This window comes from Conger conger, chromosome 2, assembly GCF_963514075.1.
Source record: "Conger conger chromosome 2, fConCon1.1, whole genome shotgun sequence".
Taxonomy (NCBI): domain Eukaryota; kingdom Metazoa; phylum Chordata; class Actinopteri; order Anguilliformes; family Congridae; genus Conger; species Conger conger.
Genome location: NC_083761.1, coordinates 5,039,582 through 5,111,151, shown reverse-complemented (window position 1 = coordinate 5,111,151; position 71,570 = coordinate 5,039,582). Strand labels below are relative to the sequence as shown.

The window sequence follows — 71,570 nt, the reverse complement described above, 5'->3', positions numbered from 1 at the left end:
CTCTGGGCTTGGATCCCAGCCTATCTCCACCCTGCAGTCGGAGGGAAGTACAACCTGTCTCAGCCGTCTGGAGAGGGATGAAGGTTTGGGTTTGGGGGGGGTGGGGGTGACATCATCAGAGTCTCAGGGCGGAGGAGGAGTACATTACAGATTACACAGTAAATGCTGAGTGTGATCTCACCTCACTCTTATGTTTAGACTGGATGCAACCTCCTTAGAGTTCATGTGTCGAGTCCAATAGGCAAAAACTGAAATGTACTCTGTAATTGTTACATTAATGGCATCTGGCAGACGCTCTTATCCAGCGAGACGTACAGTTGATTAGACTGAGCAGGAGACGATCCTCCCCTGGAGCAATGCAGGGTTGAGGGCCTTGCTCAAGGGCCCAACGGCTGTGCGGATCTTATTGCGGCTGAGCCAGGGATCGAACCGCCGACCTTGCGGGTTTACCTTAACCACCACGCTACAAGCCGCCCCGATTGTAAATGACATATTCAGTTGTAAAATTGAGAAGTACCTCTGTTATTTCTAATTACATTAGTCCTATGCAGGCCGCTCATCCTACTTGTTATCGGCCTGATGTGTGCCTGTTTTATTATCGCTAATGTCATGTCTGCCATATCTCACAGTTTTTGTTGCTGCCTCGTCTTTCGCAACAGGTTACTCTGTTGAAGCAATACTTCTTATCTGTGTGGTAACTTCTGGCACTTGGTGTACTTCCTTCTAGGGTTTTCCGTGGGCCTGGTATTGGGTTTTGCATTTTGCTGCGGTCCATTGTGTATAAGCTTCGGTTTAAAGCTGAAGATGTTACCAGGCGAAAAGCTGACGGGGGAGGATTGAAAGCGTGGTGGGTCAGAGATCCCTTCCAGGATGTGGACGGCTTCACCCTTCCTGCTCGCCCGTCCCACGCGCCTTAAAGGTTAAGCGCCGGAGACGAGACACGACCAAAGAAGAAGACAAAACCAAAACAATCGTGGGCAAAAAGTGACAGTTTAACTGACGTGCGGCGGGGGCAGTTGACAGACAGGTGGGCTGGCTGGTAGAGGAAGGTTGGACCTGTGAGAAGATGATATCCCAATGGGTTCACGCGGAGTTGGCAGTGGTCGGGGGTGGAGAACATGAATGATCAGGGGTCGTTCGGTTTGCTCACTGCGGGCAGGCAGGACGGTGGCGAGGGGTAGTTAAAGGGGGAAAACCAAACACCAATCAGTGACGGTTAGTCTAATCAGAGTTAGTTTGTGCAATACGTGACTGTTTAACCAATCAGTGACATTTTTCTTCGCAATCAGTGACGGTTTGCCCAATCAGTGCACGGTTTACGCTGTCCTTGATGCTTTGTCCAATCAGCAATGGTTTTGCCGAGTCCTTAAGAATTGATCTTAAGCATTTACTTATTCAAATAGTCGCGATTTTGTTCATATTGTTGCCACTTGAATATCTATTGAGAACGGGAGTCTGACGGGCAACCACCTATAACAGCATGCGGTTCAGTTTGGCACCGCCCCTTCGACCTTTGATCCTTGAACTTTGACCTTTATCATGTCCTTTACAGGACGGTACAAGGAATCACAGAAAGGCTCCCCAAAAAGTGGATCTAATGTATCTGGACTGCATCCTCGCTAGCAGCTGGGTCCCATCTGAATGCAGCCTTTCTGGATATTTTACACTGGCCTGATATTGAGCTTGTTTTTTTGTCCCTGGTAACAGTTCCTTGTAACTTTGCAATGCCGGTCCCCGTTGTGTGTGAGAACACAGAAACACACAGTCTGGCGGGGCTCTTTTGTTCTTTGTTTGTTTTCTCAGCTGCTGCTGAATTCCGCTGTCAGGGAACGGGCGTCGCAGCACGCTCCAAACGGGAAAAAAAGAGAAGAAGAAGAAGAAGAGAAAAAAAAGTGTGGCCTGAAAGCCCGTTGTCCTTTGAGAGCGCGGGGTCCAGCAGGACGGGGTCGGACGCGCGGGTCAGGAAACTGGGTCACGGACGGGACGGGACGGGACGGGAGCCCGGAACGGACAGGCCAGGTGACGCGCGTTGCTGTTGCCATGGCGATGGGACCGTAGGTGAGGACCGCCTGGGGTCTGCGCCCTCACCTGGAGAGGCCCGTCGCCATGGAAACCTCCACCGCAGGTGCGATTGTCCTGGAAAAAGGCTTGGGAGTAAACGTGTGTTTTTCGGGAGGCGTGATCGGTATGGTAGTTTGCCTCGGCCTATCCGCCTAGTGTACTGGACTCATGTTCACGGCCTTGCAACCAATCCTCTGTGAATTGTGCCTTATCTGGTGTGTTCAGTTGTTTGTTACATGACCTTGGTATGGGCTGTTTTGTACGTGGCTTTGGATAAAAGTGTCTGCTAAATAAAATGTTATGTCATGTCATGTCTGTGGTGAGGACACGTAATGGACTTCCGTGACCTCATGGTGTTCCCAGGAAAGGGTTTCCATCAGGGCGATGAAGCTAAATGTTGGTGCTGTCACGTCTGTGATGGCCAAAACACGCATTCCCACAACCGCTCCGCCCGACGGTTAGCAAATGTTTGAATCGTCAACCACTGTCAAACAAGCTAGATCACTCTTAAAATATAAATAAAGGTGTAGAGTTGAAGAATTATCGAACACTGTCAGAGCTAGATCACTCTCAAAACCTCCAAAACGTCGAATGGTTGAAGAAGTATCGACCACTGTCAAAGCTAGATCACTCTCACAATGTCAAAAAAGTACCAAAAAAAACCCGATTTGGGTACAAGTGAGAATGTTTTCCAAGCAAAACAGCTTGGCTAGTGGTACAATCTTATGCACCTATAGGGTACTGTCCCAGTGCTCCCTACCTATTTAGGCACTTTTTGTATCTTTATTTCTGAGAGTGCATCGTGAGCAGTGACATCACTCCATTTCCAGTGTGCCAGTGCATAGCACATTCGACAGGATTAGGCCTATGTTTTACAGACCATGTGACATGGGGGGCGACATGGCTCAGGCCGTAAGAGCAGTCGTCTGGCAGTCGGAGGGTTGCCGGTTCGATCCCCCGCCTGGGCTGTGTCGAAGTGTCCCTGAGCAAGACACCTAACCCCCAAATGCTCCTGACGAGCTGGTCGGGGCCTTGCATGGCAGCCAATCGCCGTCGGTGTGCGAGTGTGTGTATGAATGGGTGAATGGGTGAATGGAGAAGCATCAATTGTACAGCGCTTTGGATAAAGGCGCTATATAAATGCCTGCCATTTACCATTTACAAACCTATGGCTTTCAAAGAATTGTCATCAAGACATTTTCAAAGAAGTAGTCACTGAAAGGGCGGGGGTAAAAAAAAAAACTTGTAAAGATGAATTGGTTGGTGTTAGTGTTGCTGAATTACGGTATAAGGGCAAATGAGCAAGCCATAAAAATGAAAATAGATCATTTTTATGGCTTGCTTGAAAACCGAAGGAGTTGTTATGTAATGTAATATTGATCTGATAACGCGGTGAAACCCGGTTCCCTGCCCGTATCTGTGTTCCCTGAAGCCTGACTCGTGCGCCTTGCTGCTTCCTCCATAAAAACGTAAACCAACACGAAGGAAAAGCGCTGAAACAGATCATTTTCCTTGGAGCCTCTTTATAGCCGTTCAGACGGAAATCCTGTGCCTGGAGCTCCGGGAATGCTCAGCACCTCTCCTTCCCGGTCCGCAGGGATGCTGGAAATTCCCGGGAGTTCTGCGCTCGGCTTCTCGGGTGGACACAGAGAGAGAGAGAGAGAGAGGGAGGGAGAGAGAGGTAAGGAGAGAGGGAGAGAGAGAGAGAGAGAGAGAGAGAGAGAGAGAGAGAGAGAGAGAGGGAGAGAGGGAGGGAGAGAGAGAGAGAGAGAGAGAGGGGGAGAGAGGGAGGGAGAGAGAGGTAGAGAGAGAGAGAGAGAGAGAGAGAGGGAGAGAGAGAGAGAGAGGGAGAGAGGGAGGGAGAGAGAGAGGGAGAGAGAGAGAGAGAGACAGAGAGAGAGAGAGAGAGACAGAGAGAGAGAGAGAGAGAGAGAAGTATATATATGTATATTTGTCATTATGAATAGACCATTGTTATTATATAATTTGTTTCATTGTAATTTTTGTATTTTTAATTGTTAATACGTTAATAATATGCTTATAACGCTTTGGCAATATGTATTGGAAAGTATGTCATGCCAATAAAGCATTTTGAATTTGAATTTGAATTGAGAGAGAGAGAGGAGAGAGAGGGGGAGAGAGAGAGAGAGGGGGAGAGAGAGTGATGGAGGGAGAGTGAGAGAGAGGTAGAGAGAGAGAGAGGGAGAGAGAGAGGTAGAGAGAGAGGAGGGAGAGTGAGAGAGAGAGAAGAAGGGGAGAGAGGGAGAGAGAGGGAGAGTGAGAGAGAGGGAGAGAGAGGGGGAGAGAGAGAGAGAGAGAGAGGGGGGAGAGAGAGAGAGGCGGGCAGGGAGAGAGAGGGGGAGAGAGGGAGAGTGAGAGAGGGAGAGAGAGAGAGAGAGAGAGAGTGTTTATTTACGGGAAGAGGATTTAGGAACGCAACACCCGCTGGGACCCAGAGGGCCGGCTCTACGGAGGGACCGGCGCCATGGCAACGGGCCCGACCTCACGACAGGGCCTCGGAGAGGCGACTGCAGGCGCCGCGTAAACACGTCGCTCCACGGAGAGCGCTGGAACGAGCGGGCGGAACGAGTCGCAGTCTTCGCCCCGGGCGAGCGGCCGTACCTGCCGCCAGATCGCAGAGTAACCGATGACGATGAAGAGAGGGCACACGGAGGGGTGGGGGGGTGATTAAAATGTGTTTGTTGTGTATCGAGGGACGGGTCGCCACGCGGGGGGGAGGGAGTGTCTGACGTGTCCGAGCCGAAGAAACGCTTCCTGTCCGTCACCCGAAAAGCGTTTCCCCAAAGAACCCGCACACCCACCGCGCGCGACCGTTTGTCATGACATGCGATGTTCGGGGGAATGCCCGGGTACACGCCTGAGTAGTGCCTCGTCACGCTCTGTTCTGCCTCAGCCGCCACGCAACGCCGGAGCTCAGATATGAGAACAATGCTTATGACACACTTTTTCTTCTCTTTTTTTTTCTTTCTTTTTTTGAGCGTCGTGTGTGTTGCTGTTCGACAGGTAGGCCGTATGGCTTCTCAATCAATGGCTGTCGCCCTGTTATTAACTGAACCGGTTTGACCAGTGCTGATGCACACAGTGCGGACAGATACGCCCCCCTCCCCCCCACCACCGTCATTTTGTCTACTATGTGACTATTTCTTCCCTGGGGCAGGAGTGATCAATCCTGAAGACATTTCTGATTGACAGAAACAATGTGTACGGCTTCACCGTTTCCTCGTTGCGAGGAACTTCCTGCTCGCCCGTCCCACACGCATTAAAGGTTAAGAGCCAGTGACGAGACAAAACCAAAGAAGAAGACAATACCAAAACGATCGTGCGCAAAAAGTGGCAGTTTAACTGACGCGCGGCGGGGGCAGTTGGGCACGTCGGTGGGTTGACAGACAGGTGGGCTGGCTGGTAGAGGAAGGTCGGGCCTGTAAGAAAACGGTATCCCGATGGTTCACGCGAAGTTGGCAGTGGTCGGGGGTGGAGAAGATGATCAGGAACATGAGGCCGAAATCCTTCTCAGGAGCTTCATACGGGGTGTTGGGTCGGTGGGGTGGGGGGGCGTCCCGCAGGAAAGGTAAAGGCAGTCACTCTGTGCAGTTAATATCCTCAAAACCGCTGACATCAGCGCTGTCCGCTGGAAGAGGCACGCATCCTGGAGGGGATCTCTGACCCTTACTCCATAAACAGGAGAGTGGAGGAGATCATGAGCTGAAATCGATACCCCCCCCCCCCCCCCACCCAACCCCCCAATTTCAGGGGGAGGCACAAGGACAAACAGGCCAACCTCCAGCTGCAGAGGAGAGAGAGAGGGAAGGAGGGATAGATAGAGAGAGCGAGAGAGAGAGAGAGCAACTCAGTACCCCAGGGAACAGTGGTATCATCTCTCTGCTGTTATTCATAGCTCAGTGTAGTGATAAGTGTTATAATTCACTGTAGGCAGCATGGTCACAGCGCTCAGTATAAGAGTTTCTGTGCCCTGTCACCTTGTAGACAGTGTGTGTGTGTGTGTGTGTGTGTGAGAGAGAGAGTGTGTGTGTGTGTGTGTGTGAGAGAGAGAGAGTGTGTGTGTATGTGTGTGTGTGTGAGAGAGAGTGTGTGTGTGTGTGTGTGTGTGAGAGAGTGTGTGTGTGTGTGTGTGTGTGTGTGAGAGAGAGTGTGTGTGTGTGTGTGTGTGTGTGTGTGTGAGAGAGAGTGTGTGTGTGTGTGTGTCCAGGTCAGAGGGCTGTGAGCAGAGGGAGGGAGATCGAAGAGAGGCTGTCAAGGCTACATCACTCTCAAAATCTACAAAAAGTCAAAGATTTTAAATATGTCTCTGTGTGGCTGGTTGTGGAATTGATGTTTCAATTGATGACACGTTGACTGCTGAACAGAAGTCCTTGTAATGCTGGAAACCGGTTTCGCATTTAGAACCTTCTGTCGTGTGTTGGGTTTCGCCCCCACACAGGCCTGGGGGGACACAGATGAGTTAGCACGTTAGCGCTTGTGCCCCCCCTCCCCAAACATCGAGCTTTGTTGTTTTCCATCGCCACTTCCCGTGTGTGTGTGTGTGTGTGTGTGTGTGTGTCGGGGGGTGTTTGTACTCGAATGGCAGCTTCAGCACACCACTTATCAAAATGATGAATCATTTCAGGAATCACTTCTTGATGAATCATTTCAGTGACAGACACACTCACCTCTCCCTCTCCATCATGGAAAGGTTTAGTAACGGTAGTGCCTCCTACGAAAATCCAGCTATGAGCTGGTCAACCAGCATGGCCACGCTGGTCATAGAGCTGGTCTAACTGGGTATGAGCTGGTCAACCAGCATGACCAAGCTGGTCATAAAGCTGGTCTAGCTGGGTATGAGCTGGTCAGCAGGGGTTAGCATTTAAAGAAAAACAAAGAGAAAGTTAAAGAAAGGGCCTTCACGATGAAGCCTTAAAGACTAGTAAGGACACATGCAACATTACCCAACCGCCATTTCCCTTTCAGTCAAACGACGGAGCGGGGAGGTCTTGACATGCTGCGGTTTGTAACTGACAAGCTTTCTTTCTGGGGGTTTTTTTTTTTTACACTGTAGTTCCTGATTCCTGAGTAGAAAGGACATGGTTTCTGTTCTGCATGGGCCCCGATTCACAACAACAAACAGAGACAAAAGGACAAAAGTGAACAACAGCTCAATCCGGAAAAAACCCAAACTGAGCATGACAAAGCACGCCGCTGACCTGGAATCTCGGGAATGAGTTGAAGAAAGTTTACGTTCTGTGTGTGTGTGTGTGTGTGTGTGTGTGTTTGTCTGCATACCACAGCTCCGATTCATACCTGTCGGGTTCACACGGTGCACACGTGTTTGTTTGCATTTTTTTGGGCACATTGTTAGCGCTTCTCCTGTGCGTGTCATTCCAGCCTCGGTTTTAAGGGTCAGAGAACCAGTGTCTGATCTGGGTCACACCCAGGTCAGAAATACCTGTAAAATTCCTGAAGATTTGAAAGATATACAGGTAGTCGTCCACTTACGACCTATGCAACTTACGACCGTTCGCCTTTACGACCGCGATATGAAAAGATTGTACAGAAACAGTTAGCATTAGAAAAATATTATAGTATCTAAAGAAAGATAAAAAGATTGTTAAATTGACGAACTAAAAAAAGGTTGAACAATGTCGGAAGAAAAATGTCTGAAAAAGGGTGAATTTTTATATAATGTGTAGAAAGCTGATACTGCACAGTACGTATATTGGTTATAACAATAATGAGCAAAAAGAATGTTGTTAAAATATGTAAAAAGATGATAACAGTACTAAGACTGGTGATACAATGGTTATAACAATAATGAACAAAGAAAATATTGATAAAATATGACTTAAAGATGATTATAATATCATTACACAGTATAATATATGTAAGGTAATTATAACATAGGCCAACTTACGACCAGTTCCACTTACGACCGGTCGGTCGGAACCAATTACGGTCGTAAGTCGACGACTACTTGTATATATATATGACTTTATAGCAAGGTAAAAGTTAAGTTTAATTCTGTATAATAGAGCATTTGGCCTTCTTTTTTAAAACGGGCCTCAGATTTGACTTGAGCCTGACGACTCCCTGAACTACGAAACTGTGATTCACACCAATCACTTTGGGCATTGTGCTGGGGGCAGAAAGTCAGAGAAACCAAATTTGGCTTCATTCTCACCCCCCCCCCCCCCTGTATTAACAACATCCGGTTTCAGGTTTTGTGGAAAACCTGTGTGGTGATTCTATAGCAGTGCGTCTTCACATTTCCCCGCCCCAACATCAAAAAAGTTTCAGAATGCGTGGTTGCCCTGCAGAACGGAGCTGCACTGCGTTGCATGAGTGTTGTGTACGCGTTGCATGAGCGTTGCATGAGCGTTGCATGAGCATTGCATATGCGTTGAATGAGCGTTGGATACGCGTTGCATGAGCGTTGTATACACATTGCATGAGCATTGTATACTCGTTGCATGAGCATTGTATACGCGTCGCATGAGCGTTGTATACACATTGCATGAGCATTGCATACTCGTTGCATGAGCGTTGTATATGCGTTGCATGAGCTCCAGGTGTCTGCCTGCCTGCGCTGCAGGATGACATCAGCGAACAGGGCATGAGACGAGCATCGCCGTGGCGATGGCGGTGGCGGGGGCGGCGCTGCTGACTCAGGTGCTGTGACACGCTGCGTTTCCTCTGAGGATGATGTATGGCCTCCCCCCCCCCCCCCACCCCCACTGAAAAAAAAAAAAAAAAAAAAAAAGGTCGAATTTTGATTGGTCGCAGTCGGTCATCGGTTTAAGTGGGGCTTTGCACACGCACACACGCACACAGAGACACGCGCACACTCACACACACACACTCACACACAGACACACAGGCACGCACACACACACACATAGACAGAAACACGCACACACTCACACGCACACACACACACACACTCACACACAGGCACGCACGCACACACACACACACACACACAGACAGGAACAAGCACACATTCACACACACACACACACACAGGCACGCATGCACACACGTACACACATCAGGATGGATGGGAAGCCCCGCGTTTGGTGTTCGCACGAAATAAATGACCATTATGAGTAACTACCCCCTCTGATGGAAAATGGCGGTTATAAGCTGTGGCGGATGACGGATCACACAATGAGACGAAAAGCCGCAATCGGGGCACCCTCAAACTTTTTATTTTCTTTTTTTAAATATCAAGTTCAAAATATCAAGATGTGTCACTTGGGCCGGCCAGCTTGCATGTCGTCAGAGTGAAAATGGAAAGCACAGATACGCTGCTGCCTGTCATTTTTAACCCTCCAAGGTATGAGGTGGTTAGAATGTCAGTAGCACTGTGGCTCTGTAAAGTGTCCTTGTGACTAGTCTTCTGTAAAAAAAAAAGCATTATAAAAATACAAATGCAATAGAATTGCATGTTCTGGACTGAACATTCTTATGGTGATGTAACAGGTGCTTGAGAGCGATGGAGTTCTAGAACAGTTCTAAGTTCTAAGACCTCGTAATTCTATGGTTCCGACTGACATTTCTGCAATAGAGTATGAAATGAAATAAATGCTTTGTTTATAGGGCACTAAATAGGTGTGTGAAGTTTTAGACAAAAATGCTGTTATGTCAAGAGAGTATGAAAAAAATGAATCTAATTTAAAAGGTTGTATCTGCTCGGAGTCCATTCATTCACCCAGTATCTCACGACTGCTCACAATGCAGATAGAACCTTACAACACCTTACAAGTCACGACTGCCTTACACTTCTGAGAAAAAAGAAAAAAAACATTTAAAAGAACAGCCTACTCTTCAAAGTGTTAAACGGCCCTCTCTCTCTCTCTCCCTCTCTCTCCCTCTCCCTCTCTCTCTCTCTCTCTCTCTCTCTCTCTCTCCTTCGCTCTCTCTCTCACACTGTTTTCTGTTTTAAAACAAAATTACAGGTGAGCATGTTCTTATTTCGGGAGCTGTGGACACATCGCCTCCCCGCCTGGCCGTGATCTATTTCAGTCCCGCAGTGCTCTCTCCTGTGCACTGGGGTTCAGAGAGCGTCTGTTCCCTACGCTAACGTTCCCTCTCTCTCGCTCTCTCTTGCTCTGCAGACAGCGCGTGTTTTGCCTCTCTTCCGTGGAGGTGGACAGCAACCTGCGAGACCTTCTCCCACGCACGCAGCTGAAAAAACGGGAAAAAAAAGATTTAAAAAAATAGTATCATCATTCGATGTCTCCATGTGCATAACACATGCTCCAGGTGCATTATGGGAAACTGGGCTCGGTGGTGTGGTGTGTCACCTTGGTGCCGCAGGTGGACAGCTGCTCGGTGCACACGCTCGGTTTTAATTGGCCGGCGGAGCGGCTCGCCGTTGCCAGGGGGACGGATTAAAGGGTCCGTTGCCCCGGTACCTGATTTGACTTTGGAACACTTCCAGGAAAGAGCCACACTCGGGCCTTTAATTATTATTATTATTATTATTATTATAATTTTGGCCGCTCAAAAATAACAGGGCCAGCACTTTGCACACACTCTCTCTCTCTCTCTCTCACACACACACACACACTGAAACACACACACACGCACACACGCACACAAAACACACAAACACATAAAAAGAGATCCTTATGTAAGCTGGAGCGGTCTCCATGGAAACCGGGCTTCTGCCGCTGCCCTTCAGCTGGGCGCTACCATGGCAACCACGGAATCAGACCGGCTGTCTTTTGACGAGGCTTCCAAAACAACAACGACAACAACAACAACAGCAACAACAACAACGGCCGTGGCCACTGCTCTCTTATAGATCTCTCGTCGGTGGAATCGGCGGGCGGTTAAATATTCGCTTAAACCGAGACTTCGCCGCGTAGTGGTATCCTTGGCAATGCCGTTGAAAAGAGGTCCAAAGGTTTTCCTAGGTGATGGACACGTGAGGGTCTGCACAGAGCCAGAGGCGTGTGACACGGCCGGGTCCACGTCCGGATCTCAGCCCAACGTCTGCCCTTAATCATTTAACTTTAGCCCCAATCGTTTATACAACCAGCACACACACTGCCCCCCCCCCCCCAACTGAAGCCTACTGCCCCATAAACCCCCCTGGACTGAACCAGTACACACACTGTGGCTCCCACAGGAGTGGAGTTTGGTCTTCCACCTGTTTTTTTTTTTTTACCTAGCACCTATGCTAAATACTTAATGGAGTGTTCTAGAGCACCACACTTCAATCAGCAGTAGCGACAGAATGTTCAATGAAGAACATTACAATTCACTTCAATTCGATTCAATGTGATCTCTCACCTCAAAGGCATACCACACGGGATTTTAACCTTGTGAAAATATCATAAAAATGAACATGCTGAGATGAATGTTGCTTCTATTATACCATTCGATCACCTGAACTACTGACCACCAAAGATCACCTGAACTACTAACCACCAGAGATCACCTGAACTACTGACCACCAGAGATAACATTCACCTGAACTACTGACCACCAGAGATCACAATTACGCCCCAATTCATAACAGGCCTTCATAACACAGAAATCAAGAAAATAAGACTTCCCTGGTGTAAAATTCAGCTACCAGCTGTTTCAAAACATAGCTTGAGCTGATCAAACCATGTTGATGGTCTGGAGCTCGTCTGAACTGGTTTTATTTATTTTCACAATTCAGACATATCCAGATATATTGGGTCATGTGAATGAAGCCAGGGATTATTTGACTTTCGACACGTTCGACAAGTTTAAGTTCCTTTCCACAAAACGATTGGTGCATTTCAGAGGTTCAACCTTCTGCAAAACGCTTGCTTATCAGGGGTTTGAATCTTCTTCAAGCGTTTTCATCTTCTGCAAGGCTGCCTTCAGATTGACATCAGAGCTGGCTTCAGTTTCTCAGAGACGGTCCCGGGACGGCGTGCGTGCGTGATGCGCACAGTGCCGAAAACCTATTTTTCCTGTAAGTGGGGCCTTTTTTTCCACCGGTTTGTAATGATCGCGTTGCGTCAGATATAAACAGTTTTTGGTTCGGCAGTAACTGCTCATTGTTTTGCAACTTCCCAAAGCGCAGCTGAAATAAACACGCGAATGTGTGCAACTGAGGCTTAGTGTAAACAGTAAGCGAGTCAACCTCAGCTCAAGGTCAACATCACATTTTATACTGTTTATGAATGTGCACTCAACTCGCGAGTTTCCCTGCGTTGCAACATTGGAGCCTTGCTACACAGTCGAGGGCCCCTGTTCAGAAACATTTACCAACACAGGCAGGATTAGTGAGTTAGCTGGGTAACTACCCTCAGTAAACTCCCAGATCTGGAACATGGACTGTAGTAAAAAGAGCTCACTGTAGCTATTCATCTAACCCAGTAATCCTCCTAAGGTGAAGATTGCCAATGAGGTAAACCAGCTTGACTCATTTCATGATTTTACAATTTCTCTTCGCAAGATCTGGCAGTGGAATAAGAACATTTTACATGTCAAACGGGAACTTAAAACAAGCAATTGTTTTCTACTCGAGAGAAAAAAAATATGACCTTAAGACACGCTTATTACAAGACTAAAACGCTTGTTAAGAGTTTACATGGTGTGTACATGGTCCCTGGTAACTGATTGGTCAGAAAGAAAATGCGGTCAGATGTTTCTTTTTTTCTTTTTTAAACACACAAGAGCCTCTGAGATATGAACCCTCAGGGGTTCATATGGGGAAGTGAAAGTCAAATCAAAATCAGAGTCGCTTCTTCTGGGATTAATGGACCGTGCTGACGTTTAGGACCACAACCGTCCTTCAGCTACACAGTTCACATTTCACATGTTTTTTTATCCTTGATTTGAAAGAGATTCAATAAATAAATGGAACCAATCACCGTCCTCCCAAAGTGTACAATCTAAATCTAAAGTGTCCTGCTGCTAAGGTGCTTGACTGGGACCTGGAAGGTTGGTGGTTCAAGTCCTGGTGTAATCACGATGAGATTAGCACAGCTGTTGGGCCCTTGAGCAAGGCCCCTAGCCCCACATTGCTCCCTGGGTTCTGCACTCGGGCAGCCCACTGCTCCAAAGGGACTAGGATGGGTCAAATGCAGAGGACACATTACCCCACTGGATCAATGAAGTACACTCACCGAGCACTTTATTAGGAATTATTTTAACTTTATTCCACTTGCTTATTCATGTGAATATCTAATCAGCCAATTGTGTGGCAGCAGTACAATGCCTACAAGCATGTAGATACGGGTCAGGAGCTTCAGTTAATGTTCACATCAACCATCAGAACGGGGGAAAAAATGTGATCTAAGTGACTTTGACCATGGAATGATTGTTGGTGGCAGACAGGGTGGTTTGAGTATCTGAGAAGCTGCTGTTTCAGCCTGACTGGGGCCTCTGTGGCAGACTAGGGGCAGGTTCAGCTGGCAGTTCTCTCTGAGGGCAGTTTGAACTGCTGTGGGGATACTGCTGCTGGACTAGACTGTGACACTTTTAGGTTTTAAAAACTAGAGTATGACCCCGTTCAGCCCAACTGAAATAGAGAGATAAAAATTTAAATAAATTAAGGTCCTCTACAGCCAGAATGACCATGTGAGGAGACACTAGGGATGATCACCTGGGGACTTCAATAGGGACTAAACGTTATTATTATTATTATCCATCCATCCATTATCTTAACCCGCTTATCCTGAACAGGGTCGCAGGGGGGCTGGAGCCTATCCCAGCATACATTGGGCGAAAGGCAGGAATACACCCTGGACAGGTTGCAGTCCACCGCAGGGCACACACACACACACACACTCATACTCATACCTATGGGCAATTTAGACTCTCCAATCAGCCTAACCTGCATGTCTTTGGACTGTGGGAGGAAACCGGAGTACCCGGAGGAAACCCACGCGAACACGGGGAGAACATGCAAACTCCGCACAGAGAGGCCCCGGCCGACGGGGATTCGAACCCAGGACCTCCTTGCTGTGAGGCATTATTATTATTATTATTATTATTATTGTTATTATTGATAATATTGTTTCAGCTATCCTTATTGTTCCAGGCTCTTTGCTGTAGAGGATAGGATTGCTTTGGTGTTAAATTTTTTATTTAACTTAATGGGATTTCACAGCTGTTCTTTCTTGCAATAGTAAGAAGTTTGGGAAATGCTAACGATAAAATGAAAATAAAAATGAAACTACCTGCTTCGAGGAGGTCTTCCAGGCTGATCCCTGAAAGAGAACACAATTTTCACTCTAAGGGTGCGGACTGATTCACAGCAAAAGGCGGGATCTTTTTTCTCAGGAAGTCATCCAAAATGCCTTTTAAAAATGTCTTACTACTGTATTAAATATCACCAAACCATTAAAATGGTTGCTGTTCTTTATTTTTGTCGAAAAAATACATCACCTCATCCACTCATAATTGAACTTTCGATTTGTTTGATTTTCTTGGTGGCTGATGAATAAGAGTTTAAAAACCCCAACCTACACGAAAAATAGCAATGGGTGAGACTGGGCAAGAAACTATTAATTCATTGGGCGTCACTGAGGAACCAACTCAGCCAAAGTATTGCTTTTGCATCTTGCAAACCCTTCTATCTACAGGAGCTTCTGAACTTAAAAAAGAAGAGTTTTTTTTATTTATGTACTCCCCCAACACTGCTCTCGAACTTCCTGACCTCATGCCTTTGAAGTGAAGCGTCGTGTTTTCGTTTTGAGTGTTGTGGAGTCATGCTGTTTCAGCAATCACACTGTAATTCCCCCGCGTTCTCCAGGCTGAAGGTCTCGCCTACGTCACCAACGTCAGACAGGCTCCTGAGTATTTTAAGGTCCTGAGTCGTTCTGGTAAAGTACCCGAAAAAATAACTCGCCACGCGACAGCTTCTTTAATCTCTGCTTCACTCTCTAACCACCGGAGGGGAAAAAACTTAGACACAAACTCGTGAAAAAAAACAAACAAGAAGAAGAAGAAGTGTATGGAAAAACCAGAGGGGTTGTGAAACCAACACGACAGTCCTAAGATGGAGGGTAATGGTTCTCGTACTTCTCCTTTCCGTCTTCAAAGGTACCGAAGTGTGTTGCGTACATGTTTCTGTCCGCATTACGACAGAGAGCTTCTTCCGCTCTGACGCCGTAGGAATCGGCGTTGACGCTCTGGCGTGGGAATAGCCGACGCTCAGAAAGGGCCTTTCTTGCGAAGCAACCTTTCGCCCCCCCTTTCCCCTCCCAGGTCTGTGCCCTTTGATTGGCAGGGATGATATTAATGCGAGCAATCTGCCGTGTCCGATCGTGTTTCGGCTGCGCTAATGCGCGCGGCATTCGGTTTTAATCGCCGGCGACGTTGTTCTTCGAGGCCGCTTAGCGGGCGCAAGGCCCGAGGGGACGGGATTTGGAGACGTCCGCTGCTCGATGTTTCCTTCATTAACGTCTGCAGAAGCAATCGATGGGTCTTCGGCGCACGATCGCACGCCTCATCCAGCTCTCGATCTCCCTCCAGCACTGGCTGTCGTGATCACATTAACGTCGCCGGTGCGCGTATTACGCCTGGCTTTTACCGCTTACACAGACGACCTGGCGTTGGCTTTGCGCGTGGCCTAAACCTGCGCTTTATCTCATTTCATCTCATTGTAAAAGTAAATGTTTTCTTTTATACAGTTTAAACATACAGTATAGCCTTATGATTTAAAAATATATAGTTTTAATAATTGAATAATACATAATACATTAAATATATGTAAGTAGTCTGAATATATTTTCAGTATATGCCTTTTTTCTTAATAATACACTCGGCTGATTATAATTCAGATATATCCCAACACAACCAAAGGAGGACTAATATTTCAGTGTATTTTGCCATAATATCTCATATTTATTCAGTAATATATCATGAATGATGTGAGAGCATTTGTGTGGGCAATTAAGAGCTGGATATGTTCTCAGATTATCCTTTTGAGGTTGAGGTTCTGAAATCGCTGGTGCTGTAACCCCCCTTCTTCTTTGTAGACGAGCTCTCAGTGAGATGCTCTTCCTCCGTGCTCTTAATTAACAAAGATGAAAGAGGGTAATTAAGAGAGCAGGAACGTGGCCAGAGCCGTGTGTTTTATCTGCAATTTCACAGCGGTTCAGAGCGGTTCAGAGCGGTTCTCAGCTCATATGAACCTCCAGCTCGTATGAACCATCAGCTGGTATGAACTCTCAGTTCATATGAACCTCCAGCTGGTATGAACCTCCAGCTGGTATGAACCTCCAGCTCGTATGAACCTCCAGCTCGTATGAACCTCCAGCTTGTATGAACCTCCAGCTCGTATGAACCTCCAGCTGGTATGAACCTCCAGCTCGTATGAACCTCCAGCTTGTATGAACCTCCAGCTCGTATGAACCTCCAGCTCGTATGAACCTCCAGCTCGTATGAACCTCCAGCTCGTATGACCTCTGAGCCGCAGACCGAGGACAATCCCGCCAACACCCGCCAGCTCTGTGTCTGAGTGAGGCCAGGAGGGGCGGAGCCTGGTATGCAGGAGGGGCGGAGCCTGGCACACAGGAGGGGCGGAGCCTGGCACGCAGCAGGGGCGGAGCCTGGCACGCAGCAGGGGCGGAGCCTGCGCTGAAAACGCCCGCGCACCCGTCCGGCCTTCACCAAAACTTGTGACCACAACAGTCACAGTTTTTTTCAAACTCTGAAAATACAGATCTTTTTTCCTTGAGGGGGGGTGTTGGCGTTCTCTTTATGGCCGTATTACAAGCCATGAAACCCTTGTGGTCGACCGAGGCCCACACTTCTGTCACCCACGTCTGGTGACACTGATTAACACGTCCACACTGATTAAATCTTATTGAGTCATTAAAAAGTCCTGGGTTTCACTGTCAGTGTCATGTCATTTAGGTTTGAGCAACGTTCTATGGAAGAGCCCGTCACTCCATACAATAGAAGGGCTTTTGAAATCCTTTCAAGATTCTGTCGAACTCGGGGATCTGGGTGGCTCTCCCTTTTTAGGCAGTGACGTATTGGTGCCGATTGGCCGGCAGCCCTGCAGGGAGACACGTGATTGGCTATAGCTTTATCCAGGGAGGGTGGGATTTGGTTGCGGGCGGCCTGTAGCGTAGTGGTTAAGGTAAATGACTGGCACACATAAGGTTAAGATCCGCACCGCCGTTGGGCCCTTGAGCAAGGCCCTTAGCCCTGCATTGCTCCAGGGGAGGACTATCTCCTGCTTAGTCTAATCAACTGTGTATGTCGCTCTGGATAAGAGCGTCTGCCAAATGCCAATAATGTAATGTAATGTAATGTAATGTAACATTCTGAGTGAATCCCAAATTGGTTGAAAAAAGAATTCGTAAAAATTAAAAAATTAAAACGAAAGGAAAACAGACAGAAGAATGATGTGAGTGGCTTTGATCTGGGCAGGTGTGTGTGTGCGCTGTGTGGAACTGAAAGGAGGGTTGAAGAACTGAAAGTCTGGGGATTTTCACAGCTTTTTTATAACTCGAGATTTTCTTCTCTCTTTTTTTTTCCCCTTGTCTGAGGTCACGAGCATAATTAGCATCCGTTCGTCCTTTCAGTAAAACCACCTTCAAGCCAGAGAGTAATGCAGCATTTTCTGTGTGCGGCTGAGATGTGAGAGGCGGGTTTTTACAGACAGAGACATGATTTTATTTAGCAGCAGAAAACCTCCCCAGTGCAGGTGCATATGCTAATCGAGTGCTGAACTTTTCCCCCGTTTGTAAAAAAAAAACAAACACACAGAAGCAGATCTCATGCTCCACTGCAAAATCAATATTCTATACTTGGAGGGACCTTTATAAAGCAATCCAGCAACAATAAAAAGAACGGAAACTTAGGTTGGATAGAATGGGTGTTTCCCCTCCTGTCTGGAATTCAAAATAAGACTTTATGCCCTGGTGAAATGAAATAGCCCTGGTGCCCTGGTGAAATTAAACTTTGCCCTGGTGAAATGAAATAGCTCAAACTAGGTTTTAAAATAGAAATAGCTGGTAGCTGGTTGACCTGTTCAGACCAGCTGCATACTCAACATGGTTTGACCAGATAAACCAAGCTTTGAAACAGATGGTAGCTGGTCGACCTGTTCAGACCAGCTGCATACTCAACATGGTTTGACCAGATAAACCAAGCTTTGAAACAGATGGTAGCTGGTCGACCTGTTCAGACCAGCTGCATACTCAACATGGTTTGACCAGATAAACCAAGCTTTGAAACAGCTGGTAGCTGGTTGACCAGTGCATACCAGCTGCATACTCAACATGGTTTGACCAGATAAACCAAGCTTTGAAACAGATGGTAGCTGGTCGACCTGTTCAGACCAGCTGCATACTCAACAAGGTTTGACCAGCTAAACCAGGCTTTGAAACAGCTGGTAGTTGGTTGACCAGTTCAGACCATCAACATACTCAACACGGTTTGACGGTTGGACCAGCTGAAGCTATGTTTTTGAAACAGCTGGTAGCTGGTCATTTCAGGCTGGCCATAGCTGGATTTTACAGCAGGGCACTGAGATAAGTTGTCCTCTGTCACAGTTTTGGCTCCAGCTCCGGAGGCGTGAACTTTCCAGCTTTGGAGGACTCTCCGGCCCGCAGTTCTCTGCTCCCTGGCCACGGCGCCAGTGTCTTTCATTATCGTGCGGCTTTTGGGAAACTTTCCTGGCAGGCCTCCACCGGCGCCCGGCGCACCAGCCCAAACCCGAACATCAGAACTGAGTTTCACTGCTTCAGCGAAAACCAAAAAACCTGACCTTGTGGTGTACAGTAGTTCTCTGGCACTGTCCAAGGGGGAGATAATAATTCTTCCCGACACAAAGGTATTGGCTGAGGTTTGGGTTGTGGGGGGGGGGGGGGGTTTGGCACCTCCAATCCTGGAGACATGGCAGACGATACTACCCCAATCCCCACCCCAGGCACAATTAGCTAATTCGTCGGTTCGCTCCTGGATTAGACCACGGTAAATCGTTTGACTTCTGAGAGCACTCTGGGGCAATGATTCACAAGCTTCCCGGTGAAACTTTGGTTGCGTGCACTTTTGGGTGAAAATGACTAACAGCGAGTGGAAGTTAGTGCGGAATCCACTTCCATAGAAAGCACAGTCACAACAGACCGCACACCACCATTGTTATTTACAGATATTAATACGTTAGTAAGGGCCATTAACCGAAGCCTGATACATATTAACATACATATACACATTCACACACACACATTCACACACACATTCACACACTCTCACACACACTCACACACTCTCACACACACGCACACACACACACTCACACACTCTCACACACTCTCACACACACACACACTCACACACACTCACACACTCTCACACACACATACACACACACTCACACACTCTCACACACACTCACACACTCACACACACACACACACACACACTCACACACACACTCACACACTCACACACATACACACACACACTCACACACTCTCACACACACTCACACTCTCACACACACACACACTCACACACTCTCACACACACACACACACACACACACACACAGACTCTCACACACACTCACACACACACACACACACTCACACACTCACACACTGTGCTTGCAGAATGCAAACACCCCAACACCCCGACAGAGCTCCAATTGAAAGTAGTGCGTCCTGCTGTTGCCGAGGGCAACCCGCTTCTCCGTTCAACGAGCACTTTAATTAAACCTGTCGGGGGCGGTTCGTTAAATCTGAGGAGAGAAAACGGCGTCGGAGCTTCCCCCCGTCAAATGTCACTCTGACACCGCCGAAATAACTTTCCCATTAATGACATTGCAGGTCGCGCGCACTCTACATCACCCCCGGCGACGGACGGAACGCGGAGGAAAAATCGATGGCCGCCGAATCGCTAATGTTGCCATAAATCAAAAGAATCGCTCGTTTGTGACAAACCGAGGCGAGGGTCAGGTGAGGAGTGAAGTGTTTCGCGACAGGACCGGACTGTTACAGTGGCACAATCGTTTAGGGACTGCTTATAACGCGTCGTTAACCCTTGATAAAGCATCGTGAAGCATTATTCACCTTTTTTGGCTGATTTGGAATGTTTTTCAATGTTCTGGTGTTCTGGAACTCCGCTGTTTTCAACTGCCAGTAGTGATTGTGACGTCGGCGTTAGAATTTAAGATTAGAATTTAAGAATATTCCGATCACATATCTGTGACCTAATGCCTTGAAGGATGCACAATTCCTTCCACTTTTATGGAACTGCAACCTCAGGAGAGCATAGACAAGCGCACTCGCGTAGAAATGCGTGATGTCAGCCACTCCGTCTTTCAGATGAGACGCTAAACCCAGGTGCCAGATCCCATGGCACGCTTCGCTAAAAGTAGGGGGTTCCCCGGTGTCCTGGCTAAATTCACAATCTGGCTCTTTCAACCTGCCAACTCATCATCCCCTGATTCAATTGGCAAAAAACGTTGTTCTCTCCCTCTCCACTTCAGCTAGTGTGTTGTCAGCTTTCTGGCACAAAATGGCTGCCATGCATCACCCAGTTGGGTGCTGTACATTTATGGCAGTTGAGGCAAGGTTCCCCTCATCACTGTAAGCGCTTTGAGTGTCCAGAAAAGCGCTATATAAATGCAATGATATCTATCTATCCTGCTTCCTTTTATAACACCGTAATTGCAGGCTCACACAGACATGAGTCGGAGGAAGTCACTTCAGACTCAGCTCTGCAGGTGCAGCACTGCAAGCAGGGGACACTAACTCACAACGAGGTGCTGCCACCTTGTAGTACAGCAATAAAGTTAATTTAGCTGATGCTTGTATCCAAAATGGCATGCAGTTCATTAGACTAAGCAGGGGCCAATCCCCCCCGGGAGCCATATGGGGTTAAGGGCCTTGTCCAAGGGCTCAAAAGCTGCACTATTGATCTTATTGTGGGCACACTGGTGCTTGGACCGGCAACCTTCCAGGTCCCAGTCCAGCACCTTAGCCACTACATTACATTACATTATTGGCATTTGGCAGACGCTCTTATCAGGTCGCCACTAGGCACATCAGCCACTAGGCTACAGGCACCTTAGCCACTAGACTTCAGGCACCTTAGCTGCTAGGCTACAGGCACCTTAGCCATTAGGCTACAGGCACCTTAGCCACTAGACTACAGGCACCTTAGCCGCTAGGCTACAGGCACCTTAGCCACCAGACTACAGGCACCTTAGCCGCTAGGCTACAGGCACCTTAGCCACTAGGCTACAGGCACCTTAGCCATTAGGCTACAGGCACCTTAGCCACCAGACTACAGGCACCTTAGCCGCTAGGCTACAGGCACCTTAGCCGCTAGGCTACAGGCTTGTCCTGCGTGTTCATAATTGATAATGTGATTGTTTCCGCACTATGCGGATTTCACGCCCCGCGACTCCGTGTGTTTGCGCTGCATTTGTGCCCGAAACCCCGGGAAAGAGAACTTCAATTAGACTAATGGGTTTCTAAATAAACACACGAGCACCCGGAGCTAGTGATGCGCAGAAAATACGTGTGATGGAGGGGTCAAATATCGCGTGATATGAAATCGTTTCGCCCCCGGTGGGGGGCTGTGGTTAAGTTCTAGGTCCTTCCGCGTGAGCTGTTAACGCATATCGAGCCTTTTTTTTTTTCTCCCTCCCCCGCACCGAAACCAGCGTTCCTTTCCAAATAAACGCGAACCCCGTTCTTCCAGGGTCACGAGTGTTGTGTTAAGGGAGGCTTTGCTCGGAAAACAACTGATATGCTTAGTTTACCTCAGAGGCAGAAATTTAATTTGATTTAATCAGTGCAGTTCCAGTGTTGGCTTCTTTAACTGTAATTACACTGACCTTTCTCCCTCAAGAGATAAAAAAAACTATATTCTGAAGAAAGTCACACATATTCTTACCCAGTGATTTAGAATAAAGAAATGTGTATAAATCGAGTCTCAACACCACCTCTGAAAGCGCTTAGTGGTAGTCTTCGGAGTCCTGGTCAGTGTTGTCATTCCGTTTGGGTTTTTGGCGGCCATTTTGGACCGAGGTCAGCCAATGATTTTCCAGTGGTACATTTCCTGTGGTGTGTGCCTGACGTCCTTGTCTGACTGTCTGCGTCTCCACCTGTCTGTGAGTCACCCGTTCCCCTGCAGGAATGGAGTCTGGCCACCATTTTAGGGGGGAAAAAAGCAGGATTTCTGCCAATTTGCCCAAACCACATACAGCATGAGGATAGCTCTGTTTCTCTCTCACACACACACCCACACACACACTCATGTACATACGCACACACACAGACAGACACATGCAGTAATATCATTGGCATCTCTCTCATTCTCTCTCACAGACACACCCACACTCACACACATACATACTCATGCACACACACACGCAACATCATTGACATCTCTGTCATTCTCTCTCTCTCTCCCTATCTCTCTCTCTCTCTCACACACACACACACACACACACACTCACACACACACACACACACACTCACACACACACACACACACACACACACACACATACACGCAACATCATTGACATCTCTGTCATTCTCTCTCTCTCTCTCTCTCACACACACACACACACACACACACACACACTAAATCTAATTCTTATTTCGCTGCCGCTCTCACACGGAGCCCAGAGTCCAGGTTGTTTTGCACTGAACTGCAAAGTGACAGAAATAAATAAAAAATGTGTGTGTGTGTCTGTCTGTGTGTGTGGGGGGGTTAAAATGTTCTGCCCTCTAAAAATACCTTCAGCAATTCCAGGGCTTGAGCAGCAAACCATACGGCATGCGGGCTCTCTCCCCCCCCCCCCCCCCCCCCCAGCACGGTTAAGCCTGAGTGACAGCTCTGTTAATAAAGGCCTGAGCACAATGAGTCAGCACTTCAGCCCCTATTTCATCTCATCAGCATCGGCCCTTCAGTGCCAGCCAGCGCTGTTACCGCCATCCCGCCACCCCGCTCTTAACCCCTTCCCTCTAATACCGCCATCCTGCGCTTAACCCCTTCCCTCTAATACCGCCATCCTGCTCTTAACCCCTTCCCTCTAATACCGCCATCCTGCTCTTAACCCCTTCCCTCTAATACCGCCATCCTGCTCTTAACCCCTTCCCTCTAATACCGCCATCCTGCTCTTAACCCCTTCCCTCTAATACCGCCATCCCGCTCTTAACCCCTTCCCTCTAATACCGCCATCCTGCGCTGAACCCCTTCCCTCTAATACCGCCATCCTGCTCTTAACCCCTTCCCTCTAATACCGCCATCCTGCTCTTATCCCCTTCCCTCTAATACTGCCATCCTGCTCTTAACCCCTTCCCTCTAATACCGCCATCCCGCTCTTAACCCCTTCCCTCTAATACCGCCATCCTGCTCTTAACCCCTTCCCTCTAATACCGCCATCCCACTCTTAACCCCTTCCCTCTAATACCGCCATCCCGCTCTTAACCCCTTCCCTCTAATACCGCCATCCCGCGCTTAACGCCTTCCCTCTAATACCGCCATCCTGCTCTTAACCCCTTCCCTCTAATACTGCCATCCTGCTCTTAACCCCTTCCCTGCTCCGTACCGCCATCCTGCGCTGAACCCCTTCCCTGCTCCATGACCCACTCGAAACAATTCCACCAAAATTCTGGAAGCCCATCAAGTTATTAGCAGCTGCAAATACCTCCTCTTCTGTCCCTCAGAGCATTATGTTGGATTTGGATACTTTCTGTTTCATGTCAGGTCCAGCTTAAAAAAAAAAAAAAACTCTGCTACCCCCCCCCCCCCCCCCTACCTGAGATGGGGGCCATTTCCCCCTTCTCTTCTATCCATCGATCTGCCGATCTCACTTCACCGGAAAGAGAAGGAAGAGAAGGCAGAGTAAAAAAAAAAAAAAAGAAAGACAAGAAGAGAGAGAAGTTTTGCGAGATCCGGCCTGCATCTGGGACATCTGAATTATACATGGCGTGTTTGAGATGTTTTGGCTATTCTCTTTGTTGTGCAGGGCGCAGTCAGGCTTCCTCCGTTCAATGTCTCGCCGTCTGTCTGCCTCTTCTGAGACGTCAGCCCCAGTGTTTAGTTTTTTTTTTCTTGTTTGTTGTTTTTTTTTTTTAGTTTTTAGTTTTTGAGGAAGGTACTGTTTGCACGTTCCTCCAGAAACCTGCGGAATCGCGTTCTTCCGGGAGCCGCGCGTGTGGTCTCGCGGAACGCCGGAATGTGTTGCCGGTTCCAGCGGCGCAGGGCCGAACGGAAAAAAAAAATCAGCGCTGCCATCTTAAGGACGCGCCCGCCCCCGATAGCTTTCATCTCCACATCCGACGCTCTGGAGAGGTCGGTCGGTGGAAAAAAAAACCGCCTGTTAGCGCTTAGCGTCGTGATTGAGCGTATAGCAAACATGAAAGGGTGTTTACGTGTAGCGGTTCTCTGTCTCTCTCTCTCTCTGTCTCTCTCTCCCTCGCCCTCTCTCTCTCATTCTCTCTCTCTCTCTCTCTCTCCTCCCGTGAACCGTCCCAAGCAAAAAAAAACAAAAAAAAAACAAAAAAAACAAACAGCGACATAATCAGTGAAGGATTTCCTGGCTTCCTCGGACGAGGGTCCCGCCCACTTAGCTTCCCCTCTTTCGCACGAATGGGCTCGACTGGGGGAAAAAAAAACAACCGTCCAAAAAATGAGCTCAACCTGGGGTGGGGAGGGGGAGGGGGGGGGGTGAGTGGTGTTAAGGGTGGAAGAGAAGTGTATGTGTCCTCGTATGGATTTTGGGATTTGTTAGTGAGGTGTGTTGGTTAGTGTGGCCTTGCAGCCCCCCCCATCCCCGCCCTCTCAGGGTGAGCTGAAGGCCTCCCAGCCCGGCAGCGAAAACTGGCCAATCAGCCATGGCGGGGGCGGGCGAGGAAAAGCAATAAATTACGGGATTTAAAAAAAATTTGAAATGTTTTTAAATCAATAAAACGTTTGGACAAGGGGTCGGGGGGTGGGGGGTAGGTTGGAGGGGGGTTAGGTCATCTGCCAACTTCTGGCTTGGGAAAATAACGGACTGAACCCCCCCTAACTCCCCCCCCACAACTCCACCTGGAAAGAAAATCAACGCTAGTCTCTGAACTTGTGATCTGCTGATGATGGGGGGGGGGGGGCTCCTATTCCAAAATCTCCCGCCCCTCCCTCGCTAGTACAGCTGCTCCAGTAATTACTCTGTGTCTGTATCTCTTGTTGGGACACATCCCGTTCAAAATACATCCCCCCCCCGTCCCCCTCAGCCCTGTTCCCCTCCCAAACATTGCTCTGTGTTCCCTGGGTGTGTCGTGAAACACCCCCCGCCCCCCTCCCCCGGTAAGTCTGGGATTCCTCCACTATCATCACTTCTCCAAACGGAAACAACAACAGCTGGTTCTCCTGGGACCCGTGTGTGTCAGGCCTGGCTCCTTGAAGGAGGCATTTTTACCCCTGAGACTCCCACACCCCTCCCTCTGCTCCATCCCGAGCGCAACCGACTGAAAACAGACCTGCGGGACTCATCTCATATTCAGCCGTCTTGTTCTGTCTCCTTCGCCCGGATTATGTCATGGTATGAGAAACATAGTTCCTCTGCCGAACTAGATTTAGCCTGGGCTATCTACATACCTATAAACTCTATCTGGGGCCTAATACACTATAAACCCTACCTGGGGCCTACTCCACTATAGACCCTATCAGAGGGCTACTACACTATAGACCCTGTCAGAGGGCTACTCCACTATAGACCCTGTTAAGGATGTACTGTAGTATAGAGTCTATCAGTGAACTATAGATTATCATTTACATTTTTTAAATTTTTTTCATTTGGCAGACACTTTTAATCCAAAGCAATTTACAAGTGCATAGGTTCTTCCACAAGTTAAAGCATCACATCCTTAACTGGTAAAATACACATGAAGTGCTGTTCTAAACAAAAATACAGTATATCATAAGTGAGATTTTTTTTTCTCCTTTTTTTGGGGGGTTAGACAAGAGGGATATCGGAAAGGGTGGGGGGATGAGGAGGGAGCACTAAGGTACAGTTTGAAAAGGTGTGTTTTTAGTCTGCGTCGAAATAGGGGGAGGGATTCTGCTGTCCTGACTATCAGGTGCCTCCTGGATTATAGAACCAATCAGGGGCCTACTACACTATAGACCCTATCACTGGCCTACAACCCTGTTCTTGGAGAGCCCAGTTTCTCCTGGTTTTTGTTCTCAGTCAGCTCACCCTAGAATTAACTGTGTATCAATACCATTGATCATTCATAAGTAGTTACATGTCGATATACATACTTATAAATGATCAATGATATTTTTTGCATGTATATTGTAGAAACATGGACAGTATGCATATACAATGTTTTTATGTCTATGTGGTAGTTAAGATCCGTCCCTAACGCAGTCACAATCGTTCAGCGCAATCAACGACGGAACAGGACTGTGAGACGGAGAATGGAGCAATGTAATTATTTTACAGAAAGTGGAGTCGGTAATGGTTCGCTTGACAGTTTCGGTCTTCGTGGGGCTCAGAGGTTTGGCCCTAATTCAGCTGCAATCAATGCCTTTCGCTCATTTCTTGTTGGGGGTCAACGGTCGAAGATTGCCGTGGTGACCGGCCGTCGTCATGGAGAAACATATGAGTTCAGCTTATACTGGCCTTCTCCTCGCATATAGCTTGCCATCGTTGTTTTTTTTTTAAGTTAGTGCCATTGGTGATGTTGTGTTAACAGGGAGGATCTGGCGGCCAGGGAGACAGAGAGAGAGAGAGAGAGAGAGAGAGAGAGAGAGCAGGGCCCAAGGTCCCAACAGCAAGGCTCTTTTTTTCGTTTAGGGACCCAACTTCATCTCTTCAGAAGCAGATAAGCATCCCTCTGTGCTGACTGGGGGCCCGAACCATGAACTCTACAGTCTTCCGGTCAAACATCCGACCCCTAGGCGACCCTGCTACTCCTGAAAAGTACTTTTTCTTCTCTCCCAAGACATTAGGAGCAGATGCTCAGGCCTGTTTGGGGACTCAACAAGAGGTCCTTATTGGGTCAATTTGCCTATTTTTGTATCTGCTTTCCACTTCGTGCCCTTAACCTACTTACAGAAGTGTGCCAAGCTGTTTCCTGCCCTAACAATGGTGCCTGGAGTCTAAACAATGGAACGAACGGTCGCGAACGGTCGCGTTTCCGCACGACACCCAAAAGGAACTGACTTCTTATTGGACGGCGACTTCCCTTCTTCCCTTGTTGTCGTATCGAAGCAGGGTGACATCATTGCCATCCAACTGTAAACAAACCTTCCAACAACTCGTCTCCTCTACTGGTAGACTTAATCCCCATCCACAACAAGAACAAACTGTAATGATGAACTATAAATATGTTGTTTTAAAAAATCTAACTCTAGTGGACAGCAGAGTCCATACCACTATACAACTATAATTACAACGACAGTGACCAACAATATTGTTGGGGTCACTTTCAGAGTGAATGATAAAAACACAGCCAATCATAATCTGAATTTACAGGGCTTTGTGTTTAAAAATGACAGATGTCATCAGGCCTAAACTCCCCAGGAATGCTGAGGTGTGATCCTGGGACACATAGTGTGTCAGGGAGCGGCAGAGGGTGGATTCCAGACAGCGGTCACCAAGAAAAACTCAAAACACTCAGGTGTTCTGCTCTGTTACACAAGGCCCTGCCCAATCCTGTTCTGGATCGCTAACAACCCCGTGACGCGGTGGAAACAGGAGCGCGTGGAGATTAATCGGAAGTGGAGACTAGCGTGAGATCACCAGAGATTTGGCTCATTAACCACCTTCAGTGCAGGCTGTCAGGAGCTCCGTCTGTTCCGTTGAACCCGTGCCAGAGATGACGCCATCGCGGCAGCCATATTGTTTTCGCCTGTGCTGTTTTTTTTTTTCATTCGGAAGACCAAGATGGCAGTTGGGACAGAAGCCATGGATGGGCAGCCTGTAGCATAGTGGCCAAGGTGCTTGACTGGGACCTGGAAGGTTGGAGGTTCAAGCCCCAGTGTAGCCACAATAAGATCAGTGCAGTTGCTGGGGCCCCTGAGCAAGGCCCTTAACCCAACATTGATCCAGGGGGGATTGGCCCCTGCTTAGGCTAATCAACTCTGTCGAAAACAGATGACCCAAAATCCATTCCCTGGGTGTGAGTGACACCCCTGGGAGGTTTGGGAGAGTGTGTGTTGCACCCCGGCAGGTTTGGGAGAGTGTGTTGCACCCCTGGGAGGTTTGGGAGAAGTGTGGGTTGCTCCCCTGGGAGGTTTGGGCGAGTGTGTTGCACCCCTGGCAGGTTTGGGAGAGTGTGTGTTGCTCCCCTGGGAGGTTGGGCGAGTGTGTTGCACCCCTGGCAGGTTTGGGAGAGTGTGTTGCACCCCTGGGAGGGTTGGGAGATTGTGTTGCACCCCTGGGAGGTTTGGGAGAGTGTGTGTTGCTCCCCTGGCAGGTTTGGGAGAGTGTGTTTTGTTCCCCTGGGAGATTTGGGAGAGTGTGTGTTGCTCCCCTGGCAGGTTTGGGAGAGTGTGTTTTGTTCCCCTGGGAGGTTTGGGAGAGTGTGTGTTGCTCCCCTGGGAGGTTTGGGAGAGTGTGTGTTGCTCCCCTGGCAGGTTTGGGAGAGTGTGTGTTGCACCCCTGGGAGGTTTGGGCAAGTGTGTTGCACCCCTGGCAGGTTTGGGAGAGTGTGTTGCACCCCTGGGAGGGTTGGGAGAGTGTGTTGCTCCCCTGGGAGGTTTGGGAGAGTGTGTGTTGTTCCCCTGGGAGGTTTGGGAGAGTGTGTGTTGCTCCCCTGGCAGGTTTGGGAGAGTGTGTGTTGTTCCCCTCGCGGGGAGATGTCCGGGCTTGTCCTCTCCCGGCAGCTGGAGGGCGGGTTGCTTCACATCCTGAGAAACGCGGAGCACCGCTGGAATGACTTCATGTGGTCGGGTGGCTTTGTTTCTCAACCGTTGACCGCTTGCGTTTTGGCTCCGGGGCGGGGGGGTTGGGGGGGGCCGGGGTGGTGGGTGGAGGCTGTTGGGGTTTTTTTTTGGAACCCGGCCCGGACCGGTGGGATCAGCGTGGACCGGGGGGGCGACCCGCCGGGCCTGAGAACCGCGAATGGGAATCGTATGCGGGACCGCGGACGGATCTGTTTTCCGAGACCCCGTTTGGCTGCCGCCCAAGACTACAGTGCGTCTGTTTCATGTGTTTTCTCAGGGAGTGTTTTGGAAAAGACCGAGCGGGCTGCAAATGAACCTGACAACCTTGGCTCCTCGCGCTGGCTGGATTTCAGCACCTGTGCATTACATTATGCTCCTTCATCACTGATTCCACAGCCGTCTTATTCATTCATAATTCATACGCGCTGCGTTTTGTTTTGTTTTTTCGTCACTTGAGCTCTCTCGGATATCTTTGAACGTTTCCAGTCATGACTTTGTCGAAAGAGTCCACGGCGATATTCGTCTCGCCGTTCCTCAAGGGTACGGCAGAGTGCAGTGAACATTTATTTCGTTCCTGCCTCCCTCCTTCAGAAACGGGCTCTGTGAAATGACTGCACTGGATACGACTGAGAGGGGTTATCGTTTCGGAATGAACCGCAAAATATCCAAGCCCTGGCATTCCCTCCACGGGGAGTTTAGCTCGTGTCAGTTCTGCAAATCGGTACACAGGGACCTCAGCTCTCATTCTGAGAGAAAGAGAGAGGGCATCATCTATTTTTTTTACTTTCTTTTTTTTTCTTTGGATTGTGGGCACTCGCAAAGTACTGGATGGCCTCATTCCATCCCAGGATCCTTCAGAAGTCCGCCGCGTGCCCAGATATTAAATAATTGAGTTTGACGAGATTAAATTTTCAGGAGCTAATTCCGCCCCCGGCACGGTGTCATTCCAGGGCAAGGGCACGCTCCTGGAACGGGAACGGGGCGGGTAGGATGACTCAGTTCCTGTGTTTGGATTCGCGAGCTGGCAGGCGCGGGTTTAGTTTGTTTTTTGGGAGAAAGCAGATCTGGCCCACCGCAAAGAAATCCGCCCGAGGGCCACTGGGTTTGTGACTGAGTCACCGCGGCGACTCACGCTGTTCTGGGGGGATTTTCGGAGAATCTCATGGAGATTCCAGAGCATTTTCTCCCAATTTGGAATTCCCGAATGTAGTTAAAACGAGCTGCGCTCGTTTCTGCGACCTCTGCTATCGATTTGGGAGAGCAAGCTCAGACTAGCGGGAGTAGAAAAACCTCTGAAACGCTCACTGCTTCTTTTGCGTTGCGTTACATGACATTAATTTGGCGGCTGCTTTTATCCAATGCGACGTACAATAGGTGCATTCCGAAGGTCATTGGGTCATTGGACCAACTGCAAGGACACAGGTCTCAATTCACAATTCGGTACAGTTATGGTATGTCATCAACTAGAAGCGAGATGTGATTACAAGAGCTGCAACATCAAGATGGAGAAACGAGTGCCAAATAAGTAGCTAGATGGACATACAAATACAAGGTGAAAGTGCTCAAAGATGAAGATCCTATGTGTTATGTCCTACTGTTTACATGAGCGAGACTAGATTTGGGGTAATTCTGCATAGGAGTTGGATTAGAGTTAGTCGACCTACAGTCTGAAAAAAAAAAACAAGAGGTCAGCCTATAGCCAAGTGGCTTAGGTGTTTCACTGGGGCCTGGAAGGTTGATGGTCCAACCTTTTACATAAGTGTAGCTGCAGTAGGAGGAGGGATTGGCCTCTGCTTAGTCAACTGTAAGTTGCTTTTGGATAAAAGCCCCAGCTAAAAAAGCCTCGGCTAAAAATAACTCATGTAAATAATGAATGTGCCTTCAGACTGTGGAGGTAAAGTGGTAGGTTTTCACTCCAGCCCTAACAAAGCAGACCTCATTCAACAGCGAGAGCAGGGCTGCCCAATCCTGTTCCCGGAGACCGACTGTCATTTCGGTTCTCACTCCAAAACTAACAAAGCACACCTCACTCAACAGCCGGAGAGAGATCTCGTTGAGCTGCTAATTAGTCTGGAGTCAGGTGTGCCGAACTGGAGTTGAAATGAAAACCTCCAGGATGGACGATCTCCAGGAACAGGGCTGGGATTTGCAAAACCGCTGCTTTAGACAGACGTGCAGTCTGCCCTCCCTACTGTTGCTGTCTCACGGAGAACAAAGGCGGAGGTGAAATCTGATTGGCAGGGGTTTGCAGCGTAATCTCATTCCCATTGATCTGCCTGCGATCAGAGCGCAGTTAAGACAGTTTTCTCAGAAAGGCCCGGCAAAGGAAACAAGTTCTCGTTTCTGGAGAGAAATCGAGCGACGCCTTGCGAGCCTACCAAAGAACAAAGAACGTTGACACATGTCTGGGTCACATGACTCCCCAGATCCAATTATTAAGGAGATTTCTGGACCTCAGTGCTCCGCTCCTTGTATTCACTGTTGTCTGTATATTAATGAAAGGGCAGTGTTAATTCTGTACGAATTATACTAAACTCCTAGAAACTGCGGCCCTCCAGGACTGGAGTTTAACCTTAAGACACTGCGGCCCTCCGGGACTGGAGTTAAACCTGCAGACACTGCGGCCCTCCAGGACTGGAGTTTGGGTGACCTTGGAGGCTTGTTGACCTTGGAGGCTCATCTTCTTCCTCGTCAAGGGGTTTCGTAAATGAAAGTATTTCATTTTACGAAAAGCAATAGCAACAAGGCTCTAAATTATTGAAGGTCTAAACATGACCTTTTGCTTACTCATAACCTTTCTAACACCCTCAGGGGAAAAAACACCAAGTCCTATCTATGCAATCTTACAGTAAGCCCAGTAAACAAGGGGCCCAAATTAACTCTGCTCGCAGCTGCGATACGTGGGAGTTTTTTTTGACGGTTGTCAGAGGAAAGTTGCCACGTTGTCACAGCTTAGCAAACCCCGATCTGATCCGACAGGTGAGTGGCGATTTTGCATTCGGACAGCGGCGTGCACAGACGCCATTGCCCGAGGGCTTTCGAGGCATGACGTGTTAATCTGGTTTGGAAACTTTGATGGTGGATGGGCTCCAGTTTCGCAGTTTGCCCTGGCCCCATTCTGATTATTAGTCACCGTCTCTGCTTTTCTCCCTCCCTGGGCCCCAGGCTGGAGCTTTTGAAGTTGTAACAGTGGCTCTTTTTTTTCTGGCGGATTCTGTCACTCATTTACATGACAGAATATTTCCTCTTGTCGCGTTCATTGCCAGCAGGTTAAACATTTTAACTAGATTAACGGTTATTTTAACTTTTTAACGTGCGTGTCCTCAAATGTAATGTGGAGAATGGGTTTTAACAAACTTCTCACCGACTAATAGGTTTTGCTCTCCATTGTAAAGACAGTGATTGGTTGAAATCACTGAGCTCCCAAAAGCATTTGGTTGCTCCACCCATTTTAGTTGAGGTACAACATTTAAACAGTTAAAGCAGATTTGAAATATAAAAACAATATAAAAATGGGCAGGGTTGTGGATGGGGGAGGACTCACACAGGACCACAACAAGACTAAGAAGTCCTGTATTTTTGCCTTTATGTTGTACTTATATACTTACTTTGGGTTTATGTATTTACTACTAAGTTATTCACTAATGGCTGCTATAGTTTGTGGTCTCAATGATTTGACTTCAGCTCCTCGTTGCCTAAACCTCCCCGTACGCACTTACATAACTCACCCTGGCTAAGAGCATCTGCTGAATGCCTGGATAAAAAAAAAAAAAAAAAAAAAAAAAAAAAGAAAACTGTTGAAGTATTTGAAATTCGAATGAAGGCCCTCTAAAATTACACTGCAGGGCCTTTGGCTTCTCGGGCTAATTCGGCGACATCAGGAACCGTTTCAAAGGGAAATCTAAAGCGGGCTGTGACAGTGGGGTGCTGTTTTTCATCCGACGAGTCTTTGATATCCGCGGCATTACCATTTCCCCGGCGTCGGATGACATTTCTGAGATATATTCATCGCCGGGCCGAGAGGCATCAGAGGTGCCTTGTGGGTATTTGTCTGATTTGGTTTTCAAATGCGCGTGGCCCCCCCCGCCGCCCCCCCCCCCCCCCATCGCCCGCCGGGCTGTCGGAGGATGTGTGTTTTGTACGAAGGCTACGGCGCGTTGTTATGGTCGGAAAGGGAGCGAGAAAAACAGAGGAACGCGTCCCTGCTGGCCGCTGGATTTTCGGGGGAGAGCAGACGAGGAAATCCTGCCGCTCGCCCCCCGTTTCCATCTTTAGGGGGGGGGTCGGGGGGGGCGATGAAAGAGGGGCGGCTCTTCGGGGAGGTTCTCCGAGGTGACCCCGGCGCGTCTGCGTGTTTTTCGGGGGAAGCGTGTCAGCACCGGCCTGTCGCGTCCTGACTGTCGCCCATCGCACAGGTGACCCGCAGGTGGAGGCCAGCGCTGACTTTTTGAGCCAAACAGGAAGCGTCCAATGAGAACAGAGGAAGGTGCAGTGGGGAGACCAATCAGGTGTGTGGATCTGTAGGAGGAACAAACAGACAAAGGGACGGGCAGGCAAGCCGGCGGTTGACAGACAGACAGACTGACAGATGGACAGACCTGGTGTTGCCACTATAAGATCCACACAGCTGTTGGGCCCTTGAGTAAGGCCCTTAACCCTGCATTGCTCCAGGAGGGGATTGTCTCCTGCTAAGTCTAAACATCTGTAAGTCGTTTTGGATAAAAGCGTCAGCCAAACGACATGTAATGTAATGTAATGCAATCGTTGGAATGAAAAAGTGCACACAGCCCTCCTGAGGAATGAGTTTGACGACCGCTGTAGAAACGGTCGATAAATAGACAAACAGACAGATACATTATCCCGATAGACTGCCACCAATCTTTGGGCTGGTTCGGGGGGATTCATTTTAGAGTTGGCAGAAAACTGAATTAAGCACAGAGGCCCAAATATGATCGTTCATCAAAAACCTTTAATGACTGCTTGAGGAGATGAGCTTTAATCTTTCATTTCTGCACTCAGACTCTGTAAACATCCTGCTACACCAGAATTCAATATCAGCTCGCCAACAAGTGTGTGCACAGTCAAATGTGTATAATCAATTAAAGATGTGCCAGAAGTGCTTCAACTCTTTAGATGGCAGTTAAATGAGAAAACATATCTCCCAGTTACTAAGCAAACTGTCACATCACGTTTTAGGAGACTTGAAACTTTGACTCGAAAGTTATTGGTTCAGTTCCCAACTGGATGTTTCTCGTTGTACCCTTGAGCTAGGTCCTTAACCTGTTCTGGACAAGAACGAGAAGGCTGGATAACTGCCAAAATGTAAATGTTTTGGCACTGTCTGTGTATGCTTTTGGAGGAATACCATTTCTGGACATGTTTTCTCGTGTTGAAATATCTTGCTAGCTCTGTCATCATTTACAGCAGCGTCAATAATTAGATCATACTTGTATAATTGCCACGACTGTTGAAATAAGCTTTCAGTGGGAAAAGCCGGGGTAGTTGACTGTTAGGCAACTACAAAGGCTGACACATCTGGACATTGTTCTACTGTATATCAGGGTGTCAGCTCAGAGCCTCTAGGGCCAGGAGTACTGCTGGTTTCCATTCCCTCTCCTTTAATCAGGGACAGATTCAGGGTCAGGTAACCTGGCCGGGTGGGGGGGGGAGTGGGTGTAGAGAGAGAGGATGTTCACTGTCCAGCCTATCAGGGAGGATACGGGGTCACCGTGGCGACGTCCACTCGAAGAAAGTGTTCACAAAGGTGTTCGCAAAATGGCCGACGGTCAGTCGTTTACGAGCAGAACATAGAGAGGCCCTCCACCAATCACAGAACACATTAGCAACAAACAGTCAAACAACGGCAGTGGCGATTGGTGGTCTACAAAATCTGCCGGTTTACATTAATGGCATTTGGCTTACCGGTTTGTTTCAGCACCTCAGCGATTGGTTCCATGTATTGGCTAATGGACCACACACCATGTGTCCAAGCACATAATTGGCTGCTTGATTTAAATAATTAACCACAAATCCTGTAGGCACTGCAGCCCTTCAGTACTGGAGTATAGCTCCCCTGACCCTGACTCTTGGCTGACAAAAGCCCTGGTTCAATCTAACCTACAGGCAGGTGCACCGTCTCACCAAAGTACAGTGACTTTAGCGAGTATTGTGTCATCGATCACACATTGTGTCGGTTAAAAAAAGAAACAGGCAATCCTTATTCCTCACACCTGGCATCAAGCAGAAAACATCCTGCTCTCCTGTATTGTACAGCTGTGCTGATAAAAACTTGGTGTCGTCGCAGAGGAAGGACAGCGGGGTAGGAGTTTGATTTGAGTCACTTTGACAGTTTTATTGACTTCATTTCACCTCCAGGAGGTGTCCTGTTCGTTTATACCTGGCTTGGCGGCGCCTGGCAACAAGCGTTGCCATGGATCATTTCAATGTCATCAACAAGTCTGGCTATTCATTACCGAAAATGAGTCTATAAATCAAAATGGCAATTTGTCGTCTTGGAGACAGCCCTCGGCACTTCCGAAGAACACCTTTTGCTTTTCGGTAGGAACGCTTTTTTACCCCGGGAATATTTATAGGCTTCCAGCTGTTCCCCAAATGTCATTGGTGTTATCACAACAGTTTCTGCTTAAATTGACACAGGGGTGCTGTCGGATGTTGAGAGGCAACTTTGCACCACCATCTGTGCTGCAAAAAACCAACCTTGTGCTTTAAAGACAAGCTGAAATCAAAAAGAATTGCTTTCTCATGAATTTTGTCAATTCTTCATAACCAGACGTGCATGTCTGAAAGCATGTATTATTAAAATATATAAAATTGGGCAACATTTTATTTGAAGGTTCCTTCATAAGAGCTACGTATATGGGGTGGCCTGTAGTGTAATGGTTAAGGTAAATGACTGGGACACGCAAGGTCGGTGGTTCTAATCCCGGTATAGCCACAATAAGATCCGCACAGCCATAGGGCCCTTGAGCAAGGCCCTTAACCCTGCATTGCTCCAGGGGAGGATTGTCTCCTGCTTAGTCTAATCAACTGTACATCGCTCTGGATAAGAGTGTCTGCCAAATGCCAATAATGTAATTATACATGTAATGTATATAAATCCTTCATAAGCGCTCATGTCAATAACCGCAAGGCATATGGTGTGTTGTGTCACCATTTATGCTGTCAGTGACATTACCACAACATAGCAAGTGAACTGGCACAAGATCTGAATATTGGTTACTGACATAAGCACTTATGAATGCTTATATCGTGCTTATGAATGTGCTATGCAGTGCTTATGAAGGAGTTATACAGCTCTTAAACAGGAGCCTTCAAACGAAGAGTTACAAACGTATTCTGACGGCACGCCTGGCACAGGTGATACCGGGCTGTCCGTGAAAGTGATAAAAACCAATGAAGACAACAAATGAATTGTGACGTGTTAATACTGTCGGTGAACCCACGGCCTTCATCTGAAGGTGCTACGTGTTGCCGGTGTCTTTGAAACTGATACGACTCCTTTGTGGACAGACGAGTGATGCAAGCCAAGCCACAAATGGCCGCTTTTAAAACCCTTGACTTACATTATTGTCAATTACATATGGCGGCTGCACAGTGAGCCTTCAGGCAAGCGTTATTCTCCTCATTCTGAATAATGTGAGAGATAATAACTATCGACGCTCGTGTCAGAGTTGGGGTTGTAAAAATATAACAGCAGGAAATATCGACGAGTCTGGATTGATTGTGCCACTGTGTCAAAATGCAAGCCTGGCATGTGGAATAATTTTCTGTAAAAAAAAAGATAATAATAAGGTTCTCTCTCTCTCTCTCTCCAGATGATGTGTGGTGACCGTTCTGGCACAAAATGGCTGCCGTTGCATCACCCAGGTGGGTGCTGCATGCTGCTGGTGGTTGAGGCGAGTTTCCCCCTCATCACTGTAAAGCGCACTGTAAAGATTCACGGGCTGGTGAGAAATGTGTGATGTAAATGCAAGGACTTATTATTAAAAGCGAAAGAAAGCGCTCGGTCTTTCCGGCTCAGCTGACTTCATATGTGCGTGGCTCAGGTGTTTTCCGGAGTCGGCGTAGGAGGAGCGAGGGGAAACTCTGCAGGCAGCTGCAGGTTCTTTCTTTGAGGAGAACTGACGGCATCTCACACCCTCCCAAAACAAACACAGTGCGGGGCGGGCGGGTTGGGTCTCGTACAGGGTGCCAAACATCGCCCACGGGGAATGAGACGGGGTCCCAAAGACAATGACAAAAACTCACCTGCGGTCCAACATGGGACAGCGCTGAACTTTGCGCCCATCTTGTCCTGTTTTTCCCTTCCCTTGGAGAGCAGAGGCTTGTTTACTTAATCACATAAATAAGAAATACAGTCCGTGCACACGTTTTATTTGTTTGGCTTGATTTCCTGCCGAAATGTTTCTTCCATAAACATGTTGCAGATGCAAGAAAGTCACTGTGTGTGCGCGTGCGTCTGTGTGTGTGTGCGTGTGTGCGTGTATGTGTGTGCGTGCGTATGTGTGAGTGCGTGCGTGTGCGTGTGTGTGTGTGTGTGTGCGTGTGTGAGTGGGTGAGTGAGTGTGTGTGTGTGAGGGTTTGGGGGGGGGGGGACGGTGAGTGACATGAGATCAGCTCGCCATCCTGACCTCTGGAATATTCACGTCCGCTCCCAAATTCGGGCTTCGAGCAGCGAGCTACGCGTTCGACACGCAACCCCGAAGCGGCTGACTGCGTCGTTCCGGGAAGAGCGCCTTCTTCCGCTCTTGATCCCCGACGCCAAGCAAAGCATTGTGGTCAATCGCTTCCACATTGCCTGGACCCCTCTAAGATGGAGGATTACCCGGCAACGCTGGGTGGGGGGACCTCCATCTATGGCACTGTACACGCAATCCTGCGATCGCACCTATTTATAGAGCCCTGAGAACAGGCAGGAGGAGACGCCCGGCTCTTTCAAACCTTTCCAAACAGTCCACCTCTGGGATGGAGCCAAACTAAACATTCCTGCAGCTCAGGAATATTTTTAAAAATAAGACGCAGCTGTTTCACGTTTTCACAAGCTTATCTCTTTTCATTGGAGGTGGGGTGGGGGTCGGGGGGGGGCAAGTTCAGGGGTTTTGGAAAATCCCCAGGGTCAGGGGATGTGTTGGTTATGACAGCAATGTGTCTTATGAGACACAGGTCTGCCACTGTGCCAGTCTTATGGGACACATGTCTGATGCTGTAAGAGTCTTATGGGACACATGTCTGACACTGTAAGAGTCTTATGGGACACATGTCTGACACTGTAAGAGTCTTATGGGACACATGTCTGATGCTGTAAGAGTCTTATGGGACACATGTCTGGCACTGTAAGAGTCTTATGGGACACATGTCTGACACTGTAAGAGTCTTATGGGACACATGTCTGACACTGTGCTAGTCTTATGGGACACATGTCTGACACTGTCAGAGTCTTATGGGACACATGTCTGACACTGTAAGAGTCTTATGGGACACAGAAATGAGCCTCACACAGGCATGCAGTGGTCTTTATTTTACATTACAAATAGCCGGCGCAACCAGCGTACTAATCCTGGCCACCATAAATAACGCTGACCGCAGTCTGGGAAACAGCGCTGGGCTTGGAGAGAAATCACGGCGGGGTTTCGCTGAGGTATGCAGGTTCGGACGCGAGAGTTACTTGCTCTGTAATAAATGTTATGAGAGTTTGGGCCAAGTTGTTTTCAGGAATGTGATAATGAATCACACACCGGGGGAAAAAATGCGGAAAGATCTCCAGCAAATTTATGCATGTGCGTATATGCATTCCATAGAGGAAGCCTGTTACTCCACAGAACAACCCTAGTTGCTTGGTTCTTTGTTGGGCAATATATATAGTTCTTTGTCTGGGAACTTGGTCACACTTCACACCTACGATACTCGGTTCCATAAAGAACTGAAAAGGGTTCCTGTATGGAGACAAGCCAAAGAACCGTCTGCAACCAGATGTTCCAGATATCAGCGGCCGGCATCCATATTTGCAGCGAGCCGCCAGCAAGCCCTTCTGACGTAAGAAAGGTGGAAAGAAAAGGCACACGAGTGAAACCGATCTTTTGCGGGAGTTTGTGGAGGGCAGGGAGTCGATTCGAGGATGTGCACCGCCGTGTGAAAAGGATATTCATTGGAAGGGAACAGAAAATTGACAGGCCACCGATACACAATGACATAAAATCTTGGTTTCCAGGACGTTGATGGTGTGAAAATACACACGTATGACAATTTTGGGTGATGCTTTCTCTGAAGGGTCCAGCGGAAGAGCTATAAAACTCCTTCATAAGCACTACATAGAACATTCACAAACGCTACATAAGGGCTTATATCGATAACCGCAAATGGTACGTAGGGTGTGTTATGTCAACGTCGATGCAGCACGGGGCATTACCACGACTTACCGACTGAACTGACACGTCATTTGAGGAAGCTGACAGGCTGTGGTTTGGAGACGCTTCCCGATTGGCTGGAATGCCAAGCGGAGGAGGGGGGGCCGACCGGGTGTCTAAAACCAAATTCCCTGAGAATTATGGGAAACGGAACAGCGGGAGAGAGAGAGGGGCGGCCTTTCTGAAAGCTCCAGCTGCAGCCCCCTGTGCCCCCCCCCCCCCGCCCCCCTCCCGCCCCAATGGACATTCAGCCAAAAATCCCTCCGTGATCAAAGGAGAAATAAAAACCGACTGGAGGGGGGGGGGGAGAGGAGAGAAGGCCAGGACTGACGTCTTTTTTCTTTGTTTTCGGTGGCCAACGAAAAGGCGAGGGAACGAAAAAAAGGATTTAACAACGCCGTCCTTTGTCTGCGGAAAGCAGATGCCTTGACCCCTGTCCACCTGTACAGTCTTTGAACCAGTCTTCTGCGGGGGCTGTTTTTGTTCTCTCTCTCTCTCTCTCTCTCTCTCTTTTATACTCAGGTAGAAGTCAATCCGGGGTTGACAACATCGAGGTTGCCATGGTAACTTCAGGCCAAAGAATGGAAAACAATCATTGGTCCAGCTATTCATTCGCCCAATTGGATGGGGGGTGGGCGGAGCTAGGGTTAGCGGCTTTGCCAACACGGTGCATACCTTTCTCTCTCCAAACACGGGATTTTATTCTCTTTCTTTTACTCTACTGCTTACAGGAATAAGATAATGAATTCATTCTTTTCTGTGCTTGAGATGGGGAAAGGGAACAGACAGAGAATTAATTTAGAGAGAGACCTTTATTTTATTTATTCATACCTTTATTTCTGAGAGGCTATCCCCCCTGGGTTAGTCCATTAAGAGAGGCTGATGGTTCAGAACTATAACTGTACTGTATAATACAACATACTGTATGTTATATACCGTAAACTGTGTGCATATTTCAAATAGAGATTACTCCTCCTCCCCTTCAAAGGCAATCAAGGTATAAAAATAGGCCAGCATTTGCATGGGTATCTCAGGTGCTGGGACCAGCTCTACACTCTAAAAAAAAAGGGGTTCCAGTAGGAACCCTGTGATGCCATAGGAGAACCCTATTTTGTTAAAGGGTTCTTTGTCCGGGAGCGTTCACACTTCACACCTACGACAGAGGGTTCCGTAAAGAACTAGAAAAGGTTCCTCTATGGAATCAAGCCAAAGAACCCTTTCAGAACCCTTTTTTTTTAGTCTTGCCTGCAAGAGTGCCGATTACAATGGGCATGAATGCTCTGTCTGTTCAGGGCGAGATCCGACCGGCCTTCCTGAATGGGACCATTGAGTCCGGTCCGGGGTCCCGTGGGATTCCTGGACGATCAAAGGGCCCGGGGGGGATCGAATTCTCCCGCTGCTCTCTCCGGAGAACCCCTCACCTGGAAGAGCGGGATGAAGGGGGGATGGAGAGATGAAAGGAAGGATTGAGGGATGGATGGATGGATGGATGGATGGATGGGTAAGATAACGTCATTCGAGGAACGCGATTGTAAATACCACCAGGAGGAGTCGCGCAGATTAATCTAACAAATCTAACATTTATTACTTAACATTTTAAAAGTGTTTTTTTCTCACCACAGGGTTTTTCTCTTTTCTTGCTATTCTGGGGCGATCAGATCTGGTGTTTCCTCTCGTTCCTATTACCCTGTATAGCGTCTTTGCGACAGTCCTCTGTAAAAATGCGCCGTGCAAATAAAAACCGAACTGAATTGAATTGAGAAAAGACACACCTGACGGTGCCTGCATTGGACACCGGGCTATGTTCCCGGTGAAATTGACGCTGAAGCCCCTCTCCACGCGCACAGAGGCCCTAATTGTCCCCGTGCGTAGAAGATGTCAAACCCAGCCTGTGTAATCACAGCATCGCTAAAGCGACAGTGAATATAACCCCCTCGCCCCGGACGGCGCGGGGAGGGCGGCGAGGTTCGCGTTCCGTGCCGAATCGCACAAACGAATATCATATCATTTCACGCCGATTAGCGCGCGGAAGCAGCCTCTGTCTGGCACAGCTGGAGGGCTCCGGGCTAATAAATCACTGCCAATTAAAAGGAGATTACTTTCTTTTGTAAAGTCAAAGAGGGCTGCTGGGTGTCAACGTCCGACGATCCCCGGGTGGGAAAGTACAACTGAAACGTGGTCGGAGTGAGTTGTGTCATGTTGGTATTTCTGTATGGTGACCGTGCAGGGAGCAGAGGCCCCGTCCACCATAACCATAACCATAACCTTAACCATAACCATAACCATAACCATAGCCATAACCATAACCATAGCCATAACCATAACCATAACCATAACCATAGCCATAACCATAACCATAACCATAACCAAAACCATAACCATAACCAAAACCATAACCAAAACCATAACCATAGCCATAGCCATAGCCCTAACCATAGCCATAGCCATAGCCATAACCATAACCATAACCAAAACCATAACCATAACCATAGCCATAACCATAACCAAAACCGTAACCGTAACCGTAACCGTAACCGTAACCGTAACCGTAGCCGTAGCCGTAACCGTAACCGTAACCGTAACCGTAACCGTAACCATAACCATAGCCATAACCATAACCAAAACCAAAACCATAACCATAACCATAACCATACCCATAACCATAACCATAACCATAACCATAACCATAACCATAACCTTAACCATAACCATAACCATAACCATAACCATAGCCATAGCCATAGCCATAACCAAAACCGTAACCGTAACCGTAACCGTAACCGTAACCATAGCCATAACCATAACCAAAACCAAAACCATAACCTTAACCATAACCATAACCATAACCATAACCATAACCATAACTATAACCATAGCCATAGCCATAGCCATAACCAAAACCGTAACCGTAACCGTAACCGTAACCGTAACCGTAACCGTAACCATAATGATGTGAGCATATACAGTGATGAACGATAACGTTCTGTAAATAGTTTCTCCGCTAAGTCATCTGCCATTTTCAACTTGATGCCCAGTAAATTCGGATGGATTTTAATTGGCTGTCAGTGTTCGTTCACACAGGCGGAAACAATCACTGTGAAAGCGAGCCGAACGACATTGTTCGTCACTGTCATTGTCCTTATAGCTCTGGTGTTTCCCACTCCACCATCCTCTTGAGTTTCTTGAAACAACATATTTTTAGTTATCATGATAGTGCAGGATGGTGCAGTGGGTAGCACTGCCGCCTCACAGCAAGGAGGTCCTGAGTTCGAATCCCTGTCGGCTGGGGCCTCTCTGTGCGGGGTTTGCATGTTCTCCCCGTGTCTGCGTGGGTTTCCTCCGGGTTCTCCGGTTTCCCCCCCCCCAGTCCAAATACATGCAGGTTAGGCTGATTGGAGAGTCTAAATTGCCCATAGGTATGAGTGTGTGAGTGAATGGTGTGTGTGCCCTGTGATGGACTGGCGACCTGTCCAGGGTGTATTCCTGCCTTTCGCCCAATGTATGCTGGGATAGGCTCCAGCCCCCCTGCGACCCTGTTCAGGATAAGCGGGTTCAGATAATGGATGGATGGATGATAGTTATAGATCTGGGAGTGGACCGGCCGTAAAAGAAAAATGGAGATCCAGTCGTAGGGATCCGGTGGAGGTGCGTGTGTTTTTGGGGCGTTGTGAACGGTGGTGTGACATATCCTTACCGGCTCCATGATCCCGGTCGTGGTGTGAATTCAGAGACTATATATTTTGAAAATACATACTGGAAACGGTATCTTTCCAGGTGAGGATAAAATTAGAACAGTTTTTATTTTTATTTCAACATATTTTGTTAACAAGTGGGCAGTAAATCACAGGACATTTTTTTAAAAAATGTGTCTGAATTTTAAAATGTTTAAAAGTATATTTGATCCAGGTCTGGGCACAGCTCCTATTGGCCTGACTCTGTGATGTGATGTAATGCGGTGGAGGGTCATGAGGAAAGTTGTTCTTAGATGACTCACCTGAGTTACATAACCTACCCAGGCTCGACTCGTGACTCCAGAACACGCGTGTGCCGATGTGTTGTTTACTCTGGGCGTGTGCATTCTTCCTGACGAGCAAATGCCTCCGTTTCTAACCTGGCCTCATGAATAAATAGTTACGTAAATACTTCCTGTTCCTCGCCACTAAACCAGACCAAGGGATCCGCAGGATTGGCTTCTGATGTAAACATTGCATATTATACATTTGTTATTATGTTGTCGTTACATTATTATTACATTCTTATCCATAGCATATTACACAGATTACGTATTTTAAACTTACCATCCATTTATATAGCTGCATACGTTATACATGCACATAAATTATTAGCTATTATAAGCTATTAGCTTTAAAATAACATTACTGTGTAACTCTGTTTTACCCCTTGCTGGATATGCCATTATAATAAGTTTTTTTTAAGTGATTCTGCCACATCATCCAGGGTGCCTTGGACTTGTATCAGTGTGGAGGCATGATTACTTCCCGTTAGCTTGTGTAAGTCAATATTTGCCTTTGCACCCTTTTCCAAAGAGCACCTGGCATAGACCCGAAATTGAACACGTACAGAGTAGCCATTGGCTCAGAAGGTAAGAGTGGCCATTGGAGGGTTGCCGGTTCGATCCCACCCTGCGTGTCTCAAGGGCTGAGAATTGCTGGCTTTCAACCCTCCCTTTACTTGGGAGTCAGGTGTGAAGACAGTCTGGCCGATCAATAGTGCTAAGTGTTCAGATTATTACCTGGGAGAAAAGAAAACCAGGGCCAGACTTGGTGGTCTACAGGTAAACGTGTTCAGTTAAAGGAGCAACTGTTTTTAAATGCAATTTGCACAAGATTGCAATTTATCCAGAGCGACATACAGTTGATTAGACTCAGCAGGTGACAATCGTCCCCTGGAGCAATGCGGGGTTAAGGGCCTTGCTCGAGGGCCAACGGCTGTGCGGATCTTATTGTGGCTACACCGGGATTTGAACCCCCAACCTTGTGGTCCCAGTGATTTACCTTAACCACTACGTTACAGGCCACCCGATACGCCTCGCCCCTCTGCAGCGCTACTGGGGCCTGCGTTAGTGTCTCTGTGACCCGGCGTAATCTCGGGCGCTCCGGGTGAACTCGTGAAGGTAGCGAGCCTCGCTTTTCGGGATTCATTCAGCCTGACGGCGGACGGCAGGAGTCGCGGTCGACGCCGCGTTCCTCAGAAATCGTCTTCCTTCAGCTGTCATAGCGATGGCATCGACCGCCTCTCGCCGGGAGAGGGACGATAACTCATCTGACGGCGTTCCCGCCGCTCTCCACCCGTCCGCACGACGTTCACGAAGAATACGACAAACTCGTTACGCGACATCACATTTCTGTCATTCGGCAGAGCCTCTCTTATCGAGAGTTACTCACATAAATATTAACACAGTGAGATTATTCCTAACAAATTACCCTGATCGATAGAAATAACATTTTTATTTTGCTGAATACAGTATGTGGTTTAGCTGGCATATCTAGTGCTGATTAATTGTCAAGTCTAAAAATGCATTTTTAAATAGCACCATCACTTATTTTAATTAGCACTTACAGTAGAAGGCATGTAGATGTGTGTAGAACACATGCACTGATGTGATCACTAAGTCACTGATCACATATCTGCCCAGCTGCTCATAAGTCATAGCGTGGCGACGGTTGCATAAGTAACCCATCGCCATGGCGATACAGTAGCTGACATTAAGGTTCAAGCGTTTCTTCCTCCAGGACACAGGACAGGAGATAATGGGCCGAATGAAAGCGTTTGTTCGGCGCGACACCACGCAGAGCACAAAACCGGCGAGAGAAGATTAATATGTCCCTGCTAACAGCCGCACATCCACAAGCTGCCACCTCTCAGATAATGCAGTATAAATGTTTATTTAGCGGGATTATTTATCCCCCGGCTAACGTTGCCAGGCAGAGTAATGACGCTTATTGTGCTCTCTTCTTCCGCAGGCTGTGTGTGTCCTCGTTTGACTTCAGGCCGGCAGGTCCCCCGGTATCTATGGCAACATGTGATGCTCGTATCTATGGTTACATGTGACGTTGGTTTCTATGGTCGCATGTGATGTTGGTATCTATGGTTACATGTGATGGTGGTATTTATTGTTCATGTGATGCTGGTATCTATGGCTGCGTGAGATGCTGGTATCTATGGTTACGTGTGATGTTGGTTTCTATGGTTACATGTGACGTTGATTTCTATGGTTACATGTGATGCTGTTATCGATGGCTGCATGAGATGCTGGTATCTATGGCTGCATGTGATGCTGGTATCTATGGTTACATGTGATGCTGGTATCTAAGGTTACAGTACATGTGGGTGTGAGCACAAGTACAGTACAGCTGCACGGTACAGAGCACAGCTCTTGAAGGAGACTTTTTGGCTAAGAGTGAAAACCCCAGACTGTCGAAAGACCGCTCTTACCTCCTGAACTAATGCCTCCCCCAAAAATAAGTGCATGAGAAGATAATGTCCGCACACTGCTTAATGCTCCCAATCAGGACAAAGGTTTAATAGGACCACATGATGAAGAACAAGACAGACTCATTTAATAAAAGCTACCAACCATCTGGCTCTGGCTCTGGCTCTTAATGTTCTTTTAAATGTCCCATATTGTGGAAAACGACAATTTCCCTTCGGTTATAAAGGAGTTGTAGGTCCCATAAAAACACTTAAGGTACGAAGACGCACGGTCCCCAAAGAAATCCACACAATCCGTATTAAGAAACAACTGCGCCTTTGAATGAATCATTTGTCGCTAAACGCTCATTTGCAAATGTCTGCCTTTAGAACGACCTTGTAGCAGGAAGAAATCCAAGCTCTCGGCACAGACGGCGTTCAGTTTGTTGCGGAGCTAGCAAGCCAATCAGAACAGAGGCACTGTCACTAAAACAAGCTGTTCTTGGTAGACCTCATGAGTGTGTTCGGTACTTAAAAAGGGCTGAACAGAACATGAAATGAAACACTGGAAAGGTGTAAAAATATGGGGCATTGGACAATTAACACGGTTTTCTCTCTGTGGTCCGGAGAGTGATTGGTGTTGATGTCGGCGAGAGAGGTCGATTCACACTGAACGATTATGTCCACGGACTCGGAAGGGAGGTGATAGAGGCCTTCGATGGAATCATGGGGTTGCTATTGGACACATTTTTTTATTTTAGAGTGTACTGACAGGGAAAGCTTTCAACCAAATTTAACAACTTTTTTTGCTTTTCTGTTCAGTGCGAGTCCTCAGATTTTGGAGTGCACAAAGGAGCGCAACTGCGTCCTCCTCAGAAGGGAGTGTTTGATAATGCAGGGCTCGATCGGTCAGGTCTGTGGCTATACAGGCCGAAGAGTGGCAATCAGACACTCCTGCTGACTCGTGGGTTTCCCGGTCGGACAGGTGTGCGGTCGGACAGGTGTGCCGTCGGACAGGTGTGCGGTCGGACAGGTGTGCGGTCAGACAGGTGTGCGGTCGGACAGGTGCACAGGTGCGCTCACCTTATCCGCCATCCTCGCGGCTGACATTTACCTGCTGTCCTCCCCGGAGTGAGTCATCCATTCACACAAGCTCGCACACACACCGGCTCCCGGTACTAATTAAGACACTCCTATATTTGTACAGAACAAATGATCTAATTCATTTAAAAGCTAAAAATAAAGACGTTTACTTTCATCCCTGGCATTCATACCGCAGCAAACATCATCAGCATTACACGTATTTGTGTCATTGTTGTATTTGTATTATTCTTTGCCAAAACTTGTTCAACAAGGTGAAGAGCACTAAGTCTTTACTGTGGACTTCCTCATAACAATTCCGTCTGCAGTTCGACACATTGTGATGACTAATATGCAGCGTCACGGAGATATATGAGTCATGTGTACTATTTAGGATTATAATTTGCATTACTTTCCTTGATGTTGATGAGAATGTGCTGCAAAGATATTGCATCAATTGCCAAAATGCAGTGTTTCTCTCCCGTGTGCCGGTACGGTAGGTTGTTATATTTAGCAGGAAATACCGAGGGGCCGCGGAGGCATAGGCGGAGTGCTCCAGGGCGGTCCGCAGTAATGAACAGATTACGCAGCATACCGGCGGATTAGGACGAGGGCCCCGGCGTTTCCTCGGAATGAAATTCCCACCAAGGTGATCTCCGCTCTTATTACCGGGCGATGACAGGGGGGGGGGCGGGGGGGGTGGGGGGGTCAGGGAGGTGGGAACGCCGCGCCCCGTTGAGCTCAGTCGCCCCCGGCAGCAGCTGCCCTTCTTCCGCGATCGCCCCGGGTAACGTGGGAATTAAATTAACCGCCGACGCGTTACAGGAGGCACGCCGGCCTCCTCCGGGCCTTGACCCGCCCGCCCCCCCCCCCTCCCAGAACCCCCCCCCCACCGAGACGACCGCTGACGGAGCGGAACTATCAACGGGAACGCCGTCTCCCTGGAAACGCCAAAATCCAATTTCAACAACCGCCCCCCCCCGCCTCCCGCAAACCACCTCCACCTCCTTTCCCTGCCCCAAGCACACTGACTTCTGAGCTGTTGGGGACACGCTCTTGAAAATAATAATTAACAAAAAAAAAAAAAAAGCCGGCCAATCAATCACCGAAATTAAAATGAAACGATTAAAAGTGACCCTGACGCAGCGGCGAGTGGCGGAGAGACCGGGCTCCCTCTCACGGAGAGGGACTCTGTCCTCAGAGTTACTGCAGGGAGTCAGCGTCCTAACACACGGCCGAGAGGGCCGCCACTACGGCGGGGGGCGGGGGGGGGTGATTTCAGGGGCCCTCAGCTTGGGGGAGGGGCGGGGTCCCACAGCTGGAGAGGGCCCACAAATATTCCAGTAGTGTCGGGGCCCAGAGCAATGTTCTCGCAGGGGGGCTGGGAATTCCTAGCTAAGTCCCTGGCTGTAGAAATGAAAGCACCAGTCAGCAGTGAGTCTGACAGGGGCACCGCATGGCCTGTAGAGTAGTGGTTAGGGTAAAGGACTGGGACACGCAAGGTCGGTGGTTCTAATCCCGGTGTAGCCACAATAAGATCCGCACAGCCGTTGGGCCCTTGAGCAAGGCCCTTAACCCTGCATTGCTCCAGGGGGGGATTGTCTCCTGCTTGCTGGACAAGAGTGTCTGCCAAATGCCAGTAATGTAATGGACAACACGGTTCTGTCCGCGTGGCGCTGGTCAGCAACACGTCTGTTGCTCTGTAAGATGTGCCTTTCTTGCGAGACTGGTGAAAACACAACGTCGCCCGTCGACTTTTTTAAGAATGCTTGATGATGTCATGGGGGATGACAGCCTGTTTTTAAAGAGAACCGCACTCGGCTCTTTAAATATGCGCAGCTGAGACACTCGTTCACGAGGCAATGTCGACAATTTCTAAAACTGAATGTGATGCCAGTGAAGTGTCTTCAAGCGTTCGGCAAACAGAAAACAGTCGACGTGGAGGTACATTTTTGCTCTTCATCTCAGCTGTGCTGATGAGTAGATCAGATGTTTGCCTACAAAATGGACAAGTGCTCCTATCAATAAACACGCCTTTAGCTCTCTGAGCTCACCCATATGTACAGTGCACAGGGTTACCTTAGCATACAAGTGTGTGCTAATGGCACTTACCAGCTTGTCACGTCTACACAAAACCTCCAACGGGTTACCCTTCTGATGTTTGTTATGCCCACACAGTTAATGGCTGAGCTGGCATTTACTGAAAAGCTTTATTCTTTTTATTTAAACAGTTTTATTTAAACAATAATGTATGTTTGTGAAAGAAAGCGCCAATTCCATTCATGAGCCCAATTTCGAAAGACATTTTCTCTCTCTGTTGTCAGAAAGATCCTCTTCTCCACTCTGACATTGAGGCCTTTTCTCGTACCACTCTCGTCAAATGTTTTTTTTTGTTGTACAAAAACATCTCTCCCAGTCTGCAGCCAGGCGTTCAATGTTGAGCTGCTTCTCCTTGTCACCATGGAAACAATCAGCTGTCTGAGACTCAGAAACCTTGGGAAAGAAAGGGGAGCGATGGAGAGAGAGAGGGAGAGAGAGAGAGCAAGAGCGAGAGAGAGAGAGAACTAAAGAAAAGGTCAAAAAACAAACAAATCTGTAGCATGTTGATTTTCTTTGGCATTTTACACTTCCATCAGTCAACACATTGGCTTTCTGCATATCTGATATAGTGTAGATATACTGTAGATATGTGCGTTTGGGCCGAGAATGCGTTTCCCCAGCTTGTTGTGGACGACGTTCCCAAAGAAATACCCTGGGAATCCCTTGCACTTATTATGGGATGTTATGGGACAGGGGAACGGACAGTGGAGTGCTGGTCTCAGGAGAAGATGAGTGTGTTACAGGCTGAACCAAGAGTACCTCCACATGTGACCCAAATTGGATTGAACAAAATCGGGTCTCTATCTGATTTCCTGCGTTTCGGGTTGGTCAAGTAGTACATACTGTATGTGCCGTAATAAAGAACATTTTAAAGGGGCTGTATATATTCTTATGGATGGCCATGGGTTCCTTATTTTGCGTATTACACTAATATTAATTAATTTATTCATTATGCCATTAGTTAATTCATTTATTCATTCATTCATATCCTACGTCACGTCCAGGATGTCAGTTTCGTTTGCGCCCGTTTGGAATGAAAAATAGACCTTATTAGCATGGATTTTTGTAGTCTTGACAACCGTTCTGACAGCTTTGTCAAGTGGTACTGAGGTAGAATAAACTTTCCCTGAATGTCGAGGGCACGAGGGAACGTTGTGTACGGCTTGCAGCGTTCGATTGCTTCAATCGATCAAAAACCGCCTGACAAAAACCCGTGATCTGCTTGAACCCAAAAAAATCTGTGAGATTGCCCAGTGCTCACGTTTCCTCTCTCTCACTCTCTTTCTCTCTTTCTCTCACTCTCTCTCTCTCTTTCACTCAATTAAATTAAATTAAAATAAGCTTCACTGGCATGGCCAAACATCAGCGTCGTATTGCCAAAGCAATCATTTACATCGAACGATTTAATATACAATAATAGTACTAATGCAGTAACATAAATAACATTACGAACAGCAATAACATACAGTAATAATTACTACATTGTGCTTGGACCCTCAGTAATGGGAGGGGGGGGGGTATCTTTCTCTCTCTCTCTCTCTCTCTCTAGAATACAGAACCGTCTTTGCATCAAAATGTCCGCCCCCGCCCCCCACCCCCACCTGGAACTGGGCCGTCTGGCGCCTGGGCGTGATCCCAGCCGCGGTAACCATGGTGACGGCGAGCACCTGGCGGACGGGCCACTCGGAATCCGTGACGCCTGAAGGACAGCGGAGATATTAATACATACACACACACACACACACACTGTGTGTGTGTGTGTGTGAGTGTGAGTGTGTGAGTGTGTATGTGTGTGTGTGTGTGTGTAGTGTGTGTGTGTGTGTGAGTGTGTGTGTGTGAGTGTGTATGTGTGTGTGTGTGTGTGTGTAGTGTGTGTGAGTGTGTGAGTGTGAGTGTGTGAGTGTGTATGTGTGTGTGTGTGTGTGTGAGTGTGTGTGTGTGAGTGTGTATGTGTGTGTGTGTGTGTAGTGTGTGTGAGTGTGTGAGTGTGAGTGTGTGAGTGTGTGTGTGAGTGTGTGTGTGTGTGTGTGTGTGTGTATGTGTGTGAGTGTGCGTGTATGTAGTGTGTGTGTGTGTGTGTGTGTGAGTGTGCGTGCATGTAGTGTGTGTGTGTGTGTGTAGTGTGTGTGAGTGTGTGAGTGTGAGTGTGTGAGTGTGTATGTGTGTGAGTGTGCGTGTATGTAGTGTGTGTGTGTGTGTGTAGTGTGTGTGTGTGTGTGAGTGTGTGTGTGCATGTGTGCGTGCGTTTGTGTGTATGTAGTGTGTATGAGTGTGTGTGTGTGTCTGTGTGTGTGTATGTAGTGTGTGTGAGTGTGTGTGTGAGTGTGTATGTGTGTGTGTGTGTATGTGTGTGAGTGTGCGTGTATGTAGTGTGTGTGTGTGTGTAGTGTGTAGTGTGTGTGTGTGTGCGTGTGTGTGAGTAATGTGTCCGTGTGTGTAGTGTGTGTGAGTGTGTGTGTGTATTTTATGTCTGTATGTAGTGTTTGTGTATGTGCGTGTGTGTATGTAGTGAGTGTGTGTGTGTGTGTGTGTGTCGCCAGGGGCAGATGCCAACGTGTGAAAAACCGGGGGATTGCGATAATGAGATTTTTTTTTAAAGAGAAGAGAAAAAAGAAAAGTAGAGCAGACTAGTCCACGTGCTCCCTGAGGGAGGGGGGGGTTAAACTCCTCCTCAAAACAAACGCCATGAATGAGGAGGAAGCGGCCATGAATGCATAGGGCCGTCGTCTGATACCATGAATGAATTTCTTCCATATGCTGGGCTGCAGAATGGGCTCCGTGTGCCAAAGCAGGTTCTCTCTAAGCCAGCGTGACGCGTGTTCACGTCACGGCCGGGGGGAACGTGCGGAAGGATTAATTTATTTATTTAATTATCGTATGTCTTTAACGCTTTGCGTGTTAGACGGGGAGACAGGCCACCGGAGAGCCCCTCCGGACGTGATTTCATTTTCCGAGGACAACGCGACACGAGCAATTACGTCCCGGCGACAGGGAAACAGTTCTCGCCGTAAATTGACGGAAATGCGATGTGATTGGTCAATAAATCCAAGACACCCCCCCCGCCCCCCCAACCCCCCCCATCCGCCCTCGGGATTCCGTTACCGTTCCGTAAACGACGGCGCGGCACAGGGAAGTGGAAAGTAATCCGGACGGCGGTCTGAAACCCGGAACGCGCCGTAATGCGTCCTGACAAAGCGTCCGTTTGTGCCGCGGGGAACGCGTTATTTATCCTGTCTGGCTCCTTAACTGCCTTTCTGTGTTTTCTGTTTTGCATTATTATGTTACCTGGCGTGCTTGTGGCTAGCCTGCATGGGTCGTAGCCAGCAATGCTGTCACTCGCTGTGTACGTTTCAAGGATATCCGCCTGTCTTGTGAAAAAGAACAAAAGATGCACTTAATGTGCTTTTTAACCCCTTTAAGGTGTAAGATCACAAATAGGCTATTTGAATGTTCTTACCTGAACATTCTAATGCTGATCACTGCTGCTGACTGAAATCAATGGAGTTTTTTAGAACACTGACGCAGAATTTAGAAATAAAAATAGACAACATTCCCGAAAAAACCCACTCTACAAAGGGTTAAATAACATCCCAACTTGACACGCCTCCCTAGCCATTTTCTGCGAATCCATCAGAATTAGCCGATAAAAGGATGCTGTTACTCTTTTTATAAACGGCCGGTTTTCCAAGGCATTCCTTTCGATGCATTGTACTTTCCCAGGGTTCAAAATAAGAAGGCTGTCACATCTCATTTCCCTCCTTATGACGGCAGTCAGAGGCACAATGTAAACAAATGAGTCAGAGGAAGAATTTTCCATCGATAGCACCGACCGTTTAGCTATCTGTTTACACGTTGTATTTCATGTGATAGTGTTCACTTGGCTCAGGATGTTTGTAATGATGTATTGTCAGATAAATTAACGATTTATGTTGTGAAATACAACTTGTACAGCATAATAACCTATCTTGTACATACAGTATACTCCTTTATTTCCGTACCGTTGGCATTGAAATGTACTGTATCAATATGACCTTTTCAGAGAAACACTTACTGTGAATATTTACCTTCCCGTCATTGTTAATGAAGGTAGCATGAAACACGCGTCTGGAAATGCTGAAAACAGAGCCCTGCTGAAAACAAACAGCTCGAGCTAGGCTTTGGAACAGCTGGTAGCCGGTTGACCAGTTCAGACCAGCTCCCAGCTTGACCTGCTTTGACCAGCTACCAGCCCAGACCAGCTTCCAGCACTAGCTGGTTGACCAGCTCATACCCAGCTAGACCAGTTTCATAACCAGCTTGGCCATGCTGGTTGACCAGCTCATACCCAGCTAGACCAGCTTTATGATCAGCTTGGCCATACTGGTTGACCAGCTCATACCCAGCTAGACCAGCTTTATGATCAGCTTGGCCATACTGGTTGACCAGCTCATACACAGCTAGACCAGCTTATGACAAACTGTCGGGAGAACATTCCTGATGGGAAATATTGAATGTGTTCAAGCCACAATCCATTTATGGAGGTAAAAGCGGAATCCTGGGTTAAGCGGGGATATCATCGTCAACTTCCCTCCTGACGTACAGTGCCCGACAGCACTGTTTTGCCGCTAAACGGGCGAAACGAGCTCGGAGATATCGTCCTCCTCCTCTGCGTTATAAACTCGGCTTTGAAGTCAGGAAGACTGATGTCACACTAAGCTGTCCTAAATCCCTTATTTTTCTTCTTTTTCTTCTTTTTCTTTTTTAACAGGGGAACGTAAAAAAAAAAAAAGGAGCTTTCATCAAATCTTTTCCTCTCTCCGGTAGCCAGGAATGCTGTCACGCTTTTGGGGTTCTCCCTAAAGATGAATGAGATGCATAGAAACGGTGGCATTAATCACTGATTCGGGGGTAGCGGAAAAATAAAAATCCCCCTTGGATGAAATGCTTTAAATTCCTCAGATGTTAAATGTGTGTGTGGGGGGGGGGGTGATCGCCATGACAACAAGCCGTTGTTGATGTGGCAGCTTTCCTGCACCCACCGGCAGGATGAGAGTGAGATGCCCTGTCGCCATGGAAACAGGCAGCCACCAGTCAGTCAGCTGACAGCCATTGCGGCTCAACCTGGCTCAAACAGTGTCATTGTTTCCTCCAGCTATGGGAGGGAGACACAGTCATCAGCAAACCCCTGCTCCGGGTTCACCGCCATTTTGTTGTCTCACAAACCAAATCACTGATTACTTTACATTTACATTCCATTTTTGTCATTTGGCAGACACTTTTAATCCAAAGCGATTTACAAGTGCATAGGGTCTTCCACAAGTTAAAGTATCACATCCATAACTAGTAAAATAAATAAATAAATAAAAAGTGTTGTTCTAAACATATAGTAATCATAAGTTAAATTTTTTTTTTTTTTTTTTTGGGGGGGTTAGACAAGAGGGATAGAGATATCAGAAAGGGGGGGCGGGGGAGGACTAAGGTATAGTTTGAAAAGGTGTGTTTTTAGTCTGTGTCGAAATAGGGGGAGGGATTCTGCTGTCCTGACAGTGGTAGGCAAGTCATTGTAGCACTGAGGAACCAGAACGGAAAACAGGCGTGAATGTGCAGATTGACTGCCAGGTGCTCGTAGAAAGGGAACCATAAGGCGACCAGAGCTGGCAGACCGGAGTGGTCTAGCTGGGGAGTAGGGAGTGATTAAGGATTGTATGTAAGGTGGGGCAGTCCCCTTGGCAGCCTGAAATGCCAACACTAGGGCCTTGAATCGGATGCGTGCGTCAATAGGAATCCAGTGGAGGCCAATGAGGAGCGGGGTGACATGAGCCGACCTGGGCTGACTGGTGATCTGGTGGCCTGCAGCATTCTGGACCAGCTGGAGGGGCTTGATGGCACAAGCTGGGAGACTGGCTAGGAGGGAGTTACAGTAATCCAGGCAGGAAATTATGAGCGCCTGGACTAGGAGCTGGATGGCTTTCTCCGTTAGGAGATGACGGATACGGCGAATATTGTAGAGGAAGAACCTGCAGGTTCTGGCAGTGGAGGATACTTGTGGAGCCAGGGTGAGGCAGTTATCAAGAGTCACCCCAAGATTCTGTAGGAAACTACAAAGTCCTCAACAGTCAGTGAGAGGTCAATTGTCAGAGAGGACTTAGCAGGGATGTAGAGAAGCTCAGTTTTGGCAAGGTTAAGCTTCAGGTGGTGGGAAGTCATCCACACAGAGATATCAGCCAAGCAGGCAGAGATCTGTGTGGTGACCTGGGTATTGGGGGGGAAGGAAATGAAGAGTTGGGTGTCATCGGCGTAAGAGTGGTAAGAAAAGCCCTGGGAAGAGATAACAGAACCAAGAGACATGGTGTATAGCGAGAAGAGGAGAGGACCAAGAACTGAGCCCTGTGGGACTCCAGTTTGTAGGGGGTGAGGGTCAGAGACTGAGCCCCTCCAAGTCACTTGGTAGGAGCGACCAGAGAGGTAGGAAGAAAACCAAGCGAGTGCAGATCCTGTGACACCCATCCCAGTCAGCGATGAGAGCAGAATCTCATGGTTGACTGTATCGAAGGCGGCCGACAGGTCGAGGAAGATGAGGACAGAGGTGAGGGATTTGGCTTTAACTTTGTTTATGTCATACTTTTTAGCACATTATTCTCAAAGCTCCTCTCAAGCAATAACAAATGGTCATTTATTTACCCAAAATAAATTAACATAACGTACTGTATATACATAACATATTTCACCATGGCAACAACATGTGCGATGTTCAGTGTCAATACAACAGAAGCGAATGATCGGGATAAGCGGGTTAAGATAATGGACGGATGTGAATGTGTACCCAGCAAAGGCATTAGAAAACGATCAGTCGAGGAACATCTGCTCCAAAGCAACCGCACCACCGGGAGAGGCATCATCTCAGGGTGTAAGTGCGGTCGTCTGGCAGTCGGAGAGTTTCCGGTTCGATCCCACCCTGGGTGTGTCAAACTGTGAGCAAGACACCTAACCCCCCAGTTGTTCCCACGAGCTGATTGGTGCCTTGCATGGCCTTTTGCCTTGCACTGTTAGGGTGCGAGCCTGTTTGTGAATGGGTGAATGAGATGCATTAATTGCGCAATACACCAAGAGCAAAACTGCCATAACAGAATAAAGAATGACAAGTGTTTCTTGTGAATGATGGTACAAAAGCTCAGTGGTTAGAGTTTCCACATGCATTCTCTCTCTCTCTCACATGCACACACTCTCCCTCACTCACACACACACTCTCTCACACACAGACACACACCCTCTCTCTCCCTCACACACACACACACACACACACACACACACTCTCTCTCTCACACACACGATAAGATCGGAGGCAGTTACGCGAGGGAGCTGTTGTAAACCACACGCCGCTGCTGGGTGATTGTACAGTATCAGAAGGGAACTGGCCAACTGTCGACTCTGCCAGTGGGAACACCTACCACAAAGCCAGCCTGACGGCAAACAGCCAGCCTAAAGTAATAATGTCCCCAAGGGTCACCGTACTGTTAAAGTCCCCGCTTAAAGTGAGTCCCCACAAGTGCAGTAAAACCTGTTGTGTGAAAGTTTTGTGGACTCCTGCAGATCAGGCTTCAGTGCTGATTTCAGTGGTGCGTGAAAGTGTCAATGTGCTATGCAATATTTGCTGGCTTTCATCTTTTTTTTTTTTTCTTCTTCTAGGTGAGGCTGATTTGAATCGTCACGGGGAATTCATTTTATTTTATCTGTAGCAGTAGCGTGTACATTAGCAGTCTGAGGCGGCATAGTTTTGCAATAGCTCAACAACACCTCGATTTACTTTTCTAGCCGTTTTGCCGGTTTTATAAAAGCGGGGGAGAAATAAAAGCCAGGCACACCCTGTGTGCTATTCAGGACCAGGGCTGTTAGCTCCCCGGTACTCTGATAACAAGAGAAGGAGAAGACGGCGGCCGGCATTGTAACCGTCTGACGTGTCACTGGATTGGCTCAGGGTTTGGTGCCGCCAAGCCGCTCAGCGGTATTTTATTCTCAAAGGAGCAATGTTTTACGAGGCCTTCGAGCACCTCGCGGATTAAACATTAACTCCGGAAAAATGTGGCGGGCGGGGCGGTGGGGGTGGGGGTGGGTGTGGGTGGCTTGGCGGTGTGTGTTTTCACGGGGGCCTGATTTTTCCACCCCGCGGTAGGGTCGATACGGTGACGCTCATGAATTAGTGAGGGAGGTAACCTTGTTTTCGGCCATTCGCGAGTGTTGTGTGTCGCGAGGAACCTGTCGTTCCGCGGGCGTGGCGGCGCGGTGGGATCGTGTTGCGCTCAAACCCGAGGAGCGCCACTCACACGGGAGGTATCTCCGGGTCTCGGTGGCCCTGCCGGTCAAAGGTCGTCTGGCAGGTAAACCGCACGTCCTCGGCAACTTCCGCTGACAGTGTCTCGACGAGGAAATCACGGTATCGACCCAATCGCTAAATCTGTCGCAGACACTGTTCATTACATCGCATTAATGACGTTTGGCGGACGATCTTATCCAGTGTGACGTGCAAAACAAAGTGCAAAGTGCACACCCATAAACAGGGGGTAGTAAATATCCAGCGAAAAATGGTTAATTCACACATCTATTCAACAGACCTGGGTTCATGTTGTATTTGTTTCGGATTCGAATACTTTTCTGTGCTCTGTTGATCTTGCCTGGTGAATTTTAGCCTGTGCTTTTGGGATCATTTAATTTGTTCCAAAACACCAGGCAAGCTTGGACAAACGCTGAAAGGTATTTGAATCCAAAACAGATACTATTTCAACCCATCTATGCTTTTAAACTGAGAAAGGAAATCTAAAATGTAGGCTCAGTGAGCACTTTATTAAGTATTTATTAGACTAATTTTTCAGACTTATTGGTCTTCTGCTGCTGTAGCCTATCGACTTAGAGGTTTGAGACGTTTTGTGTGTTCACAGTTGCTCTTCTGCATACCACTGTTGTTCTGTGTGGTCATTTGTATTACTGTCACCGTCCTGTCAGCTTCAACTAGACTGGCCCTACTCCTCTGACCTCAGTCATTAACAGATGTTTTTGCAGAACTTCTGCTCGCTGGATGTTTTTTGTTTTTCGCACCATTCTCTGCAAACTCTGAAAAAGACTGTTATGCGTGAAAATCCCAGGAGTTCAGCAGCTTCAGAGATACTCACCCTGTCTGGCACCAACAATCATTCCACGGTCAAAGTCACTTAGTTCACATTTTCTCCTCATTCCGTCAATTTAGTCTGAAAAACAGCTGGACCTCTTGACCATGTCTGTATGCTTTTGCTGCCACATGATTGGCTGATTAAATATTGGCATTAACAAGAGTGTGTACAGGTAAATAAAGTGCTCACTGAGTGTACCTCTACGTCACAACATTTTTCTGAGTCTTCAGTGTACCGTTGGCCCAAGAGACGGTATTTCATAGGTTTAGACAGTTTTCCCAGCACCCCGTTTTCCGTGACTCAAAACGGCGTAGTAGGCATAAGGGAGTTAAAAACCCGGATAAAACAAACGGTAATATTTATGTCATGCCTCGTGCGCTGAGACAAGGATAGCTGTGTGTATGAGGAAACGTCGAGCGGTGCCCTCGTTCCAGTAAATCATTCTAAATTGCCTGTCGCGTATTTGTAATTTATGAAGGTTACTGTGCTCAGAAGTTTTTTTTCCCCCTTTAAAGTCGTGACCTTGCGAGGCCTGTTTAAGTTGCGGCACACATGCGTGCGGATGACTCACCTGGCCGGCAGGTGCGGTTACGGAACGACACGTCAGCGCGATTGGCTCCCTCCGCGTACCTGGGGCTGTCAGGTGACCCCCGTTGAGCAGGTGTGTCCGGGAGGAAGGAGGTCAGCCGCGTACAGTAATATACGGTTTCTGATACGGCTCGGGTAGACCGTCGAGTGTGGGAAAAAGGCTCGCCTTTCGGGAGGTGTGGCTACCGGTGAATAACCTGCTCCAGCCATTGTGTCACGGGGAAGGTGTCCGTTACTCCGGTGTGGCTGCGTGTTTCTGAGCGAGCCTCGATTCTGCACGGGCCTGATAATTCAGAGCGTCGCTTAAAACCACTTCTCATCCTGCTTCTCACCACTGAGACACTAGTGCAGTGTTTGTCAACGCGGGACTCGAGGTTTCTGTCGTTACCCGGAACTCACACACCTGATTTAGCTAATCACGGGCATTCATTTTCCGGTTTGATCGCTTCGGTAATTATATCTGGTGTGTGAGTTCCTGGTTACAGCGAAAAACCTTCCGGCAAGTGGGTCTCGAGGACGAGAGTCGGGAAACACTGCTCTCGTGGACAATTGGGTGGCTGTTCATATTGGAACAGCACAGAGGCAGCATTGTCACAACTTTGCAGTGATGTACAATGGGATGTAGAAAAAAATATTTTAACTGGCGGACTCACACATATTGAAAAATACTATAATCAAAATGAGCAGAATTTGATGTTTGATGATATGCATAATGAATAGACAGACATCCAAAATATGATATTTTTGTGTATCCTATAGCTTGCACATAATAAGCATATTCCCAACAGGTGTTAAGCGGATTATATCAAAAGTCTTTGTTTTGCACCCAAAAGACTTTCCTTTTCAGAGCAAGAAGCACTGATTTCAGTTTCCCAAAACTATCAGTTTTCAAATACAGGCACACCCAAAGAGAGGTAGACTTACTGTGCAAACATGAACAATGAGTTACCGTAGTAACATGAACAATGTCAAGCCTCACTTTAAATACAGTGAAACCATATTTAACAGCATATTATACTACAGGGCAGAACTGAGAAGATGTATGAAACATATGATTTTCAAAAAAATCCAAGAGTTTTTTGAGGTCCAAAATGTTTTATTTGACACACATTTGAGAAAAGGTTCTAGCTTGACAACATTGTGACGAAACTTACATTTATGTAAACATAATGCATGTGTCATTTAAAACTTATTTTCAAAAGCAAAATAGACATTATGCACATGTGCTATACTTAAGCATAATAGGAGACCCAAGTTCATTTGTTGTCGCATTATGTCAAAATATCAACCATTCAAGGTGTAAGATCACAGATACCTGATTAGAATGTTCTCAACTGAACATTCCAATGATGACATGCCGTTTTGTAACAAAAAAAAAATGCCAGAAATCCCAAACCTTCAAAGGGTTAATATGTAACAAGTTCCACTGACTGACTTCAAGGTTATTGGAGGGTTAATGGATAACCATTTTGGCTGTGTTAGCAATCGCTGAAGTATTTATTTGGCTGTCATTTCTCTCGGCTCGTAAATCTAGACTTTCAGTATGATCGCATCCTGCTGAAAAAAACAGCTCAAGCTCAGTTTTGAAACAGCTGGGCCTGTAGCGTAGTGGTTAAGGTACATGACTGGGACACACAAGGTCGGTGGTTCAATCCCCGGTGTAGCCACAATAAGGTCCACACAGCCGTTGGGCCCTTGAGCAAGGCCCTTAACCCTGTATTGGAGGAAGGGAGGAGGTCTCCTGCTTAGTCTAATCAACTGTACGTCGCTCTGGATAAGGGCGTCTGCCAAATGCCATGAATGCAATGTAATGGTAACTAGCTGGCCAATTCAACCAGCTCCATACTCAGCGTGGTTTGACCACCTGAAGCCATGTTTTGAAACAGCTGATCATTTCAAGCTGGTTCATGGCTGGATTTTCCAGCAGGGAAAATTCCAGTTCAGTCCTCGTGCGGCGAGCCTGGGCATATGAAAGTCTTAAAGATTATGAGTAAGATTGTGGCTGTGGCTCAAATTCTAAAACATTACGTCACCCTGCCTTTCCACTTGGCAAGCAGAAGTTGAGGAATTGTGAAGCCTGGATTCTGCCGTGGGTAGGATATGGGGAGGGCGTGCGGGTGACCCACCACAGTTGGAAGAAAGGAATGCTCGGGATCGGTTTGGTCATGACTCCTATTGACACTTTTAACGTACCCTTGCTGGTACGTGATTGGTTACCCCGCCCATAGGGAAGTTCATTCCAGGCCTCTGTGACCTTTGAGAGGCTGAGCGAGTTCCTGGTCGTTATTTCTGACTGATGTGTGCCGTCTGTCACTCATTAAGCCCACTGGTCTGACCTGCGACCTTCGATTCCGGCCTCATCTGGTGCGTTCACTGCAACACCTCAATTTCAAGCAAAGACTAACTTAAAGCAAGCAAAAACTTTTCAAACAAAAAACTTTTTTGCAATGTGCTGCCATTTCTATATGGTGAAACCAAAATGTATGAGCAGAGAATTTTCACTTTAACCACGGATTATTTGATTACAAATGTAAAACGTACCCTGTACCCACATACAGTATTCGGAGGTGTAGAAATAGCTTCGAAATATATTTGAACGTACAGTATATACAAGACATTCCGGTTTGGCATCGTATTTCAGGGATGACAAATGGCTTTTGGTTCCTCGTATCTCGTGAAAAGTGAAAACAAACACGCCCCTGAGCATTATTCACGTTCATAGCTGCAGAGCGGGGAGAGATAAGCAGAGGAGGGGGTGTGATTTGTCGGTGTATACAGCGATACAGCGTGTGAGAGGTGGCGGAGGGCTACGCTAGGCCGCTAGCTGTGACGCTGAGGCTTCTGGGATGCGTCCCCGTCCTCCCTGTCCCGTCTGCAGCGGACTTTAGCGGACTTTAGCGTCGTCGTGGTGATTTAATCTCGGCTGACGGCCGAGACGGCGGCGGACACGGTTGATTCGTGCTGTCGCCGTGGCGACGACGCGGCTGAATTCAGGGTCTCCGTGACCGAGACGGGCGGTAAGTCAGGATGCCGATTTCCCCCCAGCCCCCCCCCCCCCCCCCCGCCATCCCGGGACATCACGCAGAGAGTTTGGCCTGCTCCGCGTTGCTGTGTGTTCAGGACAGAGAAATGCTGTGATGTAGGAGACGCCGTTTTTCAGATGAGACGTTAAATCATGGTGCTGACTCACCGTGGTCATTAAAGATCACATGACACTCTTCACTAAGAGTAGGGGGTTCCCTGGTGTCCTGGCTAAATTTCCAACCCTGGCTCTCTCAACCCGCCAACTCATCATCCCCTGATTCAATTGGCACAAACATTGTTCTCTCCCTTTCCAAATCAGCGAGTGCATTGTCAGCTTTCTGGCACAAAATGGCTGCCGTTGCATCACCCAGGTGGGCGCATTGGTGGTGGTTGACTGTCAGCACTTTCAGTGAATGTAATGGTCTATCTATCTGCCTATCTATATAGAAAAGTGTCTATTGGGGTGGTAAAATTACCCCTAATCAGCTATATATAATAAATGTTTACCTTTTTTTTCTTGCAGAGCATTGCACCAAAGATGCAATGGTTGTGTGTTCGGAACCCAGGGGACTACTTGTATGCATTCGCAATCCTGCACAGTCCTTTGGATCAAAGTGTCTAATAAGAAGCATATCTGGTTATTAAAAGTTTAACTTAACTTCTTCATCTCTATGCAAACAAGGTTTCATGCCCCGCAGTAACTCTGGTGCGCCGTGGTGCATTTATAAGCGGCTGGATTTGTGATCAAACAACAACAAAAAAAAGGAAGAAAAAGAAAATGATTGCTGCCCCGGAGCGAGGTTTGGAATTCTACGGGGAATTTCCCGATTTGTTTTTTTTTTTTCCAGGCAATTATACAAGTGCACTGTACAATCATTCCTTTTCCTTTTTTAAACCCGGGAATTGTTCACGCAGTAATTCCTGCTGGTGATGACAGTGACATTTTAACCGCTGAAAATAGTGTTCACGGAGCTCTCCTCCCGAGAATTTCTGCTCCGCGTAATTGACAGGGGCCGGACCGCAATTACTGGTTTGCCCGTGAGTCTTTCAGATGCAGTCACCAGATAGTATGAACACATTTTACTATGTCTACGGAAAAGTGATTTTGCTCCAGGTTGTGTCATTTTTTACCCGCCCTCTGACAGACACTTGCGGTTGCGAAATATGCGGAACACACACTGTGACGGAGGCGGCTGTTCCAAAAACCATGCAGACACACACACTCACACACCCTGTGATTATCACCGAGGCATGGAGCCTTGTGTGTTGTTTTGCGTAGCGTCATAAAACGATGTTATTGGGGATATGGAAAAGTCATGACAGACAGAATATTCCTCCTAAATCACCGCCCTCGCACTACAAGGGAGCATCATACCTCCTTTGAAAAGAAAAGAAATCCCCTGATTTCTCTCCAAGTGAAAACTGAAACATTTCCTTAAGATGTCTTCATCCAGACTAAAATAAGATATGACATCAAAGAGATGGAAGTAGCTATGGAGACAGATTTTTTTTGTTTGTTTGTTTGTTTTTGGTTGAAATATAAAAATTGTTACTGCTGTATCATCAAGGTTGGGGGCTGGGGGAGCAGGGCAGGGGGCTGAGGTGGGGGGGGGGGGGGTTGGGGGGTGGTTAATCCATGCAGCTAAGGTACTCCTGAACCTAGTTAAACCCTCCCGAAATGAACCACCAGTCTCAACACAGCGTTGTGCAGCAGTCAGATCTGATTCCATTTAGTTGTCGTTGTGCAGGCACTGGGCTATTGAGGGTGGATGTGAGCAAGTTTGTTCAAACCGCTCCTCCTCTCTTATCGTGTGTCCTCATGACAGTGAAATATGCCAGGTGCAGACTACGCCACCCGCCCCCCCCCAGCCCCCACCCCACCCAGGCACACCCCCTTCCTGTCAGTCACCACTTTGCTTCCTTGGCCGATTGCACAACGCATTCCAGCGCCTCGTTCCAACTGAAACAAACAAGATTCAGAGCCTTACCTACTGAAACAAACAAGATTCAGAGCCTTACCTACTGAAACAAACAAGATTCAGAGCCTTACCTACTGAAACAAACAGATTCAGAGCCTTACCTACTGAAACAAACAAGATTCAGAGCCTTACCTACTGAAACAAACAGATTCAGAGCCTTACCTACTGAAACAAACAGATTCAGAGCCTTACCTACTGAAACAAACAGATTCAGAGCCTTACCTACTGAAACAAACAGATTCAGAGCCTTACCTATTGAAACAAACAGATTCAGAGCCTTACCTACTGAAACAAACAGATTCAGAGCCTTACCTACTGAAACAAACAGATTCAGAGCCTTACCTATTGAAACAAACAGATTCAGAGCCTTACCTACTGAAACAAACAGATTCAGAGCCTTACCTACTGAAACAAACAGATTCAGAGCCTTACCTACGGGGCGAGCACAGTGTGTGTGTGTGTGTGAGTGTGTGTGAGAGTATGAGTGTGTATGTCTGTATGTGTGTGTGTGTGAGTGTGAGTGTGTGTCTGTATGTGTGTGTGTTTGTGTGAGTGTGTGTGAGAGTGTGAGTGTGTATGTCTGTATGTGTGTGTGTGAGTGTGAGTGTGTGTCTGTATGTGTGTGTGTGTGTGTGTGTGTGAGTGTGAGTGTGTGTCTGTATGTGTGTGTGTGAGTGTGTGTGTGTGTGTGTGAGAGTGTGAGTGTGTATGTCTGTATGTGTGTGTGTGTGAGTGTGTGTGTGTGTCTGTGCGAGAGTGTGAGTGTGTATGTCTGTACGTGTGTGTGTGTGAGTGTGAGTGTGTGTCTGTATGTGTGTGTGTGTTTGTGTGAGTGTGCATGTGCATGTGTGTGAGTGTGAGTGTGTGTCTGTATGTGTGTGTGTGAGTGTGTGTTTGTGTGAGTGTGTGAGTGTGCATGTGTGTGTGTGTGAGTGTGTGTCTGTATGTGAGTGTGTGCGCGTGTGTGTGTGTGTGAGTGTGTGTGTGTACATGTGTGTATGTGTGAGTGTGCATGTGTGTGTGTGTGTGTGTGTGAGTGGGAGTGTGTGTCTGCATGGATGTGTGTGTGTGTGTGTGTGTATGTGTGAGGGGGTGTGTGTGTGTGTGTCTGTATGTGTGTGCGTGTGTATGAGTGAGGGGGTGTGTGTGTGTGTATCTGTATGTGTGTGCGTGTGTATGAGTGTGAGTGTTTGTGCGTGTGTGTGTCTGTATGTATGTGAGAGAGGGTGTGTGTGTGTGCATGTGTGTGCGTGTGTGCATGTGTGAGGGTGAGTGAGTGTGAGGGTATGAGTGAGAGTGTGTGTGTGCATCTGTGTCTGCATGTGTGTGTGCGTGTGTGTGTGTGCATGTGTGAATGTGTGTGTGTGTATGTGTGAGTGTGTGTGAGCGTGAGTATGCGTGTGAGTGTGTGTGTGTATGTGTGTGTGTGCATGTGTGAGTGTGTGCAGGCTTTAATAACAACATGGCCAGGCTCCAGGCTTCCAGTCAGAGTGTTTCTTGGGGGGGGGGGGGCATTTATGAGCTGACTGTCAAACCCTCCTTAGCTACTGGCTAGACCTACCCAGATGACCTCATCGGAAAGGAAAATAATAATAAATTAGGCCCCCCAGGGTGTAAAAGGGTTGATGGGAAATGAATAATTATCTGCGTTTATTTCCCCTGACCGATATCTCTACGGTGGTCAGATATTGGCACGGTGCAGAACGGAGAGCTCTGTGGTATGTGAGGAGATGAAGAGGACTGATAAGTATGTCACACATGGTTTATACTTCATCTCAGAAACCCAGATAGGCAAAGCGATTCTTAAAAAAATAATAATAACACTTTTTACAGTAATTACAGATACAAACCCAAAGGGGAAATGGGCCAATTCCTGTTATGAGCTGTTATGAGGGAGTTATATTTATGTAATGTGTGTTATACATTCCTGCGACTTTACAGCCAATGTAATGTGAAGACCCTCCCAAAAAATGCCCGACTTATGCTTTTGTGTTCCCTCGGAGGGGAAAAAAAGACTTTGGGTTTGCTTGTGTGCGTAACGACGCTACCCAATAATCTGTAGGTTAGCGGGAGACCGTGAAGGAATTTCCACCACAAAGTACACGCGATTGTTCTCAGATTTTTTATTTCTAAAGGAATGGTTTTGTCTCTTGAAGACGTCTCTTTTAAGTTGAAATGGGCTGCTCAATTGTTTTGTTTTCCAAATATCCAGGTCAGTGCCAGGGAAACAGTTCGGATACTTTTGGGCTTCCTTTGGAATGTCCATGAGGGTAAGGATCCCACTTGATGTAGATCCAAGAGGGTCAAACAACACTGACCCCTTCTAGAATCTCCAACAAAGATCCGGAGTTTCGGAGACAACGTGTTCTGTGAACTCACTTTTAACGAGACGGGGCCTCGGTGAGGTCACAAAGGAGGCCTCAGTGAGGCCACAAAGGGGTGCTCAGTGAGGTCACAATGGGGGGCCCTCGGTGAGGTCACAAAGGGGATCTCAGTGAGGTCACAGAACAAGAGCTGTTCCTACTCCCCCTGACTGACTGCACCATAGGGGGTACTTCCTCCTCGCTAACAGGGCTACAATCTATTTAAAAGGGCATTTCCTATTTAAAAAATAATAAAAAGCTAACACTTCCATGAATTGGCATGAACAAATGTCGTTGTTGACTAACTAGTCACCAAGTCATATTGGAATTAAAAAGTAAGTAAAAGTATTTGTTAATGGTTAACTAATAATAAGTTCATCCTTTGGTTTACTAATGTATAGACATCATGTTAGGAATATGAGTTAGTTATTAACAAATGCATTAATGAGTGTAAAGTGTGTAAAAATAATAAAAATAATAAAAATAAAAGAGAAATAATATTGGAATGGTTATTCAGAGATTAGGCAACTAGCTGAACCCCTGATAAAGCTAACATGCGCAAGCGACAACAATAAAACAAATAAATAGAGAAATGAAACGTACGACCGTCCCGGGTTTCTCCCCGAGCCTGCGGATGACTGACGGGCCCTGCCGAGCTTAATCTCGTTAAGCAATGCTGGGTTTTTTTTTTTTTTCTTTCTTTCTCGCTCTGTGCGTTTAATTATCTGCGGGCTCCGTGCCACTGTGTCGCTCGGGGTCGCATTCGCTTCGGGGGCCCTGGCACGGCTCACAGGAGCGGCGGCCCTCAACGCAAACAGACGAAGACATGACTCACAGACCAGACCTTTATTATTTTATTTTATTTTATTTTTTTTTATTTTTTTTTTTTGGGCTGTGCTCCAGGGATTTGGGGCAAGACATCCTGTTAGTGTGGATTGGACTTGGCTGCGGATCCTCCCAGTTTTTTTACGCCTTCGTTCCAGGGCCGCTACGAGCTGAATTCGGGGCCCTGCCATCCCTGGGGTGAAATCCAGCCCTGACCAGCTTGGAATTATCAGCGAACAGCCGTTTCAGAACATAGCTTGAGCTGGTCTGAACTGGTCAACCAGCTACCAGCCGTTTCAAAACCTAGCTTCAGCTGTTTCTTTTCAGCAGGGTTGGATGGCGGTTATTCGGTCATTTTTAGGACCGCGTTCACAATTCGAAACATCCGTCAAATTTCACATTTTAATTTAATTAACGTTTTGATAAATGTAACTGTATTTAAGTCAGTGACGGACTAAACACAGACCTGGTCAATGGCTCTTCCACAAGCTGTTGTTATAGCTGTTTGATTCGACCAGACGTGTGTTCAAGATTGTGAACTATGTTTTCAGCAAAGAGGTACTATAGAACGATTTTGACTTTCCTATATAAGTGGACGTGACTTACAGTAGGTCTAACAATGCTAGCTTTTAAAAGGTAACAAGGTAAGAATAAATATTGCATTGATGAGAGTGCATTGTAACAGCCAACTATAGCGACCCTTTCAAACTGTTAGCTAACGTTTGTGGCGAACAGAAAGAAATGTTAATGTGTTTCCATTAACATAACCTAACATAACATAATATAACATGACATAATATAACAGAAAATAACATGACATAACAAAACATAATATAACAGGATGTGAACAGGCCCATTTAGCCCATTCTCGCCTTTTCTGATCACTAAAGTGTACCTACTGCTTCTTGGCCTAAAATGAAAATAGTATCTAGCACCATATGAAGCCTGGTTTTGAAACCCCCCAGTGTTTCTGCGTCCACTACACGACACCGCAAACTATTCCACACGCTGACCATTAACTATCCACACTATATGTAGTCAAGTGATTACAAAAGTGTATTCCTGTTCAATACTCATAAATAGGCTTTGCCCCCTTTAAATCTCTAAAATGACAGTGATGTCATGTTAGCGCGACACCTAGAGGGCGTCTGCGCAAAGATCTTACGGCAATATTTACATAGTACAACAAACCTAGAAAACATGACATACTCCGTATAAATCCCGTAAAATAACGTTTGCAAACACTATCTGGTCACCTCAAACATCTATGTAAAAGGTGTTGTAGCGAGATGATGTATTATTTTTCGACAGATGTTTTTGATTGTGTACAGGAAAGATCGCATGTAGATTAAGATAGTTTGGTTAGCATCATATCCTAGGTACGAAACGTTCCATGTAGCTTTTTGTTGCGGATACGCTAGAGTTCGTGGTTTTCGTATGTTACGGTGCACATACGTGTTTGTAAGTGTTGTTTTATTCATGTACACAATAGTAGAAGTCGACTGCAGACAGTGCTAGCCACTGAAGGAGGACGTCATCTCACGTGGCAACAGGTTGTCTGATGTACAATATGTTTTACGGAAAGTACCCGTTTAATGCAATTGGGGTTGACTGTTACTAATGTTAACATTGTGGTTGCTTTTATTGTACTTTATTTTCGTTTTTATAACGGGGCCACTACTGTATTTCATTTAACACGTGACTGGCTGATTAGGTAATTGCACGAATAAGTAGATCTACAGGTGTTCCTAATAAAGTTCTCAGTGAGTGTATTTCTGTGTTTCCTAGAACAGGCCATCACATATCACATATTAATTGATTGGTGGGGTGTGTGTGTGTGTGTGTGTGTGTGTGTGTGTGTGTAAGGGTGGGGGTGGGGGGGGTTGTTGGCAGACTCCATGGGAAGAGCGTAGTCATTGTTTGACGAGTGGGGCCTAGAATGTGAAGCACGTCCTGCCCCCCCCCCCACACACCCCCCAACCGCGGGACAAGCTTCTGCATTGTATTCCAGTACAAGCCAGAGGGGAAACGGATTCGGTGGGGTTGGGTATTTTGGGGGGTGGGGGGTGACACAGATCTGAAGGGCATTTCTCATCACTGGCCTGCTATTTACATAAACATGTCACAAAGGAATTTGGCAACGAGGGATCAAAAAAGGGGGAAGAAAAAAATGTGGAAAACACACACAAAGCGTTCGGTAGGCGGGTTTGGGTTTTGGTTTGGGATGGGGGGGTGGGATGTGTGTGTTTGGTGGGGGGGGGGGGAGTCAGATGGAGCATTGTTTTTAAAATGGGAAACAGGCTTGGGCCTCTACGGCCTGGCAAGCTCCCAAAAAACCAGGGAAGACAGACGTAGGCCAGCATTCACGGAGGCAGAGGCTGACTTTGGCTGACTCTGAAACGCCCCTCCCACCCCCCCTCTCCACTCCCCCCTTGTCTTCACACATCTTTGAAGTATTCATATCTTTCGTCACATTTAAAAAGTGGGGGCGGATTTCATTCCAAAGTAAATAGAAATGGAAAAACATAAGCGTTTTATTTTTCCCCCACAAAGCGTTATAACGAACCTGTGGACGCCACATTGATCCGTGCTGATGGACGTGTTGCTCCAGTGGTGCCAACGCTGGAGCAAAATATTCCTAGTGGTTAAATCAACTAACAGTGTTCAGTATTCCCTGTTTTAGAACGTATTTTTAGAAAACTATCAGAGTGGATTTAACACTAGATTTTACTCTGTGGTAGTGTGAATGTGCTGTCTAGCTGAAAGATGTACATAATTTGTTGTGATGCGGCCTGTTCTATTGTTATAACTCAACCTGTGTTGCATAGAAAATTACCTTTAGGTAATCAAGCAGCACCTGCTTTGAAACTGTTCTTATCAGCAATTACTGTAGTTCTGTAGGCCATATTTGAGGTTCAGAATCACTGTGGGGTGTCTCATTAAGGACTCTGTTTCCCACAATGCTCTCTCCTCCAACACCTTTGGCTGACAGTAATAGTTATCGAGACTAATCGAGTGACATTGTGAGACTAGCTGACCGCATTGCTCTTGGCTCTTGGCCTGTACCTCTGCCAGGTCGATATCTCAGAACCTAAATTAAGGAGCTGAAACTTAGTTTTACATAATTTTACACACACCCTCCTCCCCAAAAGGCCTCTGAGACAAAAAAAAAAAAAAAACCAGGCAGAATATTTTCTGTTTCTGATGTTTTTGGTGACATTTCATTTTATCCAAAGAAGCAGTAGATACGCTTTAGTGGTCGGAAAAGGCAAGCATTGCTCGGCTGCATGGCCTGTTTGTTATGTTTGTGATGTTATGGAGTTGGGGTCCAACTCCAGCAGTGGATTCCTTTTGGTCTTTTTTTTTTGCCCCTGGCCCCCTAGGCCTGTGGTAATTCATTCAGAATGTGCCCCCCCCCCCTCCCCCCGTTCCTCTCTTCCTCATTTTTTTTGTTTTTTCCCCTCCTGCCGTGTGTTAGCGGTTAGCGGTTAGCAGCCCCCACAGCACCTTCACTTACAGTACAGTTACAGTTCGCTTTCCAGCCCCAGCCTTACTCAATAACCCCTGCTGTGAAATCACGGAATGATGATGATGATGATGATGATGATGATGCCGGCCGGGAATTTCCAGCCGGCTTCGTCAGCAGACCACACATTTTGTCCTTAAAATTCCCGACTGTCCCCCCCCCCCCCCCCCCTCTCCACCCCCCCACCACCTCTGTTCCAACAAGCTCCACCTGGTTTTGACATGTTGTGCCTCAGCGTACAATGAGACATCTTTCAGAGAGAGTGACAGAGAGAAAGAGAGAGCTCTAGAATGACCAGAAATAAACAGAGTGCTTGCACCTATTATGTAAATTGAATATTTTTCCAAATATATCAAGAATAATTTGTCACTATCCTCCTGGGACCCAGGAGAAAAAAAGGATTTAACGTTTTTGTACATAATACTAATAATAAGTGTCTTGGATGACAAATACAGTGTTGCTGTGAAAATATAGATTTATATTATAATTTGTAATATAGAATGTCCCTTATGTTAAGATAAATACTGTCTCGAGCTCAGGGAAGCCAAATTGTTCTGTCCTCATTTCAGGAGAGGACAACACATCGCGATACATGTGAAACTAGGCAAACTTATCATCGAAAGAGTAACGCTTACAACATGCATGTATTACCCTACTGTGAAATATATTGATCACATGCAGACTCATGTTGACTCTTGTTTCGAGCGCGCAGCGAATACGGTTTGATTTGTCTCGTGTACTGTAAGTGTGGTTTTACAGTCGGGTTATATCACCCTATGTGTCATGGCAGTGTTTTTTTTTTGTTATCTGGAATAGTTTCATAATGACTGTGTGCATTAACCCGTTGAAGAGTATGCTTTTTCAAAATTCAAAATGTCAGTGTACGAGAATTCAGTTAGCTTTCCGTTACCAGTGGCGATTGCCACATCGGCACTAGAATTTTCAGTTCAGAACATTCTAATCACATGCTCGTAACCTTAACTTCTTAAGACCCTTCTGGCTTCCCTGAGCTCAAAACAGAATTTCTCTTAACATAAGCGATCTGGCAGTCGGAGGGGTGCCGATTCGATCCCCTGCCCAGGCCGTGTCGAAGTGTCCCTGAGCAAGACGCCTAACCCCCAAATGCTCCTGACGAGCTGGTCGGCGCCTTGCATGGCAGC

General features: G+C 47.4%; 1 protein-coding gene across 1 annotated transcript; it reads right to left on the bottom strand.

The window, feature by feature from the left end:
- Positions 1–10,990: 10,990 nt before the first annotated feature.
- LOC133114170 (keratin-associated protein 21-1-like) lies at positions 10,991–53,040 on the bottom strand. Its single transcript, XM_061223344.1, is given in 5 exon segments — positions 10,991–11,013; positions 41,889–42,156; positions 50,567–50,632; positions 52,068–52,122; positions 53,030–53,040. Coding segments are annotated over 5 exon segments (423 nt in total).
- Between the last annotated feature and the right edge of the window lie 18,530 nt (positions 53,041–71,570).